Raw genomic sequence first — 72089 nt, 5'->3', positions numbered from 1 at the left:
TGCTAGCGTCTTCTGAGTTGCCAAATGTCCAGCCACCGGTAAATCGTGTGCCCAATGCATAACCCAACCCCTTAAATGTTCGGGGACCACCAGTGCCGTTTCTTCGCCCTGTTCCCCTCGGTGGACGTGGTATAGTAGCCCCTTGCGCAGTTCGAACCCCTCTCCATTTACCGGGGTGTCTCCCTCAGGGGAGGCCCTCTGAATCCAGGGTCTCAGGGAAGGGTCATCCTGCTGCAGGCCCCTTAATTGATCTCTGGACAGCTGCATCACTTCTCCTTCCCCTTCTCCCCTGTCCTTTTCGCCAATGTATCTGTCTTCCGCTTGCCGTGCCAAGTCCTCCAGGCCCGGCCAGTCCCTGCCCAACAGCATCTCTCGGGTCAAGCCAGGGACCACACCCACCTCCAGTATCGCCTCTTGGGTTCCAATAGTCACATTCGCCCTTGCTGTGTCGTATTCCTTCGCATCTCCATGGATGCACCTCACCACCACCGTCTCCCCTAGTCTCGGGCCTTCTAACTCCCTCACTAGGGATCGGGTACACCCCGTGTCTATTAGGGCCTGTTTCCTCTGTCCGTTGACCTCCGCCATCACTACCCACCCGGGATGGTACTTCTCACCCACCTTGGCTGCGTTCGCGTAGATGTTTGTCCACGCGTATTCCTCCGCCAGGCAGAACTTCCTAATATGGCCGAACTGGCCACACCCGAAGCAGGCTGTCATTTTCTCCTTTCCCTGGTTCCAGGTGGGTGCTAGCTTGCTCTTAGCCGGGTCTGTTGTTATCGTCGGGCGGGGGATCCGCGAACCCGTTGCGTTTACATATTCTATGCGGTCGGGGCCTTGTTTTTTGGGGGCTGCGGTCTGGTTTCCTCGTGGAGCTCCGACGTTCGCTGCCTCCGCCATTTTCTCTCTGCTCCGGGGTTTCTCTCCCCCTGCTGGAGGGCGGTTTGACCATGGATCTTCTGCTCCTAGATAGTCCTCTAGCAGAGTAACAGCGCCCTCTACCGAGGCGGGTTTGTGTTTCACCACCCAGTTCCTGGGTCCTGGACTCAACATTGACACCAATTGCTCTAATATCATCAGCTCTAATACTTGCTCCGACGTCTTTCCTTTCAGTTGCACCCACCTCGTGGCATTCACTCTCATTTTTTGTGCCACCGTTTGCGGGTGCGTGCCCGGCTTCAGTCGCAATTCTCAAAAGCGTCTGCGGTAGGCTTCTTCATTCAGGTTCAGCGTATTGAGAATTGCTGTCTTCACCTTTTCATAGTCCCCCGCATCCTCCGGGTCTAACGTGTCCACTATCTCTTGGGGTAGTCCCGTCAGGTATGGGGTTACAATAAGGGCCCACTGTTCCTTTGGCCATTGTGCCGACACCGCCACTCTTTCGAATGTGTTTAAGAATGCGGCCGGGTCATCTTGGGGTCCCATCTTTTGTAGTTTGATGGGTGGGCGATGTGCAATGGTCCCTCTTCCTTCCACTGTGGTTGATTTGGTGGTCAGCCCTATTTGTGTTCTGTTTAGTTGTTCTATGATTAGCTTCTGCTGGTCTGCCAGTTGTCGCATCAGCGCTTCTTGTCCTTCCGTTATTTGCCTCATCCAACCGTCCGTCTCCTTTGGAGGGGTTGACAGCCCCACGTTGGGCACCAATATGTGAGGGTTCGTTTGGAAGGGCTGTTTTCTCCCCAATAAATGGATGAGGCAGTGGAGGTAGATCAAAAGGTTCTGTGTTTATTTCCATATTAACTCCAACCGGATTACCCCCTACAAAGGGGTTCAGGGATTCTTGTAAAACATGACTTGGTTTCAACGGTGTCCATAAACTATTTACAAATGGGGTTGTCGTCTCTGGGTTCCAGGGACCTGTTGTAGGTGGCACAGATCCCAGCCCAGGGTCCAAAGCTTCTTCTAAAGAAATTAAGGGTAATGTCTCTTTGTCGCCGCTCCAGCCATCCCAGGAGGATCCCTCTCCCCCATCGGTACCCCAGAGGCCGGGTAACCCCCCAGTTTCCTCAGCTCGGTGATATGCCATTGTTTCTTTCTTTCCAGTTCACGGGCAACGGCTTCTCTCTCTTCGCGAAGCTTTCTCCTCCACTCCTTAGCCTCCATTTCCCCCCAATAAGAGGGCCTGGGTTTCAGTCCCAACTGCCGGCGTTCCTCTGCTTCCTCATGAGGAACCCTGACCTGTTCCCACTTATGGGTCCAGGGGTCCTCCATCCATACCCATTCCCAACCACCTGGAATATCCCTCGGTTTTCCCTTTATATCTCCTACCCCAGCCTCAATCTCCTCCCCTCGGTTTCCCGCCCGAACTCATCCCGGTTCCCGGGTGATTCTTAACTCTTTCATGACCTCCTCCAAATCATGGGTGTCTACCCCCTTATTCAGGGTAAGGGATCCGACGCTTTCCTTCCCCCAATCAGGGGTCTCCACGCCTTTCTCTTCCCGTCGCGGTGGGGATGGCGGGGGAGATGTCTGTGTGTGATGGGTGCTCTTTGGGAGCGACGGCACTCCTATCATGGCCTCCATCTTGGGAGCCTCACATTACTGTCAAGAGGTTTTTCCTGAACTTCTAGATTTACTTTATAGTCTTACTGTAACACCTCTGTGAAAGATGTTAAGGGCCACAGGTTTCCATATATCCATCGATCTCTGATCATCCTCACAGAAAATACCAATATTGACTTTGGTATTTGATACAGTGGTGCCCTGCTTGACGACGATAATCTGTTCCACCGAAATTGCTGTATAGCGAAATCATCATGAAGCGAAAGTAAAATCTCATTAGAATGCATTAAAAACTGGTTAATGTGTTCTAATGGGGGAAATAGCTCATCGTCCCACGAAGTTCCTCCATACGGTGGCCATTTTCCGGCACCTGTAAAGTGAGGAATCCATCCTAAACACAGCAGGGAGCCATTTTGCACAGTGGGAAGCCCTTTTGCAACCTGCCAATTAGCTGTTTAAAACCATCGTTAAGCAAAAAAATCAGTTCCCGAAGCAGGGAACCGATCATCGTTAAGCGAAAAAAACCCTTTGAATCATCATTTTGTGATCGCAATAGCGATCACAAAAAACTCATCATAAAGCGGATTCGTCATCAAGCGGGGTAATCATCAAGCGGGGCACCACAGTATAGAAAGGCATGGGTGGCATAATTAGACCGTATATTATGCTTAATAATTACTACAGCTTGGAAAATTACTTTTAAAGGTAATTGTTGATTATACTCTTTATATGTTCAAGCAGTACTCTGTTGGTGTTACTCCTTACACTGCTGGAAAAACAACTTGCTACAATGCGTTGCCTGACAGTTTCCCATTACCTTGGATTCCTTTTTTATTTTTAGAAAAAAATAGGTTTCATAGGAAATTGACATGGAAGAGTTCCTGTCACAATGAATCTAAAGAATGCCTTAAAATACCTTTGTAAAATAATAGCTGCCAAATCACCCCTATTGGGATCAGGACTGCCAGTGGTGATCCAGCAGTGATTTTTGACTATTAAAGACTCGCACCACCACCACATGTCAAGACTCCTAAAGACTTTCTACAAGACAAAAGGGAGCTCTAGAGAGTCCCAGAACTGAAAGGGACATGGAGATAGAAAGCATCTGGTTAGTTTAAATTAACTATTTCCAGCACCTGATCTGGGGTATGCCCATAGAGTTACACATACACATATCAATACACATATATATTAGGAAAAAAAAGAGTACATGTTGTTCTGATTGGCCTGCATGCTTATGACCACTTGCATGCATGTGGCAGCAGCATATTTTTCAGGCTCAAATAGTAAAAAAACTGGGAAGTCTGAAGGGGCAATTATCACAAATATATAAAGATAATAAGAGTGTAACAAATGGTTATCCAGTTGTAGCGTGACATATTTGCTTTACAGTATTTCCATCTACAACACTACAAACTTTTAAAACAAATGATAGAAGCCATGCTCTTGCAGCCGTGTCTGTTTTTCAGAATTGCTGAAATGGTGGCCATATTTATGACATGCGTCATATGGATTATTTGACTTTTTAATGTAACAGAATCCCTTCATTTGTTATCACCAGCTAATGAAAAGAATGAATAATATCTGGCGGCATGCAGGATCATGAGTTCAGATAATTCAGTAGGGAAAAAATGCAAAGGGAGCTGTCCAAGATTACTATATTTTAGGGGCTGTAAATACTTGAAATAATGACTTTGCCAGAATGGGCCAAGTGTTGTTAGGAGGAGCCGTCCTTGCCTGACAGCCTTCTAGCTAGTGGTATAATTCTTCGTCAGCTGCATCTGAGTGCACACGTGCCACCAGATGACTCCTGTCCATGTCCTAAAACTGGTCTCCTTTCCAATAAGAGAAATAGTCATTTCATTTTCTGGTTATGACAGCTATATACACACCCAGAAGGGAGAGATAATTACACAATAGATGGAACTGGTTGTGTTTTATAGATTGGAATCCATTTTCATAAAAAACATACTTAAAGATTTATAACTTTTCTAGAAAGGGAACTTGGTAAGATGCAGCCAATATATTGCAAAAGAGAGAGGTGTGATCAGGCAAAATATCTATGATGAGCTAATCTAACTCATAAAATTGTGCATATAAATTATGACCTGTTTTATTGTCATGTGCTGGACAAGAAATCACACACATGCAAAATTCTCCTTCCTTTCAAGACAAGAAGACCTATTTTATCTTACTTTCTTTAATTGGTTCCTTCGGTTGGGGGGCTTAATCTTTAGATGTTTGTGTGATGGGCAAAACAGTAACTGCTGTATTTTTGCGCAGACTGGTAAATCCACATGGGTTATTTGCATCTTTCTGAGCAGTCAGCCTGTCCATTTTTGCTTGCTGCGTATGTGTGCAGAAGTTCCAGACTGGGAGTCAGCACAAGATGTGAACGTCTGAAAAACATCAGGGTTCTGAACTGCAGAGAGAACATCTGCAGGTAGAGTGGTTTGCTCTCTTCAGGATATCACTCTTCATGTGAGACGACTGGCAGAAGCAGTGAGAGAGAGAGAGAGAGAGAGAGAGAGGATGGGCCTATGGTGCTACCCCTTATACTGTTCTAGATAACATATGAGGATAAAGACTGCACAGGCAGAGCTCTCCATTTCCCCCAACAGTCTCCAATGTGCAGTTATGCAACCTGGAGTTTGCCGCCATTGATGAAAACAATGATTTATGCATTGGGAAGAGGATGTTGGATTGAGGAAGGAGGAACCATGTGCAGAAATAAACATTCCGGTTCTGATTCCTCAGCAACCGGATACTCGACAGAGAGAAAGAACACCTCAATAGAGCTGCAGTAAAAAAAAAAACTAATATACCAGGGATATAAAAATATTTCAGAGCTGATTTTACTGTGTTTCTCTGAATTACATTTTCTTTGCCTTTGAAATGTACAAGGGTTCCACAGCATGCAAGATGTTTACACACATGGGTGCAGTTCTTCTTAGTAAGTACATTCACTGATAACAATTAAATCCCTATTCAGCATTATTACTGTTACCTTGCTAATATGGATACAGAGGGACAGCCAACCCTACTTCCCCCCTCATTGTGTTCTCTGTACTGAGGGTGAATGTGAATGGAATAGGTTCCTGCGCACAGGTAAACTAAAAAACTGAGCTGTTGATCAATGAGTAGAGCCTACACATAAGCAGAAATTCCTCCTCTTCAGGTTCATCCCTCCTAGCATGAAGAAACCAGCATGGAAGAGGTCACCACTTTATCATTTTTTGTTTTTTTTCCCCCCATCTTGAACCATATTACTATTGTTGCTTTTAATTTTATTATACTGTTTTATTCTATTTTTATTGTTAGCCACCCAGAGTAGACTTGTGTCTAGATGGGCGGGGTATAAATTTAATAAATAAATAAATAAGAATTATCAGTGTTAATGACAACAAATAAGCTAACAACTGATGAGGGCTTAGAAGGATATTGGCATTTTAGGGGTTTTTTTGGTGGGGTTCAGTCCATGAAGCAAAACAGTGGAATGGTATTCCAATTTTAAAACTGTCCAGAAATTTGATCACTAAAATAATACAATAGGTCACAAAGCTGGCCTCTCTGAAGCGCTTAATCAAAGTTCATTGAAGCATGTTAAAATTTGAGATTTTTAACATATTTGTCATGCTTCGTTCTTGCTCTTTTCCATCGAGTGCTACACAGAAAGTGTTGTTCTGCTAATGAGATCTCCTTTGCCTCATGATTTTGTTGAGGGCTGCAGTCATCAATCACAGTCTGAAAAATGCTACCTACACTATTTTGCATCTTATTGAAAGAAAACTCCATTCTATGTGTCATGGAATAAATTATGTTGCTCAAGCTTTGATATTGAATTTCTGCCATGATACATCAGTCATTTGCAACTGAAATTTTTTTTGCTCCAAATTATGAGCCATTTGTATTTCTGGTTCTGCTGTATGCCTTTTGGTATGTATTAAAATGCCAAGTGACAAAAGGGTACCATACTGATCATTTTATGGGAAGACAGACATACCAGACATCCAAAACTGACATCTCAGAGACTGGAGCAAGTTACATATGCATGAAGCTTGAAAAGAAATGTGTTGAAAATATCAGTTTTGTACCTCCCAAGACTGACAGTAAGATAAAGCAATTTTGTTTTGGAAATTCATTCATTTCTAGTGATATGTTTCAGAAACGTAAAGAATACACTCAAAATCATGCATATATTTGAAAAATGCATACAAATGCACTTTAGGCAATGAGAAAAATACTTACAGAAATGGATACAGAAATAGGCTAAGAAGGGGCAGAGCAAGAGATGAGCAGAGTTGTGCCAATACCAAACCTTCAGCCCAAGGGAGAGCCACAGTGCTGGCTGGGAAGTAGAACTGAATAAGGACAGTCCTCTGTAATTTCTGTAATTTCCAGCACTCCCAGGCAGGGAGAGTTTGGGGTGCTTCAGCTAGCCTCGTGTCAACTTGACTGGCTCTTGGCCATTTTGTTCAGTTAAACTGGGCCCACTCCTACACTTGAAATTATCTAGCCTGCTGAGAGAGGGCAACAGCAAGGAGAGCATTATGCTAGAGAATATTTCAACAACAGTTTTTCCAAGACAATCTTTAATTTAAAAAAAAAAACCCATGTGGCTAGCCCAAAGAGAAATGTTTTACAAACTAGTTAATGCAGCTCAATGCAAGACCAAAGTGGGCCAGGCCTCTAGCCAAAGATATGTGAGGAGAAGGTGTCCCAATGGAGGGCTGGTCCCACTAGATCATGGATGCAGAAAACAACGTGTGCTGAACAATACTTTTTATTGTTGTGTTGTGGGATTTTGATCATTCTGGCACTGCTGCTGCTCCCCTATGGAGGAGGGAAATGCTGGCATGGCAAGGTGTTCAGTACTGTAATTACTCCTTTCATTTCACATGATTAATTACAAAGTTGATTTGAGAGCCCATTTTGTGCTGCTGGCTGCCAGTACCAAAATTGCTAGTTACAGTTCCCCTGTAGGCTGGAAATACCTTTTGAAATTAGTCAATATTGATTAGGGTGAATGTTGTTTCAGTTCATTTTTTTCAGTTTTTAATAATTTGCCCACATTTGCTGCTGTCTTTCATATGTGGGATGGAAAAAACATGAGGTTTAAGAAGCTAAAATGACAGATTTTTCACAAGCAGGCATTTCAGGTGTCCGTTTTTTTTGTTTATGGGCTGTGCCAGTAGCTAAAAGGGGCAGGCATATTGACAAATAGGTGCATTTTGCATATTCATATTGATCCATTCATGATTTTCTCTTGCAATATAGATCTCCTCCATTCACATCCATAGTCTATAGCAATCACTTGAAATAATGGCAATGTAGAGGTATCGAAAATAAAATATAGATTCCTTGTTCAAGTGAAGGATAGGTGGGCAGCTAATGCTTCCAGGAGCAAGCTAGCAAACCAAGTTTGTGTATTCCAGATACATGGCTAAGCTTTGTCAACAACCTACACCATGGGAATCTCTGAAGATAAATACAGTATGCATGCATGCTCACATACGTATCTGTCCAGAATAGATGCCATTTTACTTGACCTTCAGGCAAAGCACTGATATATGTGTCCAGCTGACAACCCTGCAGGTGTAGATTTATCAAAACTATAGATTCAAATCTTCCCCCAGAAGCATGGACCACAATGATAAAACACCCTCATTCTAACTTTCTCCATTTGTCTGTGTTGAGTCAAGACTGCAGGCATGTATGAGAGCCATTCATTAGTGTGAGCCAAAATCCCGAGTGCTATTCTGTTTGGGGATATGTGCTACAGTATTTTAAAAGCCTAGATTGTGTGAAAGCTAGCGCTGTGGTGTAAATGTGAGCGATAGTGGTACACTACTAATTTGGCAGTTTCTTCTTCCCCGTCTGTAATATGAGGATAATTCTGATAGTCTACAGGGTTTCGGAAAGGTCACTGATGATATACATAAAACACTATAAGCAATCTTAAAACACTGTACAAATCCAAAGTATTAAATAACCATTCTTAAAACGGGTGCTCTCAGGAGGATTCTGATTAATGGTTCAGTGGTATGCTGGAATTAACACATAAACCATCCTTAAGGCAGCATCTATTCAGGGTAAGTTTCAAAGAGACAGCTTTACTAGTCAGGGGAGAGAAGATTTCGCTCACATCACCTAACTGTATATTACTGCTGAGAGTTTATTAATGCATAAGCCACAAGCCAGTGCATCAAATACAAGAATGTAAAATCTAGGCATTAAAACCAACCACAGTAACAAATGATCAGCACTAAACAATATATTTCAAAAAGCACATAAAGAATAAAGCTGGTTGTTAAAATCTTGTAATCATAATATATTAGAACGGTTTGCTTTTGGCCCTCAGTTTAGCTATTGTACAAACAAAAGTTGCCACATATCCTTATTTATATATAATCATAAATATACTGTATCTGAGTCACAACATGAAATACATCATCAACTATAAATATAATATACATATGCATATTTGGCTCTATATGTATGCATCCTTGATTGTATATTTATATGTCATGAGTCAGACATATTTATGTATATGCATTCAAATATGTATACATGAACACATTACATATACAGAGAGAAACGGAGAATTGGCTTGAAAAGTTTCTTTTTTAGACTACAGTTCCCAAAATCCCCCAGCCAACATAATTACTGCCCATGCTGCCTGAGTCCAAAAAGTAATTTTCTCAATCTCTGATACTGATACATGGCTTCCAGTACAGGAGACGAAATATCTACTTTAATTTATTAACAACGACCATTTAGATATATCTATACAGAGCCCAAGCACAAACTCTGTGCTTTTGAAACAAATCTTTGCTTTTAAAACCTATTTTCACACTCGGATAATTAAAAAACATTCATTAAGACTAGTATAGATGCCCCTCAGATGATCATTCAAATTTTCTTAGGGTTGTTCATAATTTTATTTTATTTATTTTTTCCCAATTTTTACTCTGGGTGTAAAACAACAACAATTGTATGCTGTCGAGAGTTTTCTAAGCAGATAATACACAGAAGTGGTTTGCCATTTCCCTTCTTCTGGAGCATCCTGGGACTCTGCAGTTTGCCCAAGCCCACACAGGCTAGATCTTCTTCCAGGAGGCCTAGCGGGGAACTGAAACCTCAGCTTCTGGCTCTATTATCAGATACTTAAACTGCTGAGTTAGCTCTGTATATACAGTGCTCCTCTGCATGATGACGATAATCCATCCCGTGAAAATCGCTGTTTAGCGAAATTGTCGTCATGCAAAAGCCCTTTCCCCATTGGAATGCACTGAAACCCAGTTTAATGCATTCCAATGGGGAAAATACCTCCTTGTCCACTGAAGATTGCTCATAGGGAAGCCATTTTGCGAGTGCCGATCAGCTGTAAAAATGGCTGCCCTGCAAAGCATGGGTCCAGAAAACACAGGGCAGCCATTATGCGGAGCCAAAAAAAAATCGTCATCTTGGGAACAAACGGTTTGCGAAGCATGGACCTAATAGACGTCCAGCGAAAATGGCCTATTGGAATCACTGTTTTGCGAATCGCTATAGCAATCGCAAAAAGTCATCATTCTGTGGATTTGTCATTTAGCGGGGTCATCCTTTAGCAAGGTACAGTGGTGCCTCACATAACGAACACACCGTTTAATGATGAATCCGCATAGCGATGTGGATTTTGCGATCGCTAATGCGATCGCATACCAGTGTTTTAATAGGGCGAAAATCGCTTTGTGACGATCGGTAAGCATTTCGCTTACTGATCTTCGCATTGCGATGGGGAAACAGCTGTTCGGCAGTTCTAAAATGGCCGCCGGAACACCCGAAATGGCTGCCGGAACACCCAAAATGGCCGCTGGAACACTCAAAACGGCCGCGTGCAGTGTTTTCGCGCCCTGCGCAAAAATGGCATCCGAATGGGGAAACATTGCAGAACGGTGAGTTTTGGGCCCATTTGGAACGCATTAAACGAAGTTCAATGGGCTTTTCCGTTCCGTTTAGCAATGTTTCCCCATAGCGAAGGTTGATCAAGAACGGATTAACCTCGCCATGCGGGGCACCACTGTACCACTGTATAGGGTTGGTTAAATCAGGATATGTAAACTCAAGCCCAAAACTGAATAGATGTCAATGATATGTAGACAGCCAGAAGACACTAAGATAACTTTTTGAACATTCATAGAAAAACTGGTTTGCTCTGAATCATAAAGGTTGAAGCAGGGGCAAAGCAAAACAGAAACCAATTTTTTTCCCTAAGGATACAACAACAGATGTTGGAAGATGTCAACTGGGTACCAATAACGTTATTAGGCCATGAAAAGGCACAAGCTTTCTGCAAGCTTTCAGGATTAAAAATGTATATATCTTCATGACAGTGAAGCTTGATGTTAGAACCATGTAGCCAATGGGCTGTCTTAAGATTTAATGAGGAAAAAAATGTAGACACTGTAAGAGGATTCATCAGGTGTAAAAGTTCACCAAGGGATAGAGTTGCTATTCCAGTGTTCCAAATCTAGGCAGTATTATTTGCATATTAAACACATTTGCATATAATGCTAATCAAATGTACAGAGGTTGCATTTTTGCCCCTGCCAAGATGTTTCATCACTGGCACAATTTACAGAATAAGTACTGGTCACAAGAGCCCATTGAATGCAATGATTAGGGAACTGAACATAGAGCAGGGACACCTGCGTTCAAGTTTCTGCTTAGTTACAAAACTTCCTTAGGTGGTGACTGTACCTGTATTTGATTCGCAGCCTGTATTATGTTTGAAATTGTAATCGGAGATCACACGGGAGCTGCAGATTGATTCAGGAGTTCACTCTACATACTGGCAGAGATTCAAGTCACATTCCTGCCCACAGCCTCTCCCTATTTCCTCTGGTTTCACCTCTGCTGATTCTTTTATGGTTCACTGTGAAACCACTTTCTCATTTAAAGCTTCAGGCTACTACATTTCTTAAAAACCTTTCTACAGAAAAATACCATAGAAAAGTATTTAACAATCTAATAGTATGGAACATCAACAGTTTGAACATTAATTTTGCAAAATAGATCATAATTCACACATCAGAATGATTCCCTAACGGGGATCACCACCTTCCCATCTGTTACTTGTAACAATTATAACGGAACCCCTGAAACCCCTTTTAGCAGAAATTTTAATCTTTTTTATGTTTTTATTTTTTAATCTTTTAATTGTATTTTAAAATCATATATTGTTTGGTTTATCTTTTAATATTTAACTTTAATGTGTTTTTAAATTGTGTAAATTTAAATGTTGTGAGCCACTTTGGGTCCCTTGTTGGGAGAAAATGCAGCTTATAAATAAAACTAATAATAATAATCTGTTACTCCTTTCCCTTTCTTTCAAGCAACGCATGCAGGAATCAGATCATTTCTGATCACATATAGTTTTAAATGACTGGCATGATAATTTTTTTAAAATCCCCTTTCAGATTTTTCAGTTAAGCGATTAATAGCACTAAATCTCTGCTTCACAACAAAAGGGCCTTCCCACACAATCTGAAGCTTACTGTGTTGGACAGGATTCAGAACTAGCATTTGATTTCCCCCACATTAGAATCAGGGGGCTTTGCTTTTACATGTTCCCCCCTCCTGGGCCTGAAACTGAAACACCACCTATAGGCATGCCCCCATCTTTACAAGAAAGTATCATAACAGGAAAAGCTTGTCCAAATCATTCTGGCTTGAAAAAGTAGAAGACCTTGCTGCAGTAGAGACCATGTAGTCCTACTCTTAATGTTCTTGGGCTAGTTAGGAAACCTAGATAGATGAGTGCTGCTGTGGTGATAAAGGGGCATAGAGGTATCATGTATGGTTGTCGTGTACATTACTGCTCCATATAAATAAATACATAGTGACATTTTATCATGTATATCATTGGACCCTTGTCATTCTTTGCTATCAGTTTCTACTGATGGAAAAAAAAAAACCACAGTCACATGAGAATACAAAAGGAATCACCTACAAGGAATATGTGGACATCTGATTTCCAGGAAAAAGATGTCAAGAAAGTGGAGTGAAAATACAATGTGTGATTTCCTTGAAAGTTACAGATTATGTATTTTATTATTATTAGAAAATGTTGTAGTTTGTATGTGTTAATAACGTCATGCATACTAGGCTGCCTGTATTACCATCCAACTACTGTTGGTCAATGTCCAAATGTAAGGTAAGGATCAATATTTGTACTTTGCACTCCCATATCCTGTCACCCTACTGACTACACCCTTCCACCCAAATGTGTGTGCAACAAATTAGGCAATGCTCTGTAAGTGCCCATCCAACAAGTATTTCCCTACTTAACAATACCCTACCATATGTTGCCTCCTCTTTTCCTGGGTCTAGATGATTTCTACACACCTACACTAAATGGCTGCTATTTGTTTCATTTCAATGGACTCCTCTGGAGTATGGAATTAGATAATGAAGAGTGACTGGAGGAGTGCCTTTTTGGATATACTCTCTTGAATCCTACAGCCAGCATGGTCATGGGGAGTTTCTGGCAGTTGTATTCCAAGAAAGTACAGTAACTTGTGAGTTACTTTCTTGAAGATGTACTCAAAAGTTGTGGTTCTTAATCATCTCCTATGCACATTTATTTAGGCATAAGGCCCATTTAACTTAGAGAGACATATATCTGGTTAAGCAGTTCATGTACCACAGTTCCAAGACAAATAGAAGCAGGAGCGGACCTTGTAGAAGAATGTTATTGTTTCCTTATCTTTATCTGAAATCTCTGTCCAAAAATCTAAGATTCAAAGTAAGCATAAACTTCAGGAGTTCTATCAGCTCCCTCCTGCTTTCGCCAACTCCTCCTTTCCTCTGAGTAGCATTCAGCTAAGATCCCAGAATCATATGGAAGTTAAAATTGAATGGGGTGTGTGTGTGAGAGAGAACCTCCCCTTCTGGAAGCCTAGAACGAATCATAACATCAGAGATTGGAAAAGCTACATTTTTCTGCTACCACCCTCAGAAATCGCTAGCCAGCATGGAACTTCTAGGCCAAGATAGTAACTTTTTCCAGACTTGGCATAATAGTGCCATGCAGCAAAGACCGGAGTCCATAGCAGCTTAAATATTAAAAATGATTAAGAGAAGACAAGTTCTTATTTTGCTTTGCCTGGGTGTTTTTGTTTCGTTGTGCACCCTTGGTCTTAATGCTGTTTATGTTTGTAGGCAGCTCTGCAAAACAAACCTCAGCTTGTCTTTGGTCTGCAGACAAGCTAGGGCTAGAATTTCCCAATATAGTAATATTTACGCAGCAAAAGATGATTTTAATCTCATTGTTAATAGCTTCACTCCCTGGCTAAATGCACAGAAAGGCTGGTTTCTTACACAGCAATTGAAGAAAACAGTGACTTGATAGTTCACCTTCAGTCTCCAGCCGCAAAAGGACTGGAGAGTTGTTGTTTTTTTAAACCTTGGAAATCTGAGCCAGGGGAGGGTCCAAAAAGGTAGAAAAGGTACCAGGTGGGATGCCTGCAATCTAGGCAAAATTCAGTTAAACAGGGGATACAGCAACCTGAACCTGCAAGGTTTTTTTAATTTTCCCGAGAATAAGAAAAGCCATAAGAAGCAAGAAACCTTGAACATCTCTTTTGAAAATACAACAATCCCCTTGAAGCCCAAGATGTCCTGTCATAGGAAGAGAGCAAAAAGTCTTTGCTGGTTTTATGCTGCCAATGATTATCTCAGATGATGGATCAAGTAAAGTAGGTCAACAATCTTGCTGGCTTGACCATGTGTTGCTGGGGAAATGCTTGGAAATTTAAACCCCAGTCTAGGTGGCATGAACTCCTATTTTTGTTTGTTTGTTTGTTTGTTTGTTTGTTTGTTTGTTTGTTAGTGTGGGTTACCACTACTGTATTAAAACAAATGTAAGAACATGTGATACCTTTATTAGACCACAATAAAATAAAATAAAATAAAATAAAATAAAATAAAATAAAATAAAATAAAATAAAATAAAAACTGCTTTGTTGATCATTCATCTTCTTCAGGCTGTGTGCCTCACGTTCTTGTGGGTCATTGAAAAATGATATGCTTTTATTAAAGTCCCAAAGTCTTGTGGCCATTGTTGGGGCCAGGTTTAGCTTCTTAGATGGAAATGGATGCAGTTTGCAAGAGTCCTGTGGTGGGAGGAGGGTGTGGCGTCAAACCCCTCCTCAGCCAGTAGTTTGGAATTTATTACCCAACTCTTTAAACAAAGACTAGTTAGCTACTGGAAGAGTTAACTAAGATCCAATTTCTACAAAATTAAGGCTGGATTGGTTATCAGTCAAGATAAGCACAAGTTCTGAAAGTGGTGGAGCTACCTAAGGCTCTCTATTCTCTTCCTGTGAAAGGCCATTGGGCCTCACACTAGCTAGAGCAGTGGTCCCCAACCTTGGGCCTCCAGATGTTCTTGGACTTCAACTCCCAGAAATCCTGGCCAGCAGAGGTGGTGGTAAAGGCTTCTGGGAGTTGTAGTTCAAGGTTGAGGACCACTGAGCTAGAGGCCATGTTGGGTGTCAAGGAGATTGCTCCTATGTTCAAAATAGAGTTGTCGGCAGGCATATGGGATAAAATCTAATGCTTCATGAGTCTTGCTGTAATGTCAGAAGCTTCTTCCCCATTCATCTTTAGATAGCATGAGGACTGGGTGGTCACTGGCCCATCGCCAAACAGGAAGATGTGGGGGACAAGGAACACCAAAGAAGAAGCAATTTTTCACACAAAAAAGGAGGACACGTGGCATTAAATTTGCAAATGACAATTTAAACTAATATATACAAATATTAGAACAACTAGACATTTAAGTTTTAACCTTCAAACCACTCAGAGTAGTGCTTGCCCTAGTGAGGCAGTCCAGTGGTGCCTCGACTTATGAACATCCCTACTTATGAACATTTCGACTTACGAACAGCTCTGTCCGCAAAATTTTGCTTTGAGTTGTGGACTGAGCTTCAACTTAACGAATGGAAAAAAACACAGGGGAAGCAGGGAAAGCGCAAAATTTGAACTTTCAATTAACCATTGGCCATCGAAGAGGCTGCTAGTCTGCTACCTTGCTCGTCCCAGTGGTTAAGTGAGTGGATGCGGAGAGATACTTTGGACTGCCTGTTACTGCCTGTTACTGCCTGACACTGTACTGCCTGATACTGTACTGTACAGACTGTTTTTTTTTTTTTTGTCTTTCTGGTTTTTGGATTTTTGGCTTTCTTTTTTAAAACAGAGAGACTGCCTGTTCTGGGTGAATACTGTACACTGTATTTTCTGTACAGGGTTTTTTGCAGCTTGGAGGGCTAGGACTAGGTTGGGGGATTATGTTTCTGTGCTCTGATGGGTCTTGCAGTGTGGATTTAAAATGTGAAAAGTAGAGTGTAATATTAAATTAAAATGAAGTGTGAAATTTAGACTGTACAGTCATTTTAAAAAGTAAAATTTATTTATTTATTTTTGCATTCTGTGGTTTCTAGGGTTTGTGTACTGTGACCTCTCTTTTGTTTTAAAATGTGTGGGTTTAAAATGTGGCTCCAAAGTCTGTTTTAAAATCAGAAAATATTCTGTGAGTGGCTGTGCTGGCTGTTGATGCAGGCAGGCTGTAAAATGGAGCTTAGGCTCCAAAGCCTTTTTTTTCTTAAAATCAGAAAATATTCTGTGAGGGGCTGTGCTGGCTGGTTTGCTCTAAAATGTATTGTCTTCTCTCTCTCTCTCTCTCTCTCTCTCTCTCTCTCTGATCTCTTTTTGTGATGAGGGGGTCTGTTTGCTGGAACAATGGTTGCTGATTGTTGATGCAGGCAGGTTATAAAATGCAGTTTTTTTTCTTAAAATCAGAAAATATTCTGTGAGGGGCTTTGCTGGCTGGTTTGCTCTAAAATGAAGTTTAGACTCAAGTCTCCCACCCCATCGTCTTCTATCTCTCTGTCTTCTATCTTTTTGTGCTTAAAAGCACAAACTTTTGTCTGAGGGGCCTGTGCCCCAGTGATGACCTTCTTTCATTCTTTCCTCTTTTACCCATTGTTCCCTCCACGACCTAAGTCATCTTAGGTTAAAAAAGAAAAATTCTCCTCCTAGTGGTAGAGGATGGATTAACTGGTTCCTACGGGAACTAATGCTTCGACTTACAAACCATGCCTCTACATAAGAACAAAAAACAGTCAGAATGGATTAATTGGTTTCCAATGCATTCCTATGGGAAATGCTGATTCGACTTACGAACATTTTGACTTAAAAACATCTTCTGGGATGGATTAAGTTCATCCTAACCATCTTGGTGTACAGTACTGGGAAAATATGGGCTACAAATTGAATAAATATATAAGGTATAGTGTTCATCATAATCATTATATCTTAGAACTACAAAACTGGAAGGGACCTTATGGATCTTCAAGTCCAGCCCCTCTCAAGGAGGCACAGTGGGGAACTGAACTCCCAACCATGGACCTAAACCACCAAGCTATCCAGCAGTACAATACTTCTCTGAAATGACTTGTGACTTGTATTTTCTGCAGAAGACAAATATACATAGAAAGAAAATCAACAGAGGTTAACATAGCTTTGTTGAAATGTCTAGCTAGGCAGCAATTAGCTTTTTCAGAGGAATGAATGGAACAGAGCATTCAGAGTATCTACTCCTGGGACTCGCCTCACATCTGAAGTTCATACAGAATTGACATGCTGTGCCATGTCTTTTCTGCCATTCATCAATAGTTATATCAGTTTGTGTGTGGTTTGCTTCTTTTCTTACAAAGCATTCCACCCCCTTGGCCAAACCATTTTGTTTAAAATATGAGGGAAGACTAATTAGATACCAAAGAAAGCCTCTACTTTCCCCACTCAGCCAGGGAAATTTAAGTGGGGGTGGGGAGGTGACCAATAACATGCCACCACAAAGGAGGTGTGCATTACCAAAAAAGAGAAAGCTCTCCAAATGGAGGACCACAACCACATATTCATGCATCACAATGCCAGAGGGGGAACTTTGCTAAAGTATAATCCACATTTAAGCCATGGCATCAAAACAAAATAAAAGTGAAATGCTTTCTCAGACAAAGCAACCTGTAAGTAAAGGATTATGGCAGAGGATGGTCATGGCAGATTCCTTCCATAGGTTGTGTGAATAGACTCTTGAGCTTTCTCCATGTGCCTCCTTTGTGAAGATTTTTACATATAACCCGGGTCTTCAGAACAATCTAATGAACATTCTCGGCTCCTAAAGGTGGGTGATCAGCAGAATCTGACGCTTCCTGCCAGAGACATTCATTGGAGGAATGCCTATGTAATCCATTTCTGTTACATTCAGCCCAATTATTGAGTACATTTTTGAGTACAAATGCATATATATTTACTGGAGCAGAGCCCCAACATGATGTAATCTCTTAATATTCTAGAGATCAATTTTTTAAGCCAAAGGGTGGAAGATTCCTATTTGCTTTTCAGTTTTTATTGCAGTAAAAACACAGAGAGAATACATTTTACAATTGTCCTTCAAACCCCCAAAAGTAATTTTTTCAGCTTGATTTGCACAACCCAATGTAAGTCAAACTGTGTCCTCTATATCCAAATAAAAGTATCAGTGTATAAAAATATGAAACATTTCTGTATGGTGATATAAACATGGATATGGTACAGAATCATATTACTTACAGCTGCCAGCATACGGAAACAGCACAAATTGCTGGTGTGAATTGCTACTAGTGAAGAAGTTAGTACTTCCACCAAGTGCTTCTTGCACCAAGTCATACAATGAATGGACAACAGAGAATGCAAGCCTTCTTATCTAGTAGCAATTCATCATACCAGTTTGCCCCATTTTACTTACGCTGCTGCTGTAATAGGATTCTGGCCACAACTTTTAAAATTAAGGTCTCTCTCTCTCTCTCTCTCTCTCTCTCTCTCTCTCTCTCTTTGTGTGTGTTTGTGTGTGTGTGTGTGTGTGTGTGTGCAGAGATGGGGGGGATAGGGAGAGGAAGAGGGATATTCCTAATATCCTGACACACCCGCAAATTTGGGTTGCATGCACATGGCCCATTTACAATCCAGACATCATAAAGGTTTCAATAGAACTCTCAAGAGTTTGAGGACAGATAAGGAAAAGAAAGGGTTGGAATTCTTCATTCTTAAATTATTGTCTGAACATCTAGACAATAGTTAAAAGATTTCAGTGGCTGAAATCTGGAAATAAATTGTAGCTAGAGTAAGCACATTGATTCAGTGGGGATTTTGTGAGTCAAGTCCTGTGTAAATTCCATTAATTCAGTGGGCCGACTCTAATTCTGATTGACTACTGGATTTCAGCTAGTGTGTTGAAGTCTTAAATATGAGAGCTAGCAGGGTAGGAATATTCAAGTATGCAGTCCTACATGTCTCATTACTGCTGAAGCACATGAGAACCATAATTATTGTGAGAGTGTCCATCAGCAAATGACCCTATTTCTTGTTTTGCAGCATCACTACTAACTGGATTTCTTTTTTCATTTGGATGCCCGGCTACAACAGTATTTAAAATGTGTTCGTGGCAATGGAGGCCATTTATTCTCACAGGTGACATTGCACTGCACACAACGGAGCCACTTGAACTAAGCTGAACCACACAATTAGTTCCATGATTACTTCCATGGCCTCTCCTAATTTATGAGCGCAGAGGTCAAGCAAGTGAAAGACTAAAACCGACACAAATTTAGGAAGCAACAAGAGAGGTGAAAGGTCAAAGGTCAGGCCATGAGGTCAAATGGAGATGACAGCAATAGTCCACATGACAAATAATCCACATACTAGTTTCTGTAAACAAAGCCTTTTTTCCTTGCCTAGCAACCTTGACAGAAACAAAAGTTGCTTCCCTCAGAAAAAATGTATTGATTTTCTTTTTATTGCAATAAAAATGTTCCTATAGTTGTTAAATGTGGGTAGGGGCATGGAAAGTTCAGTCAAATCCCATGCTGAGAATATTTAGTAACTTTTAAAAATATGCGGCTGATACCTTTGCTTTCTAAAAACAAAATGAATGTGAACGTTCAAATCCCTTAGATCAGACAATATTTCAGCCCTTTTATTTATGTCACCATAACTTTCCAAACAGAAAGACGGCCAATGTATCACAGCTATAGCTCCCCTGATGTGAAAGCCTATCTGCTTTCTCATATGCAGCCATGGGTTGTGTGTTGCTCTCTAAGATTTATGAAACCACACCTCCCATCATCCTTCAGCACTGGCTATGGAGGAAAATGTTGTTGTGAGTTGCAGTCCCACAGTATCTGAATGATCACATGTCCCCTATGTTATGAACGGACAGGTATGCCCACCAGTTAACTCAATTAACAACAACAAAAACTTGTGTCACTTCATTCCCAAATAATCTGAGAATTGTGTTAGGGTATGATTGTATCATTCATATCATACGCTCTTTGTGTCACTGTCACTGTCGTCATGGGGCAGCCTCACTTGAACTGGCTTGATTTGGTGCAGGGTACTATACTGCTCTTTTAAATTGCCTTAATTAGACCCAGGGTTGGCACTTACATCTGTCAGTGGGTCTGTCCTGACTCCACCTGCATTCTGTTATCCATAACCGTCTTGTCTGGAGTTATTTTTTTTTTAATTCTACCGTGTTTCCCTGAAAATAAGATAGGGTCTTATATTAATTTTTGCTCCAAAAATCCATTAGGGCTTATTTTCAGAGGATGTTTTATTTTACAGTCATGTCATCTTCTTCCAGTTGCTGCACAATGGTGGAGAACGGGGTTTAACTTAACTGGGGCTTATTTTTTTGGTACGGCTTATATTAGGAGCATCCTGAAAAATCATACTAGGGCTTATTTTCAGGTTAGGTCTTAGTTTCGGGGAAACAGGGTAAGTGGCATAGCACTGCATCAGTGTTGCAGACAGAAAGAGTCCAGCTCTTCTGTGATGCAGAGCTAAAGCTGAATTGTTTTTTAAATTAAAAAAATGTTTAAAGGGGAAAAGTTCAGACAGTAGTCATGATTGCTGATCTCCCAATGTGAAAATACCCTGCACCATCTCAAACACATGATCAAGACGTTAGCATATGGAATGCCCCCTCACACAGATACAACACGACCATCCACACAACCAAAAACGGGCAAAAAAAATGTAGCATTCTCCAGGTCAGTGATTCCCAACCTGGCTTAACCCAAGTGTTATTAGACTACAACTCCCAGGAATCCTGGCCAGCAAAGCTAGTGGTGAAGCTTCTGGGAGCTGCAGTTCAAGAACACCTGGGTTACCCAAGGTTGGGAACCACCGTTCTGGAACAATTTAAAATAACCTCCATCCAGGTGTTTGAAAAGAAATTATTCCTGGAAGTTGGGGGGGGGTTGAATGTGGGAAATTTGGAATCAATATGAACAGCCAACTTAGTAAACCTTTGTGCTGGGCATGTTTCTCGTCATTCAGAACAGTGGGGTACACAAAACAAAAGGATACTGATGTAATTTCTTAGGAATGTTTTGTGAACTTCAGTCTGAAAGACAGATTTATTTTGCTAATGTCATTCAATAAAATCTTACTGTTACAGAACTTTATGGTCATGTGTATGACAACTGAAGATAAGGTTAGTTATTGATTTCTGGATGAAATGCTGGTCCTAGAGACCTTTTGCTTAACTTTAAAATGCAAAAACAGAGGAGAGGGGTGGGAGAGAGACAGAGCGAGAAAGAATATTTTGCCCCATTACCACCATATGATGTTTTGAAATATAAACTTTCTGACAGACTTTGAGGTGTTTGCCAAAAGCCATTCTATGACATTCTTGGCTGTAAATGAATATTGCTCAGGTATTTGGCCCAACTTTTCTGTCTGTGGAAAAATGGAAACAGGCTGACTCCTGATTCAACTCTTTTAAAATGAGAGGGATAAGTTGTTTGCACTTACTTTTGCTTTAAATTATTTTCCCTTTCTTTTTTTATTACCGGGTCCCCAAATACATGGTGTTAGGGGAGAAGTTGCTTCTAAGGATCCATAGAGTAAAGCATGCTTTTCCACAAAATCTTCCCCATAACATATTGTTCTGTGACTCCCAGTGAGATTTGTACACTCATTATGACAGGTATAATAAGAGTCATATGTTCTAGAGGCACCAAAAAAACTGACACCTGAAGAAAAAAAATTGCAGAAAGAAGAAACATAAATGCCAGTCTTGGGTTGTTTTGTTTTCCTCCCCGCTTGTAACTGAAGCTTTCAGGACAGGATGAAAATCAGAGGGATAGCAATAATTCAATTTACAATAAACATAATAGGTAAAGGTAAAGGTTCCCCTTGACATTTTTAGTCCAGTCATGTCTGACTCTAGGGGTCGGTGCTCATCCCGTTTTTCAAGCCATAGAGCCAGCGCTTGTCTGAAGACAGTTTCCGTTGTCACATGGCCAACATGACTAGGGAGCGCCGTTTTACCTTCCCACTGAGATGGTACCTATTTATCTACTCGCATTTACATGCTTTCGAACTGCTAGTTTGGCAAGGAGCTGGGACAAAGCGACGGGAGCTCACTCCGTCGCATGGATTCTTACAACTGCTGGTCTTCTGACCCTACAGCACAGGTTTCTGCGGTTTAGCCCACAGCACCACCACATCCCTTAATAAACATAATACCCTAAATCAATAAGAATGGATGGCCATGTTAGACAACATCAGGGTGGCATGCAAAAAGAAGACATTTATGTGTACTTAAAATATAATTGGTATTCTCCACCAGAATCGACATATTGGCTGAAATCCTGTTACTTAGCATAGTAAATCACACTAGAGTCAGTGGGGATTTACTCTAGAGCAGTAAGTCACCGCTCAAGATCAATGGATCTTGAATCAATGATCTTATGGAGGAGCTGGTGCACCAAATCCCTATTGATTCAGTGGGCCTACTCTAGTGTGACTTACTAGTATACTAAGCAGCAGGATTTCAGCCACTGAATCAATTTCCATATTTTGAGTCAACACTTATATAAATCCATTGACTCAATGAATCTACTTTCTAGGAGTCTACCAACTGGATCCAGGTGCGAATCAATAAAATTTGGATTCTTCTGGCCTCCCTTGTCACAGCTAACTTGTGGCTTAAATATGACTGATGTTTTCTGGATTTGTGCTCAGTATCTGTACCACCCATTCACTTAACTCACTCTTTTCTCTCATACTGGAGCTGTAGTTCTCTGAAGCTTTGCAGAAGGAAATGGCTAAAATGAAAACGTAACCATTTGAAATGGGGAGAAAGCAAGGCAGTGAAACCAAACCTGGAAATCCTTGTCTTAAAACCAAACTGTTCACAAGAGGTTTAGGAGGAAAGAGAAGCTGCTATTTTCTTTAATAGTCTATAAATGAAACAGTCTTAATTTTAAAATCCTGCCTAAAGGTGTAAATTACAGAATGACAAAGGAGCCCCTTGAGATGTTCAAAGGTCACCATCACTTCATTTGATACTATACTTTTTGTTAAAGGCTCCTACTCTAGCAGGAGTTTTTAAGGATGACGTTCTGTCTGTAGTTACTGGAATTAATTCTTTATAATGTAAAGTAACAATTGCATCATTCATAATGGGAGCCAAAATGGGCATTCTGAATCTCGGCTTTCTGGTCCACAAAGTAGCTTTATTTAATATTTTTATTAACCGTCATGCACTAAGTTTTTTTTAAAATTGCATTTTGTGAGTTGTGGGGCTTTCAGTGAGACTTCAATGAGAATTCCAGTGTGTTGTGGCGCATAGACACCCCCATGCCCATAGGAGCTTTTGCGTGTGCAAAATCAAATGTGCTTCACGAGGTAGAAAGCACGCAGTGCAATAAAAGTAAAATAAAACCAGATGAAATAAATTGGAATGAAATGAAGTGACATGTGCACTGCTTGTATTTTGGGTTCGTGTCTGATGGTTGTGATTTCAACTTTTCCCCATTAAAAGAAATTCTGATTTTTCTTGAATGGGGCCAAACTACTGCAACCACTATCAGAACAAATCAATTTGCCACCTCTTGTTTGCTAAAAAACGGCATGGGATATTTTTGTCACAGTACCATGCCTTGGTTGGGACTGCAAAGTGCCCCGGTGGCTAACATTCATAGTTGTGTTAGGACAGACTTTCTCTCAGCCATCTTCTGTTTGTAGTGGAACAGAAACTTGTAGGTGACAAACATCTGAAATTTGGGGATGTTGTTTATAGTAATGAAATATTTTTCATCTACATATTGGGTCTAATTCAGTGGATTCTGAAACAAAATATGATGGATAGCGGTCTAAAATGTCCCATTCTGGTCAAATCTGAATGCTATTAACTGGAGAAGTCTGTGGCAAACTGCGGGTAGGACCATATTTGGTTGGATCGTTCATGCAATAGCCCATTTGACTTTCACCGTACATGAGAAAAGAGGCAGCCACATCTCCTTGTGCAAGTCTTGAGCCCTGTTCCTTCCAGCAAGGTGATCTCTGCAAAGGCAAGCCAGAGACCTAACAAGACATCCAGAGGTGGACTGATACACTCCTCTGTTGTTCAATAGGATTCCAGACAGTTAATGTGCAAGACTGTCTACAAGTGGTCTTCCTAAAAACACAAGCAAGATAGATGCATTTTTAAAAAGAGCAGTATTGATCTGTTGGAGATCATTAGTGCTGCCAACCGGCATTGGCTATGAAACCACATTCAATGGCATTTGGAGATTCTACTGCCACACATGTGTAAATATGAAAGCAGTATTAATCTACTATATCTATGATGCTGCAGACAGCACATGTTATCATACCAGGTTTTATGTCCATTAAAAACTCCAGTTTATACCTATCATTAAGAAATCTCTATTGCTTTCTGGTTCTTGCAGTGAAACCTCCAGGTCTGTACTGTTTTCAAATCTGTTCCATCCTCATTGCTGGAGACAACTGGGAGGGTGAAGCTGCACTATGCTTCTCCACATCTAGATCAGACAAGGAGGTTGAGGATCATCAGCATCAGTCCCTGATTGGCTGAGATGATGTGATGTTTTCCCAGTTTAGTTCAGTGGAGTAGTGGTAAATTTGCAAGCACAAAGGTTCATTATGATAATCTCCACAGTCAGCCTCCCTTTACAAGCAGAATTCAAAACCACAAGAACATGGATTGGCTCAGAGAACAAATGAGGAATGGGTCTTTTGTAAAGCTAATGGCTCTTAATTGCTTCTTCAAAATAGAACCATTCAATACTTTGCATTACAATAGGGATAGATTGTAAGAATGTACTGTTACAGTTTCACCTAAACTACTGTGAGGATTGCAGCTAAACTCAGAGAGAACAGGAAAGGCAGTGTAGAGATGTCATAATCACTGCTAATCAGAACGTCTCCGGCCTTTGATCCTGAAAGCTCTGGCTCCATTACATCACTAATCTAGCTATTTGGGAGCAGGTAGAGCTATCAGGAACATGATGTGTACAGTCCATACTTTGTGAGAAAGGGTAGTAGTCATTTTAATTGGGATTAAGCTCTTATACAGGTCCAAGAAAAGAAAACTGCAGGCTGTAAAAATGGCTTCAAAGAAGCCCCAGAAAACAGGAACATATAGGTCAGAGCCCTTAGTGGCCAAGTAGCTGAACCTGAGAAAAACAAGACAAGAGCGAGAGAAAGCTGGGGGAAAAGGTCTATGAGCAAAGGAAAGATCAATTAACTAACTTTTTTGTCTGCATTAAATTGCAGAATATTGGCATATTCTAGCAAACAGGTAATTAAGTCTTTGTGACCCATTCTACAATTTGGAAAAAGAAAGAAAAAAATTATATACATGTTACTGTCAATAATAAGAAAGAATTAAACGTGGGATTCATTTTCCATCTCAAATCAATGGAATGTAAAAATACTTAACTTTGGCTAGGATGATGCCCCACATATAAATATAAACTAAAAATCCTAGGAACTTTAATGCAGTCTTTAACGTAATGACTTGAGTCAGTTTAATTCCCTTCCCATCAAATGATACTCCTTCCTCATCAGAGGATATTAAGAATGAGGTATCAACAAGATGGATGCCTATGGACTCGCCCTCATGCCAAGCACCTGCACAAAAGTGTAAGTAGAACTGCCAGTGATGGCACCCCCAAAACAAGATTAATAGCTCCATTCTTTCTTCCTCAAACTGTCCCAAAAAGAGAAGAGAAGTAGATGCGTATCACAGCTTTAGAAAGTGAGTGAGATGCTCGACATGACATGCAAACATTATTAATGTGATGCCCAGGAAAGCTTGAATTCTGCTGTACACTCCAGCACGCCATTATGAGCATGCCAAGGTATGCTGCAGAAAACACAGTTTTCTTCAACATGAGCCAATGGAATAATTTCCTAGCTTTGTCTGTCTGATAGTGGCACTGTAGTCTTTTGAAGGAATTTTGGATTAAATACTCCCTCTGCTGGTGTACAGAGGCCAATGTCAGGCTTTAGAAACAATTTCAGTCCCATACAATTCAATGCAAGCCCATACTGTCCAGAGGAAGATTTAGAGATGGCTGTAAAGTAATTAGAGCTGTATGTGTGTCCACATTGCTGGCAGTTTTTTTCCTAGTTTACAAAAATCAGATTTCAAAAGAATCATGAGCTTCAGGTCCTGAAGGCCAACCACAAAACAAAGCAGGCAAATTTGCATACTAAGATGAGAGAAATGCCTGCTGTGAAACTCAGATGCTTTCATTAGTTAAGAATCTTCTTCTTTTAATCATAGGCTATCTCTAACATTTGTTTCTGGCTCAACACACTGTGTTTACCAGGGCTGGTGCCAGCTCCTGTCCTAATAAATTGCAGTCCTTGTTATATTCCTATTTTGCTTTGCAGGGTTTTTTGGGGTGGAGTGAGGCTAACTTTTCTAAAGCACAACAGGCTCTGTGTGCATCCATGTTCCCCTTCTTTGTACTCCATCATTGCCTATCAAGACAGTCAATTCTGGTGCTTACTCTAATGGATTTGAAATCTATTGTGTCATACTGTATATATTATACATTTCTCATAGAGTTGTAATTTTTTTAAAGGCCCTTTTTGAAGTGAAAAAGGGAGTAAAATATCTTTTATTTCAAAGATCAATGTGCCAGTTTTCAAGGCAGTACTATTCCAAGGTAGCTTACATTTCAACAATACTACACAATATATAAACAGATAAACAGTAAACAATCTAGAACTCAAACACTATGCCATTAAAACAGAAGCAGTTAAACATTGGGAAACATCACATATTAAAAGTTCATTGATGCAATCTTCCAGTAACTTGGTTACAACCAGTTAGAACTTTAAAACAGAGCTTACAAAAATTACTGTTTTGGTCTGCAACACATAATCCCTTAGCCATCCTGGCTGGTGGATTCGGGGGGGGGGGCTTGACTTCTGCCACCATATTGTGCTAGCCATGTATGGTTATATCTGGGAAAACCTCTACCTCATCAGCTACTGAAAAATCGTAAGGGCACATTCTTTATCTGTGAGACACTGTGAGGGTAGGAAAGACAAAGGGGGAAAAGAACTCTGTAAAGTGCTTATTTATTAAAGGTATGGATGGCTATCCTGTCATCAGAGCAATCTATATACAGGTGGAGTTCTGAGAGGGAAAGGGACTGGGCCATGAGATACTTCCTCATGTGGAGCAGGGTGGGTGGGGTAGTCTATAGAGAATATGAAGAAGGAAGTGGAGAAGGTCCATAATTTATGTCTTACCTAGACCCAGCAGGATGCTGAGAGGAGCTTGAAAGAAACAGATACACAATCCAGCTGCTTAATATCATCATATTTATTACAAGAAGCATAAAACCATTTCATAAATTATAGAAATGTGCATGTTTCATATGCTGTCACATAGAAACTAGCAAATATAAAGTTCCTCCAAATCACATTATAGAATTTTTAAAGCAAAAAGATTCTTATGTCTCTTCCTTTGAAGCCAGAGAGAAGAGAAAGGAAAGACAGAAACAGAGATGACTGGCAAAGGCCCACTCATTCCGGCTGTCCTACGTACTGATACTGGCCCAAGGGAAGCACCATCACCGCTCGCAACCCCCTTGACATCATCTCCCACAACACTCACTGAAGGGGGATGAAGGAAGGGAGGAGGAGGAGGAGGAAGGTGTCTTTCCTATCACTAGCACCACCACTGCCCACCTGCTCTTCAGCCGGCTATGTGAATAATGTCTTGGCCCCAAAGGTCTCCAAGGCCAAAGCATTTTAGGGAAGGGTAGCAAATAGAGATGGGGGTACTCATATTCGTATATGAATACAAATATCCCCGCACAGGTGGAAATAAGGAGTGTCCAGCCCCATCAGGCCGGACTGCCCACTCATGATTTCGCTGCTGCTGACAGCTCCACAGAGGCTTCCTACAGTGCCATTCTGCGACCTAGCAGAGAGGCTTGTCATCCTGCCTCCTGCCAGGAGTGGGCAATCGATTGTGGACAACAGCGCGATAGGAAGGTCTGTGAAGCCTGTGGCAGTGGCGAAATCATGGGGCCGTACCCCAGTTATTTCCACCTGTGCAGAGATATTCATGTTTGGGGTATATATAGATATTTCCACCGCACAGGTGGAAATATATCAGGGAGTTTTGGACAGGCATCTCTCTCCATAAAACTTGGGGTCCGAGGACACTAAAGCTCAAGACATTTTTCTCACAAAGCTGGCGGAAGAGGGCCCAGGAAATCCAGTCAGCAGGCAGTGCTGGAGGAATAGCAGTCAATAGTGTCAGCAGCGAGTCTAGGCAGCAGAAAGGGAAGATGGTGGCTCCACTATTGCCCTCAGCACTCCATAACCTAGGGGCAGCCACTTGCATCTGGATAACTGCCAGGCTGACCCTGCTACATTGTCTTACAACTCAAGGAGATGTTGAGAAGGAGATTCTCTGATAGTCTCCATATTGGCTATTGACTGAAATATGCACGATATCAAGCAGCAGCAACACACCCCAATTTATTTAGTTACTACATTATTTCTTTCAAAAGTGTTGAAAATGCATTTTCCCTTACAACTTTTTTCCTGGTGGCTTTTTGATTCTATTCTATTCTATTCTATTCTATTCTATTCTATTAATGGTTCCAATTGGCATGTGGTACAGTAGTTGTATTGTTAATCATTTATTTTTCTTGTCATATGCAAAGTGCATTCTAGTCCTTCAATGGCTTATCTTCATTGATGTATTTTGATGTAGTGCATAATTATTAGTTGCAGTTCAAAAGGGCAAATTGGAGCCAAGTGTAAGCAAGTAACTTTTGCCCAGAGATTCCCTAAGACTGGAACTTCAGCATCATACATTCATGATCCATATTCCCAATTGCAAGACAGACCATCTTTCTACCCTTTGGGCCTCTTCAATATGAGGATGTTAAGGATAGTCCTAAACCTATACATTCTGAAAATGGCAATTACATTTTCAAATACATGCACTGTCCAAAAATATGATAATCAAAGAGTCAGTAATGGCTGCTCCTTTGTCCGACTGTACTTGGTGGCTTTTTCAGAGGTTCTGTGAGGACTAAAGTAAAAAACGCATAGGGTGGAGCAGCTGTATGTCAGTTTATCAGTACACTTCTTCCCAGCCTAGTTAGGAAACTTACATAGGAAGTCATTCACTTTGGTTGGTATGAAATGGCCAGTGTTAAATGGAAAGTGTTAGATGGAAACTATCTGAGATGTTTACAGAACTAATATAAGAGAAACTGAAACCCACAGATTTGTCCACTAAGGTTCAGGATTTGGGGTGCTGATCTGTTAGAAAATTCTGCTCATGTGCATTCAGCCATGTTAATGTTAAGTTAAATTTGCCATCCCCCCCCCCCATACACTTATCTTTCCACATTCATGGCAGACCAATGCACTATGGCTTTCTCTTTGCAGGGAAGAGAGGGGAATTCATTTCAGTTCGTTTTTTTCAGGACTACACCATAAATGTACAAATCACATATGCAAGACAAGATTGTGAGCTATTTAGAACCACAAATGCAGGAGAAAAAGAGACAGTTGGATTTTTCTCATCCTTTCATGTACATAGACAGTCGACACATATGAAAAAAAAGAGTTTACCATATTTTACTTCCCATGGAGCATCTGGAAAGGGTTAGTGGAAAAAAGCAAATTTCACCAAATAGGTAGGAAAGGAGAGTTTAGAACTAAGCAGAAAGATCCTGATGTGGCTTGAATTTCTGTTCCCTTCTGTTCCCTTAGTCCTTCTGCCCAACTCTACTGCCCAACTCTACTACACAGGCTGCTCAGCTGCACAAGAAACACGGCCACCCCAATTCCATGAGTCTCTGCCAACATGAAAGAGAGTATGAAAACATTCCTGTAGTGTTAGAGCATTGAGAAGACATTGTAAGAAGGTGCTAAAGGCATAATGGGATTAAAGTGCATAATATAGCCCAAACTCTATGCATTCCACCATGCTCATTAAAAGCCTGACTCAAAACATCATACAAATTATCTTTCTGGGTCAACTCTCCTGTAACAAGCTGTTGACTCATAGCGAATGTACAGTATTTGTGAAAGTGCCGTAGCAGACACTGAATTTTCATTTTATGCATAGAAACCCTAACCTTCCTTTGCAGCACTCATTTGCTAAATAAAGGAAATGGTGGTTCATTGGAAGTTCTAGTATAAAAAATGAAATTAGGTGTTAGTGGTATAGATAAAAAACAAGTTAACAAACCACTTTTCCACCATTAACTTATAATATGTTATTTCAATATCCCTTAATGATTCATAAGGGATGTAAGCAATGGTAAATACCAAGGCAGAATTAGCATATAGGGTAGGCATTATAAAATGAATGGAAATTATCTCCAATCTCTTAAGAGACTGTGACATGCATAGAGCCCTCTGAGATGACCAGTCCCTAGGAAATCTGGTTTACTAACTAAACACAACTCAGATCTATCCACAGGTATATGTAAAATATCAATAGTTTTTCTTTTCTCCATTTAAAGGAAACACTGCAACCAGTAATACTATCTCAAAAGCCAATTATAAATTTAATTGATTTCCTACATTGATACAAACTGAGATGAGCAGTTCCAGGCCCACATCTGGCCCTCGAATCTGTTTCTGTGGTGCTCCACCTCTTCTTTATTAATTAAAACCAGAACCCTATTGTTTTGTACCATGTACAGAACCAAAACTGTAAAAGCTACTGTGGCTAATTGTGGCTAAATGACAAGGTGCTGATTGCATGCCAATTGTGTGTTGCATGCAAGACTAGATATGCAATCGGGCACACAACCAACCTGCAGCCAATACCTCATCCGTCACTCACAATGGCTTCTGCAGTGTCTCTTTCACAGTATATATGAAAAAGCAAAAGGATTCCAGACTAATTGATGGGTATATTATGTGTTGAGAGTCAGATACTGTAAGTAGCTAGATGGGCGAAGAACTGATATTGACATTTTGGAAGATATGTTACAATCAAAACCACAGATACACATTTCTTGCCACCTAATCCATTTGGTAGGCATTCAGATTCAGTAAAACATAAGCACATCCATGTCCCGTTTCTGTCCAGGCAGGCTTTTCACAAAAGCAAAGCTTTTTGTATGTGGCTCATGGAATCTTGAATACCAGAGTGAAATGCTGGAATATTTAGTTCAAAAATCCTGGCATATTTAGCTGTTGCTGGAAGAGTGATTCCCAAAGCTGAATGACTGATATATATAATAGCCTTCCAGCTTATACTTTTCAACTATGCAGCTACAAATTCAATTACAAGTACAACAGTAAAACACTGGGGGGAAAGCAATTTTTCAATTAGCTGCGCACTCAAACCAGCAAGTCATGAATAATTTCATTTTGGATGCATCAGTGCGAGAAAACAAAGCAAGCAAAGTAGACCATCCTTGCTATGTATAGAAGATCTCACGATAATTTAAATATGACTGGAATTAAGTACAGTAATCTTCATCAGAGCCTGTAGGTGCAAGTAACATAGTTGTTACAGGTACGTAGTTGTTTGGGGGACAACACATATTGCAATTAGCAGTTACAACGTAATTTTCATGAATAGCAAGTAATGAATAACATCCAGTTACTTCAGAGGTTATTTTCAAATGGATGTTTTAAGGCATTTTAGAGACATTTGGACAGGAACGTGCCATTCATTTATCAGGTCTTAAAATTCCTTACATATTCTTTACTTTTGTCTTTCTTCCTCAATGTACAATATAAAGAATGGTCACAAAAGAGAAACAGATAGTTTTTCCCTGTATTTTCTAGTCTATTGGTAAGGTCAACACAACACATTCATAATGCATGAAAGGACAATGTGCGCTCTCTTGACTCAACAATACACCTCAAGCAGAAATGCAGATGTCCTGTTGAGAATGAGACATGGACCCACGCCCCCCCCCCGTTAAACTCCCCATAATTTGCGCAAAATGTTTCTGCAGAGAACAAGAAAGGAAGAAAGACAAATGGAACAGTGGTTGTGGTGCAAAATCTGGAGCCCAAGATAGCCTTATTTTGTTTCTTCAGTGAGAAAATGTGATATTTCAAGTGTTCAGTACTGTTTCATAGTCAAGAACTAGCTCAAACATGCAACATCTCTGTCAATATTAAGGTGGGAGTCTTCCAGTATAATTATCTTGGGGGGGGGGATTTCCAGCTAGTGGACTTAATTTGGTCTGGCTTGTAAAAAGTGTGGGGAATACCTTACTCCTTCCTTAAGTCTGACCCCACCATAAAGCCCAATAGCCTTGTATATTCCACCTCGACCTACTCAGTCTCCTAACCATGCACTCTTATTTTGGGGGATAAGCAGAACAAAGGGGAACCAGGGAGATCAGTTTCCCCCATTGCAGCCTCAGCCTTCCAGTTAAGAACATCAGCAATCCACAAGGGAATCTGTACAGTGGGGTCTTGACTTAAGAACGGCTTGAGTTAAGAACATTTTGACTTAAGAACCACTCTCATAGGAAAATATTGACTTGACTTACATACTTAGATTTGAGTTAAGAACTGAAAAAAAACCACGTGGGAGGCAGGGAAAGTGCAAAATTTGAACTTTCAGTTAACTGTTGGCCAGTGAAAAGGGTGCCTGTCTGCTTCCTCACTCCTCCCAGCGTTTAGAGAGTGGATTGGGAGACAGTCTTCAGACTGCCTGGTACTGTACTGCCTGGACTGTATTTTCCCTGCCTTCCCTGAACCTTCCTTAACCTAAGAAAAAAAGAAACAAAATATCCCCCTCTAGTGGTCGAAGGCGGAATAGCAGCTTCCCATTAGTTTCTATGGATGGAAAAGAGCAGATATGGATCAAATGGTTTTCAATGCATTCCTATGGGAAATGCAGATTTGACCTGAGAACTTTTTGACTTGAGAACCGCCTTCCAATACGGATTAAGTTCTCAAGTCAAGACCCCACTGTATTGTTATTTCTGATATACAGTAGATATAGAGATACAGTGGAAGGATCTCCCTGAAGCTCTCTCCGAAGGGTGGATAAAGCTTCCTAGACTCAAGCAATAGCCGTAGTAAAGTTCTTACAGTTCATATTTGGGGCTGCACAGTTTTCCTCCTCAATCACCCCAGCCGCAATGGGGACTATCGCCATGCGCCCTGTGATGGTGCAGGCATGGCTATGCCCCCTCATATCTTCCAATCCATGCATGGTGGGGAAGCTGAAGATCCAGCCTGTCACCCCAGAACAAATGCTAGACTCTTTCTCCACTCCTGTTGTGCTCTGATATCTCAGCAGTATTATCTTTGTATTTAGCCCCGATGTCTGCCCATCTTTATGCTTTGATGCTGCCACAGTTGCTTCTGCTACCACTGTTACAGTCTAGGCCATTGTTTCTTCCAAATCTGATTTTTTTTCTTTCTGCACATAACTGCACTTTGCCAAACATGTCAACACAGTCATTCAATCGTCATATGTTGGGCATTGTGTCCTTCAAAATTTGTCAAATCATTTAACAAATGTCCAGAAACATCCACAAAACTGTTTTCCCCCCAGAAACAACTAAAAATGATTTGCCTCAGAGTACCAGAGAGTATTCTGAGGTAAAAGATTTTTAGCTGTTCTGAAAACAACTTTGCTTAGGATATGTAGCCAATAGTATATTGCTCCTGATTTTGCTCAGAATACCGGACAGTATTCTGAGTTAAATCAGCAGCAATTTACTTTTGGCTGCATATTCTAAAGAAAGAAAAGGCAGCTTTGGTTTATCTGTGAAAGGCTAAATTCATTCATTCATTCATTCATTCATTCATTCATTCATTCATTCATTCCCTGCTTTTTTTCCTTTAAAAATGCACAACACAGCTTACAACAATTAAAAGACAGTAGTTAACAAAGAAAGAAAGAAAGAAAGAAAGAAAGCTTGGAAGTTTAAATGGAGGATATGAAACACCTGACTTGCTTCATCGTTATATGATAAATGAATCAACATGAGGCTGCTTCTACTGATGACAAGATTGTGATATGGTTTTTATTTTTTATTTTTTTGTCTCAGAGAGATTTTTCACATTCCCAAGACTTTTCTTTGCATATTTCTGACACTGTTGCATGAAGTATTTAGAAAGCAGTCCCACTGGATGAATGGTTTGTATCTTTGTGGTCAGTCAGCCTACCCTTTTCTACTTTGTTGTCTATGCGTTCTTAGCTTCATGAAGGGAGAAACTTGAGGTTCTTAACTATTTTGTACAAATTGCATAAAACACATTAGGGTAATAAGTACTTGGTTTCTCTGCCTCATGGGCTGAGAGCTTTTGTGTGGAGAATCTTCCACAAGACACTTCACTAAGTTGAGTTGGCCTGTCTCAAGCCAGTTTCCCCACATCTAACCTTGGAAATGGACATCAACTCATATGTCTGGCCAGATTAATCCAAAATAATTACAGTGGCTTCCTGTGAATGCTTACTTCAAAGCAAGTTTCTTTGAGGTTCATAGGGCCTGCTTTTAGTTAATAAGTAACTGAAGCCTTCAAAAAGATGGACTACCATTCCCTTAAGCACTAGCCAGCACAGCCAATGGTGGTGGTGGTAATGGAAGTTGTTGTCTAACAACATCTAAAAGGCCACGCATCCTCCATCACTGGTGACCAGATGTCTCTTCTTTATTCTGAAAAATCTAAATGAAGGACAGAGAGATCCACTCGGGATTAGGACTGTGTCACATGGCAAGGATTACTTAGTCCTTTCTCCTTCACTATGAACCTAGGAAAGTCATCCCCTGTTGACACTCTTGTTCCAGTGAGAATGATGCTGCCATCAGATGCTCCCTCATGGCAACAAGTCGGCTGTGTTAGAGACAAAACCCAAATAGGTTCGATCATATGCATTTAATGCAACATCTTATGTAGCACAAATACACACATTCTGCAGTACTTTGGTGTTGAAATGAATTCAATAACACTTCTTAGAAAAACCTTCTAAATACCCTTTCCTCTTCCTCCTCTTTCTACTTCCCATGTCTCCCATCTCTCTAGCCCTTCCTCCTCATGTTTACAGTATATTATTTAAAAAATAGCATTTGCTCCAAATTCACAGTCTGTTCTTTCTCCTGTTGCCCATTCATCACCATCTCCTCCATCCCCCATCAAATCTAAATAGTTTCTAGGAAGTGAAATAGCTACAAGTGTTGAATGAACAATTAGCATCAATCAAGTTGTTTCAATTCAGTTCATTTTCAGGAACAACATTATTTCAGCTTATTGCAATATTCTTGAAAAGAAACTTGCAAGCTGGCATTCTTAAAAAATATTTTGGCACAAACTTTGAAAGGTCTCTGAGCAATGGCAAAAAACAGTTCCCATGTATTATTGAACAAGACCTTGTCATTTCAAGAAGGTATTTCCCTGAAAGGAAAGGAGATGAAATTGCCTCCAGAAAAGGAGTGCTTCATTTTAAAATAGCTCATTCAGGTGAAATGTGTCCAAGTTCAAGTGGAAACCTTGATAAGGTCAAAGGGTGGATGAGCGGGAACTCGTCTAATCCTGTAATATCACTTTATTAAAGAGGCACTGAATGGTAATTTGAAATGTTTGGCATTCCATTGGTTAACATGAAACAGAAAAAACTTATTCTTATTCATGTTCTAAAAATGGCTTTGAAGAACAAGTTGCATTCCATTCAAGAAGCGATTTTGCCAGAAGAAGAGGAAGAAGAAGAGGAAGAAAAGGAAGGAAGGAAGGAAGCCCAACTTGTGCTGTCACAGCAACCTTCAGTGTTTCCATATTGAAGATGAAGCAGGCCTGTTCTCTGTTGCCTTAAGGTCAGGACTTGAACCCATGGATGGAAATGTCATAGAAACAGATTTTAATTAAACATTCCAATGACAATAGCTGTTTGGATGTACCATTTGAACAGGCTGCCTAATGAGTTGGGAACTTTCATTCACTGGGAGTCTTTAAGCAGAAAGACTTTTAGCCATGTGCCTGGGATGCTTTAGCCCAGTGGTTCCCAAATTGTGTCTCCATATGTTGGAGTTTAACTTCCAAAAACCTTAACCAGAATAGCCAGTTATCAAGGTTTATGGGAGGTGTAATCCAATGACATGTGGAGACCAAAGTATTGAAACCACTGCTTAGTCACTGTAGATTCTTAATTGAGTATGGTGTGGCTTTATAGGTGAAAGTTTATTGGTTCTCCCAACCCAAACAGACTTTGAATCAACAGGATTTCTGTGAGTGCCCACTATTCAGCAATTAATGCAACATCTCTACTTTACTTGGGTCTAGCTATTGAATTTAGGGCCAAGAAGTCTTTCACCTCTGTGAATCTTTGTTTCTGTTATTAAGTGATACTTTTTTTAAGCTGGTTCCCAACAGCCAAAGCTGATCATGGTTGTTGTGGGTTTTTCGGGCTGTTTGGCCATGTTCTGAAGGTTGTTCTTCCTAACATTTCGCCAGTCTCCATGGCCGGCATCTTCAGAAGACAGCATTCTGTGCTCTGGTGTAGATGGCTTGGACTTGGCTTGGTGTAGTTGGCTTAGGCCACTCCCAAGCCAACTACACCAGAGCACAGAGTGCTGTCCTCTGAAGATGCTGGCCACAGAGACTGGCAAAACGTTAGGAAGAACAACCTTCAGAACACGGCCAAAGAGCCCGAAAAACCCATAACAACCATTAGATCCTGGCTATGAAAGCCTTCACAAATACATCAAAGCTGATCACTCTGAAATCATACCAATTTTAGCAGGGATGGTTTAACTATGTATTTGACTCTTTGGTTGGAATTAACAGGACTTCAAAGCCCCTACATTTTGGCTAAATCAAAAGGAAAGCTGCAAGGTGAACGTGAAGGTTCTGTTCAGGCAAGAGAATTGAGGGAAGTTCAAAGGAAGTTAAAAGAATGTTGATGAGACTAATTCTAACAGAGATATTCATTGTCATGACTCATGAAATAACTGTAGAGTGCAGGTTTCTGTACAACTTTCATGCTATTACCAAATTTCATTCAAAGCAAACTTTGTGTTTAAATAAGTTGTCACTCAGTAAAAATGTCCCTAGGCATTTGAAAGGAAGCTGGAATGTTTATATAGTTAACTAATTTGTTTTTGTTTTTGTTGGGTTTCTTTTCAAATTAGCTCAATTTCTCTGGACTGATTTAGTCTGGATTGACGTCCTGGGATTGAGAAGGTGTAAAAGTAGGGAAATAATGAGGAGAAGTTTAAGACCGGATGCCAGGTTGTTCAACTGAGAAACTAGAGTTTGGAGTCATAGGTTTCATGGTGCCAGGGAGAATCCCATTGTTCCCTGCTAAGTATGCTTGTCATGTTTCATTGTACCAGCTGAAGTCTCAGATAACTGCTATGCTTTTCTGAGTATCTGGTGGAGGAATAGGGATAAAAATGAGTATGCAGTGCTAAAGGAGGAAAAGGATCATTTTTGTACATGTGAGGTGGCCGTAAATTCTGGACATTTATTTTCACCCATGCCCAGCTAGCAACAGTACTCACTGGTTTAGCATGAAATTGGCTGTACTCTTCTTGCACTCATACAGCATAGCCCACCAGAAACCTAAGAACCAGAGGCAGCACCTGTGGAGAGAGCTGGTGGATATAGGCAATTGTATGCATTAAAGCTAGGCAGAAGAATGGATTCCCAGCATCATGACTCACAAGACTTCTTGTTGCATAAGCTCTAGCTGTCCTGCTTGCCTTACATTGCAATGCCCACATTACAGACCCATTCCTGGTCTCAGATTCTGGCCCTGAAACCTCCGGGAACAGGATACTGACTCCATGACTCTATGAAATCTGCACCCTGATGCGATAAAAAACTGCAGTGCCATCTCTGATCACCTGCATAGTTTATATGGAGAATGTCAAATGGAAAGAACATAGTACCATGAAAAATCAACCAGCATCCCATTGCTCAATTGTCTAGTTTAAGATCCCTGTTGCCTAGGGATACGAAGAAATATCACAATCCTCTTCATTTTAGTAAAGACAGGATATCTGAATATGGCAAGACAGCCTACCCTGGTCTCCTGTGTGAAAGCAAGACATGTAGTGTTGTTGTTTTTCCCCTTTGTGTTTTACACAAGGTGTACAGAAAAGCAACATCTTTTTCCCTTGTGAAGCTAAGACACCTAGAACATACAAAAAGACAAGTTGATCACAAAGATGCAAAAAGAAAAGACAAGAAAGGCCAGCATCAAACACTACTACTGTTACAAGTCTGTGTAGCAAAACAACAGTTATCACAGGTTTAAACATTGGACAGATTTATACAAATGAAAAAATCAGCCCCCAAAAGTGCAAAATCTTTCCAAGACTGGCAAAAAGAATTAACCACCCTACAGGGAAACAAAAAAAATGTCATGTGGCTTCATATCGTACCTAGGATGAAACAAATCAGAAATTCCATTGCAACTGCTACCCAAATGCAGGATCCACAGAATTCTGTGCCTTGGTGTGTCTGTGGCAAAGGTAGGCAGAGCTGTCAAGTGTTTCTCATGCCTTCCTTCTTTCTGCACTTCTGTGTTTGTTCCATGTCGATTTCATTTCGCTTTTTTTCCATAGACGAAAAATATATTTGTATGAGATTTCTCAAACTTGAATAGTCTCATGTTGACCTAAAACATCTTTGCATTGATTTTTAGAAGTGTCCAGAAGCAGGTTTTGTGTGTATTTCAGATGTGTATATGTGGCTTAAAACATTTTTCCTCCTCTACAGGATACCTGGAAAGCTCAGAAATGGACAGATTTCTGACTACAAATTGTATTCTTCTTGTTTGTTCTTGGAACTGCAATGATGCAAATAAGGCAAAAGAAAAGAAAAGAAAGATAAATGGAGCTAATTTCTCTCATATGTTGAGTACATATTGATTACCATGATTGACTAGATATTTGAGCTGGACTTTTCAATCAATCCTTTATGTCATCCTTTGCTTTCATTTATTTGCTGTGCATAGGTACTTCATTTTACTACTCACTTAGCAGAAAGCTGAGCTCATTCATTACTCTCTGTTTGTATACTAAGGATTAACTTGAACTTTAGAACCTTAAGAGTATTTATTAGCTTTAAGAAGCCATATGTTTTATAACCCCTTCTTGTTAGGTCATTCTCCTTGCTTGTACAGATTCTTAGTTGGTCCTTAGGTTTAGGGTTCTTTACAGCTATCAAATTGCACCCAAAGTGGAAAATGGCTCACATTATTGGGTGTTACACATTAATGGAAATTCAAATGGCAATTGTTAACAGTCTGTAACATGGGAAAGTGGGGTGTGTGTTTTTCCATGAGTCATAAAACGAAAGCCTGGTTACCACAAGGATACCCTTCACAATTTTGTCACAGTTTATGTATAAGGTCAGCTTATTGTCACAAAGAGAACCTGCATATTATCTGTAAAGTTCTTGGCTATGTAAATTTGGAAAATAATTAACAAAGAGTTGCAACTGAAAGACTCAATTTTGTTTTAAAAGCCGTATTCTACAGTCAATAAACATTTAAGAAACACTTCAAACCAACATCATGTTGATTCAAGATTTCCTTAATTCCACTCAAGATGACAGGATATGTATAAGCTATTCCAGTGCATAAAATCAGTGTTAATTGGTTGATTATTGAGAACCTCTTCTTCAGCAATTTTAGCCTCCTTAAAAAGAAAAGAAGTAAAATGACATGGACATGTGTGCTGTTTTGTTTTCATTTTCAAATATATGAAAGCCCCATTATAGGGTTTTCAAAAGACTGAAGTCTAAAAGGCAGCCATGGTACACAGGGCAATGGCAAGGAGCATGGGTGAAGACTAAAGAATACCAAAGTCAGGAAGGGAATTTATCTGCTGTGTCTTTTCAGTCAGCTAGGTTAGTGGAGATTCCCTCCAAGATGGTCTCAAGGCTGAGGCTTAAAGAAGAGGTTCATATGTAGATTGGGTGGACAACTGGGGAAGGTCCACACATAATGGGGTAAGACTAGGTGCTCTCTTCTAAGCATGTTTTCCATGTCAGCTTTGTGTAATACATGAATATGGCTTTAGATTACCAAACAAGGAGTAATTAAATTGGCAAGGTTCATTTCCTGAGCCAAGGGAAAATAACGTAAGCTGTTTCCATGAGTTTTCTCCTTGTATTCTCAAAGGCTTTCATGACCAGGATCCAATGGTTGTTGTAGGTATTTTGGCCTGTTTGGATGTGTTCTGAAGGTTTTTCTTCCTAATGTTTCACCAGTCTCTGTGGCCGGCATCTTCAGAGGACAGGAGTTAGAACTCTGTCTGTGCAACTGGTTCAGAATCGAGCAGCGCGGCTGGTGAGTGGTGTGGCCGCCAGGGAACATATCAAGCCGATTCTGTACAAGTTACATTGGCTACCAGTTGCTGCCCGGGCCCAATTCAAAGTGCTTGTTTTGACATATAAAGCCCTAAACGGCTTGGGCCCTGGATACCTGAAGGACTGCCTCCTTCCATATGAGCCTACCCGGCAGTTAAGATCTAGCCAGGGGGCCCTTTTGAAAGAGCCATCCCTCAAGGAGGTAAGAGGGATGGCTTGCAGACAAAGGGCCTTTTCGGCAGCTGCCCCCAGACTATGGAATGCCCTCCCGACTGAGATTCGTCTGGCGCCGACACTGATGACATTTCGGCGCCAGGTCAAAACCTTCCTGTTCCAGAAGGCTTTTAACTGAAATAATATTAACTGTGGGTCTGATGGCAATTTTATATATATTTTAATTGTATTTTAATTGTACATATCTTTATTGTATTTTAAATGCTGTAAGCCGCCCAGAGACCTTTGGGTAGTGTGGGCGGCATATAAATTAAATGAATAAATAAATAAATAATAAATAAATAGTGTGTGGGATAGTTCAGTATTTGTAGCTGTGGGATCAGCTTTTTGTCCTTTTCAGGAGATCGGGGGATTATGGTGATCACGGTGTTTTTTGTTATGGGTGTATTGTTGTGATAAGAGGGGGATATGATCTGTCACTGTGATTGATGGGTGTCATCCTAAGCTAGTCTTTTGTGTGCAGTGATCATTGGTCCTTGTGGCTGGGTAGAGTACATTGACCTTTTGCAAGCTGCATTTTTCAGTGTTGGGAGCCAGGCCTTATTAAGTTTTAGACTTCCTTCTTTATTGTTGAAGTGATGCTGGTGTCTGTGGATTACAATGGCTTCCCTGTGCAGTCTAACATAATGATTGCTGGTGTTGTCCAGTACTTCTGTGTTTGAAATAGGATTTCATGTCCAGCTTGTTTCAGGGCATGTTCAGCTACTGCCGATTTTCCCAGTTGTTTTAGTCTGCAATGTCTTTCATGTTCTTGGTTCTGGTCTGGATGCTGCATTTTGTGGTCCCAATATATACCTGGCCACAACTGCAAGGTATCTGGTATACTCCTGCAATGGTGAGGGTGTCCCTTTTGTCCTTTGCTGACCATAAAATATGTTGTATTTTTGTGGTGGGCCTGAATACTGTTTGTAGGTTGTGTTTTTTCAAAAGTTTTCCCATGCGGTCTTTTCTTCTTGTAGATTTCCCAGTTGTGCAATTGCACAAAAATGGCAGCGGCAATCATTGCGGCCATATTGTTGAATGGACATTTGAAAAATAGAATCATTAGATGGGTTGTTTGCATCTTTAAGAGCAATCAGTCTGCCATCTGTGTTGCCTGGCACATGTATGTTTGCTTAGCTTCAGAAAAATATTAAAAGAGCTGGAGACAGTGTGCCCAAACTGCACAAACCATGCAAAAACACTTTTGGTATCTCAGTGTCAAATCTGAGTCAATATCTCCCATTGCAGTTGGGAAATCCCTCAGAGGCTGTCTTGACCAAAACAAGAGCTTGGCAAGATTTCTTCACTTCCTGAAGCCAGGGCCATGTATTGCTCAGCCCATCTTTAAAAGCTGGTGTTCTACCAAACAGCTGTTTGACATGGAAGCAAGGAGAACGTGCTGAATTTGATCTCCACTTATTTTTTCTGAACACCTGGTTACTGAGATTACAGCTGCTGCTGCTTTTTAAAGAACTGTACACAGGTAAATCTGACTGCTGGTTTGGGTAACAGGGCAAGCATGGTACACTCAACATGCATATGTATGTTTGTCCTTGCCATCTAACTAAGAACACCTGGTGCCAGGCTGCTTGCATGGTAGGTCATGCTATTTGTCCTCACTAACAGATGATCAAACATTATCAAGAATTGACTTAGGCATGTACTTAAAAGGTCAACTGAACAAGGGAATAGTTTCAAGTCCAGTTTTATCTGATGCATAAATGATGACAGAAGAAATGATAGTTTCAAGGCTCAACCTAATATGTAATCGGTTTGAGAAAACCTGTAAATGAGTCCTGGTAAATCCTTTCCAGACTCATCAAGCGCTTGAGTGGAAAACCCGGGAGGAGCTGTGTTAAATTTCAAGCTGAGTGCTGCCAAAGAATCATTTTATAGCTGTTTAAAAGTGCATTTACAAGCAACAACCAATAGCAAAACTTTCCCGGTCTATAGCCATGGTGTATCATCTGGGTAGTTTATGTATTAAGACAAGTGATGACAGATTGTTACAATTAAGCTCAAATGGTAGTTAGAAAAAAGAAAAGTCTTTAATTGCTAGGAAAACTCTGGCCAAATTTAATTGAGGGAAGTAATATTACACACATCTTCGGAGACAGGTATGAAGATAACATCATCCCATCTAAAATCAAGCCTTCCTTTCGTTTGGAACGCTGTTTCCTGTTTCGCACACTGCTGGATAGCTCCATGGCTTAGGTCCCTGGCTGCAGAGCCAGAGGTTAGGAGGCTAGGAACTAGGGGTTAGGTTTGAGTTAGATTTGTGCAGTCCTGGTCCATGGATTTTGTACATTGCTTGGTTAGTTTTGTTGTTGTAAGCTACTTTGCTTTCTTTTTATAGGGATATAAATCCTCACTGCAACATTTTTTTTTCTCTCACCAGTGATGATGGCAAAGAATTTACTAGATGTTTGATAGAATTCTCACTTTAGGAAGAACTACGTTCTGTCAAATTTGCCCAATTTGCATGAATTGCCCCAAACTAGGATGACTGCTGTTTTGTTTAAAAGTGTGAAGTATTGTATGGATTGGTTGTTGTGGGTTTTTCGGGCTTCTTGGCCGTGTTCTGAAGGTGGTTCTTCCTGACGTTTCGCCAGTCTCTGTGGCCGGCATCTTCAGAGGACAGCAAACTGTCCTTGTATGGATTGTTTGCATCTTTTGAAACAATCAACCAGTCCTTCTATACTTACTGTATCTGTACTTTGCTTCTCAAAAGGAAAGGACATTTTGCACAAATTAAAGCTACAGAAGTATTGATGGGAGGGGGGAAAGCCCTCTTTATCTTGCTCTTGGCTAGAGGTGAGGATTCTTGCAGGACTTTGAAATTTGTTATCCAGGTCTCTGGTTACATGAACTTAGCATTAACTGCAATAATAATGTCAATCTTCATTACATATCTCTTATCTGTTAGGATAATAGACACAAAAACAGATTGGTATCTAAGGAGCAGTATAAAATGCAACATTTTCCCAGAAGCACAGAACAATGCAGTGCACAAAGTTTTGTAAATAGTTATTCAAAGAGACAAAGGATACATAGAATTAAGGCTTCCCAATGGGATGGTGTATTCCCTAGAAAGGATGTAAAAATGGAGTAGGGTGTAGATGCATAAAATACATATAGATCTCTTTTTCCAATAGAGGTTGCAAAGGATACAGTAAGATCAAGAAACCTCAATCTCTGTTAAATAGAGCTACAGTGTAACAGACTATACTGAGAGCATGTTTACCATTGGCTATGGACATCATGGCAATGTCAATATTTAGCAGAGCCAAAATGCTGGACTTGAGGGTCATTTCCTTGGCAATCTTCACTCAATTCAGTAACAGTGGTCTGACAAAAAGATGGCTGTCACAAGAAACTACATCTTTTGTATATAAAGCTCTGGATCCTGTAATCCTTTAAAATTGTGTTGATGCCTTCAGGATTAACCCAACATATCAAGACAGGCTCCCAAAAATCACATTTAAGCTTTTCTGTAAACCTAGAGAGAATTACATCTTAAAAATGTAGTGGTTTTGGCATACAACAGGGTCAGGTGAGTGCTTAATAGGGAATTATCTCTTTTCTGGCATCTTTCTGGACATGGTAGGATAACCCATATTTTCCAGCCCCTATTCACATGTGAAGCTAACCCCCCCCCAAAAAAAAGATTTAACTTCTAAAGAGATTATGAGCAAAAGGAGTTCTCTTCTCTAGCCTTACCTCCCTGTGATGTATTGCCAACCCCTCTTTTTCCCCAGCACTTCTTCAATACTGGAAATCAGCCAGGCTAAGGGAAAAAGTGCCTGATACAATGGACTATAAGGAGGCAAAATGTGGGAACAGCTTAGCTCACTTTATCCATACACTCCTTTTGATATTAAAATCAACTCTCTGCTGGTAATGTGAACAGGAAAGCTATACAATTAAACACACATGGTTACTACCACCACCACCACCATGCCATGTAGTTTTGCCCTGAGCTAGATTGTAATTACAGGCCATACACTCTCAGAAAAAGACTGACTGATTGAAGCATCTGCTGAAGAGATTGTTGGAGAAGATGCGATCCCCTCAGGAACATCTCTTCATAATGAAGATTAAATACCCACTGCCAATCACCCGGATCCAATAACTCTCCTTTGAAAACTATCTCAGGTAGCAAATGCTTGCAAGTTTCTAGTGGACAGTCATAGACAAATAATATTTAAATTTTTATTTCCCACAAACACTATTGCTCAAGGTTGCTAACAATGAAAAGAATACACGTTCATATGTGAAATATAGAAGTGAATCCACAAAAATGCAGGAACAAATCAGCTGAAATCCAGCAGAATAACTTATGCCACATAAGGCTGATGAATTCCTGCTGCATTTGTGTGTGTGTGTGTGTGTGTGTGTGTGTGTGTGTGCGCGTGTGTGCGTGCGCACGCGCACGTGTGTGCGTGCGTGTGTGTGTGCATCTGCGTGTGTGTGTGTGTGTGTGTGTGTCAGAGAGACAGAGAGAGAGAGAGAAGTGGGGGGAATCTTTTCATTCCTGAAAACTGATACTGATGGTGAAATCATCCTAGCAGCACCAGTTTTTGGAAGTTGGAAGTTTTGGAACTCTCTCCTGTCCCCACATCATCCCATGGTTCCCAATGGCTTCCCTGCTCCTAAAAGGATGGCACATGGGTCTCAGGACCTTCCTTGGAGGTGGGAAAATGGAAATGTTTTATTTTTGAAAAATTGCCACTCCTGATGGCATCATGAGCTTTACACAGTGAAGATATGGAAACAGGATTCAGCCAATGGCTCTTAACTCCTAACTTCAGAAAACCTCATATAGCAGTAGCACAGCTGCAAATAATGCAAAGCATTGCCATCAGGAAGAGGATTAGTGTAAAGGCTTGACTTGTTTAAGAAATAAATATTCTGTATCAGCTTAAATTCTTCAATATGAAAAGAATGAGTTATGTGATTTGTGTAGTTCATGCACATTAAAGATGTGCATAATTGTGTTTCATTGGGGGAAATTGATTTGTTTGAAATGTGGTGCTGGAAAATTGCTTTGAAGATACTCTGGACTGCCAGAAAGATAAACAAGTGGAACCTAGAGCAAATCAAGCCTGAACTATTGTTGGAGACAACAATGGTGAAATAGAGGCAGGAATCTCTGGGGAGACGGGAAACAACAATGCTACAAAAGGTGGAAAGGAGCAGGAAAATAGGAAGCCCAAAGATGAGATGGATTGGCTCCGTAAAAGAAGCCAGAGGCTTGAGTTTACAAGACAATGGAGGAGTTCCTAAAGAATCTGTTGGATATCGCAGAACTAGACACACTTTCAGAAGCACTATGAGAACAAGCAAGAGACTATGTAAAACAAAGTTGGTACAGTGGACCCTCTACTTAAGGAATTAATCCGTATTGGAATGGTGGCTGCAAATTGAAAAGTCTGTAAGTCGAATCTCCATTGACCTACAATGCACTGAAAACCGATTAATCCCATAACCAGTGGTTTTTATTCTATTTTTATTCCATTTTGGTTTTTTTCTGGTCTGTAAGTCGATTCTCCGGCTGCAAGTCGAATCTAAATTTTGCAGCCAGAGAAGTCTGTAACTCGAAAAGTCTGTAAGTCGAGCCGTCTGTAAGTCAAGGGTCCACTGTACTTAATATATGTTTGGGCTCAGGAAACAACAAAAGTTTAGGGCAAAATGTTTCTTGTTAATTTTTTCTCTTCAATGCTCACTGGAAACCTGAGAAATCAGGGACCTAAATGAGGTTGGAATCTCTGTCCTTTAAATGGGGGGACAGGTGGTTTACCTTTGGTTATTTTTCTTTCTTCTTTTGTACTTCTTTGTAGTATGTTGAATGATAAATGTTTCACATTCATATGTTTAAATAAAAATTCTTATTGAAAAATTAAAAAGAAAAAGAAAAACACAATAATCTTCCTAAACTAGAAGATTTGCTGAAGTGAGTTGACAGTAAATGGAAGAAAAAGCTAAATTCAGAGAAAAGAAACAATAAAACTGGAAGATCACTGGGCAGGAATGTAGAAAATGAAACAGAAAACTAGATTAGCTTAGCTAAGAGTTTCCATAAACCATCAAAAAAATCAGACTACTGTGTTTTGGAGAATGGATGCTCCTCAAATGGGAAACAGATGGAGCAGACTTGTAGACCTATGCTAAGCCCGTTATGAAATATTAAAAATATTTTTAAAAGTGAGAAATGATAGGCAGCACTTGGAAATCAGAGTGAACTCTGTAATTATTAAAACATGCTTCTAACACTGACACATTCATGGTGTGCTGTTATAGACAGAATATAGCTCTCCTCTAAAAGTGGGCTGTTATTGAAGCTGAGGCTCCAGTACTTTGGCCATCTCATGAGAAGGGAAGACTCCTTGGAAAAGACCTTGAAGTTAGGAAAGTGCGAAGGCAAGAGGAGAAGGGGACAACAGAGGATGAGGTGGTTGGACAATGTCATCAAAGCTACCAGAATGAATTTGACACAACTCCGGGAGGCAGTGGAGGAGAGGAGGGCCTGGCGTGCTCTGGTCTATGGGGTCACGAAGAATGGGACATGACTAAATAAGTAAAAGACGACGAAAAGTGGGTTAAATAAAATCTTAGATTTTATGTAATAAAATGACCACATCAACCAATGTGTATATGCCATAACTAAAAGGAAGACCCAAAGTACCCAGTGTGGTGTAATGAACAGAATGATGGAAAAGGACTCGGGAAACCTCTGAGTCTCTCATCAGCCATGGAAACTTGTGGAGGGAGTGAAAGTGGTCAAACCACTTCTTAAATGTTCCATTTACCATGAATGCCCTGCTAAGAGTCGCTACATTGGTTCTTACTTGATGGCACATAACATAGACACAGTAGCTTCTGAATGTGAGACATTAAAATACTCAAATGTAATGCAGAGGGACTTTTTGGTTTCCTTGTGTGAGCTTCTAAGAAGTATTTGACTGCCGTCTGAGGGGAACAGGAGACTAGGTTATACAGACCGTTTTTTGAAACCAGCAGAGAGGTTCTTGTACGGTTAACACAGAGGCAGTTGAGTTATGGGCAATAACTTGCAGGACTAAAATAAGGACAAAAAACATTGCCTACATTGTCTTTTACACACATAGTATGTGGTGATACAATTCTCAATTGAGTCAGCTTAATGCAACTAGTGCTTATGTTTCTGTTGGAACCCAAGCATAGTAGGTCATAACTATGTCACTTTACAGTTTCCATGAAAAGTATAGTGGGGAACAAACAAATGTAAGAAGAACACTGCTGGACCTGATCAAAGTTCTATCTAGTGTAGAATTCTTTCACCAGAAACATATGGGAAGTCTGGCAGCAGGACAGGAATATAACAACACTCATGTTCCCCAGCAACTAGTATGGAGAAGAACAGAGCCTTTGATACAGGATTTGACATAGAGCCACCATAACTGGTAGCCATAGATAGTTTTACTCCCCGTGACTGTGTCTAATCTCCCTTTAAAGTGATCTAAACTGGTGACCGTCATGTCTTCAAACTGCAAATTCTGTAATTCAGCCAGGTCACTCTTTTTATCTGCCCTGAATCCCCTAACATTCCATCTCATTGAGTGATTCCAGTTCTAGCATTGCAAGAGAAGTATAAAAACATCTTCCTGTTCGTTTTCTCCTTACAACACATACTTTTCTAATATTCTCTGTAACTAGCCCTTTTTAATTTGCCTGTGTTCCAGGCCAGGTACTAGTTTCATGAAGATCTGGGAGTTTTGTACAAAGTGTATTTTGTGAAATTTTGGAAGCCACGATGACCAGAAAAGAGAACTGGGCTTCTTAATCTTGTGCTGTAGGCAGCATCTCTCCGGACAACTGGATCATCCTACAGATGCAGTGTCACTATGCAAAATGGCCAGTCTCACCTAGATTCTTGGCAGTGGAGAGGGTTTTTGTTTTTTTTGTTTTTTTGCATTCTTAAAATGTGCCCATGAAATGTGTAAGTACTGGGTCTAAGACTACATTTTTAAGGGAGCAGCTACTGAAAGAAGACATACGGGGTGCAGCCACTGCAGGACCCCCTCAACTGAGAAGTCTGCCACTTCTCAGAAGAATGGGTGTGAATTTTGATTGTATTGGCAAATTTCTTTACAAAAAGAATGTGGGGTATTTTTGCTTAAATACCATGTCGAGAGAAACTGTAACTAACAGTTTCAGAAGTGGGGCTTTGAGTGCAAAACACTTGACTTTATGTCTCTTTATTAAGATATGTTTGCCTCCTTTTTCAGTCCAAGAATCTCTTCAATTTTAAACCTAGTAGGCAGAAAGATACCTCAGCGCCTTCTCCATGTTGGGCATAGTGTGCCTATTAAATTTGGCAGTGAGAATTCTATTTCATTTGGGGTTCTGAAGAATATGCCAAAGTTCATAAAAGTATCCATATGCAAGACACACAGAACTTGGGTTTAAGCAAATTAAGGAGTGGGGGAAAGTGAAACGGACAAATTTTTCTCACCCCTGTTTCTCAGGGGATGATGAAATGCTCCGCACAAATACACCAAGTGTAATGCATTTTTCTGCCACAAGATCTTGGCACAGAGATGTAGGTAGGGGATTCACATTGGGCATAGCCACACTCTCTCCGCATCTTCTCACATATCCCCTGAGAACAACTTAAGAGAACTGACCAAACACATATGTGGAAGCTGGAGAGATTGTTTATGGATAGGGATCCAAGCCACACAACAGTGTACTAAAACACCAGATGAAATAAGGAGATATGAACTGATGGTCAACCCTCTTCCTTGCCAAGATTCAAAAGTGGAAGTAACTTGGGAATCAAGATTTCTTGCACACATTCCAACTTCTGTTCTCCCCAAGTTGGCATCCCACGGTTGCTAATTCAACCCTTGGTCTAGCTGTTGTAAACTGTTTTTACCAGCTGCTCCAAAACTACACCCGCAGATCGCATTTCCAGCCATTATATTTTTTCCCCCCTTGTGTCATGCCGTGCCTACAGCAAAAGTCATGCTGGGCAGACTTTGTTGTATTTCCAAAGTGATGAAGCTGCTGGAAAAACAAGGAAAGCAATTGAAAATGGTGATTCTCATAAAAGCCTCCCAGGATTAAATAGCAGGTGGTTCCGTCTCTTACACAAGCATTACACAGAATTGAAGTGGACACTGAGAAAGAATCTCCTGATTTTGTAGTTTTCCTTCACAGTGATAAAGCTGGCTCCTTTGTTGTTGCATCCAATCAAGAATATGATAGCTATCAGCTAAAGGCAGTTGCTCTGAACATGTGCTGTAACCAACCCCAGGCGATATTAATCATAAAAGAACTGCCAAACATCTTTCAGAGCCCAGCTCCCAAATCCCAAATGCAAACAGGCTCTCTGTCTTGAGATCTATTAGGACTGTCACATCTAAGCAGCTACTATAATTCCTAGGGAAATAAAAGTATCATATTAGGAAGAGGAAAGGTGAGGGAAATCATGAAAGGATATTTATATGTTCCCAATGTGGCAGTAAAATTCAGGTTGCAAAATGATTTAATTTTATTTTTGTTTTGCTGCTTTTTTGATGATAACCACATAACCAGTTTTTCTCCCCAAATCTCCTGCTGCCAGAAATGTATTTATTCTTTGAGCTCACCCCTTCAAACCTCCCCCCCAAAAAACAAGAATATTGCTTCACATTAAATATGAAAGAGTTTCCTACTTTGCAGATGACCAGTCTTGACCTTTAATCCTCTTTAGGATTAGAATCCTCTTTTAGGATTTAGAAATTATTTTGCTGAGAGGGAAATGTGGTCTCTGTGAGGCAATTCCCTTTGTTTATGGCAGAGTTGGGGTAAAATGTGCAATTATTTTCCCTTTATTCCTAAGGTTAGCACAATCAATTAGATGCCCGTGGCCTAGAATCTGTTAAAATAAAGCCTTATTCCTTGATGCTGGGCGTGTTTGCAGTTCCTGCTTAACAGACTTGTTGAGCTGGCAGTTGTCAGTATTTGTTTGTTTTCCTGGCTAATTGAATTCACAGTGTGCTGTCTCCTTAAGCTGTGTGTCTTGCATGTTGTCACGTGGATTCTGGTGACCCTGGTAGATTTCTGAGGTGTGTGAGATATTTAATGTGTGGTTTTAACACTGCCACACCCACACACACCAGGAGTTCTCAAGCCTGAGCAGGGATTCAAACCTAGATCTCTTGAGTCCTAGTTTGCCACCCTATCCACTACACCACATCCACTGTCATTAGGCTGGGGCTGGGTAAACCCATAACTGGGTAAACCTAGAACTATATAGGCACTGGGGGCGAGGGGAGAGACTTCCAGCATGCACCAGATAAAGAGGGCATGGCCAAAGGGATTTCGTTGTCTTCTCTGATCCTCCTCAGAAGAAATGGGCTAGAGGAGAGCTTGCCTGTCTCTGGCAGAAAGTTGCTCTGTGGCGTCCTCCCCTCACTAAACTATGCACAGCCATCCTGACTGCAGTCTCCAGATGCCAGGAAAAGGCAGAGAAAACAAACCTCTAGCAGCACTGTGCGACAGGAGAAAAAGGAAAAGGACATTGTATTCTTAAAGGCTTTCATGGCCAGGATCTGATGGCTGTGGGTTCTGACTCCTATCCTCTGAAGATGCTGGCCACAGAGACTGGTGAAACATTAGGAAGAATAGCCTCCAGAACATGGCCAAAGAGCCCGAAAAACCCACAACGACCAAAGAGGCCATTGCTCTGCTTCCTGAGCACCTCTCTTTCCTTTGGCTGCTGATTTCAAAGGGTGGTCCTGAGTAGTACAGCATGATGTGAAAGGCCGTTTCTGAGACCCCCCAAACTCTGACGCAGACGAGCTCAGAAACTTACTGTTCCCATCACATTTTGCTTCTCAGGATTCCCCCTTGAAACTGGCAGTCAAAGGAGAATCTTTCCCCCACTCCTCTGCTGGAGGTTTGCTCCAGGGGGCACGAGTGGGAGTGGCTGAATATTGCTTGTAGGGGGACATTGCAATTCTGGGGGATGCCAGAGTAGGAAAATAAAGAATTAGAAAAACTCAGAAAGAGCCCTGGCAATTGAAGCCTCTTGCCTCTGGAAGAAACAGAGTTCAGTGGTCCCCATAGTCATTGGGGCTTTGGGAACAATATCAAGAAATTTCACCGAGTTCTATAAGCAGTTGCAGATCTCAGAAATCACACCATCAGAGCTACATAAAATGGCAATATTAAGAACGGCATACCTACTGTGCCAATATTAGGTTTTTGGTTAAAACTTGTATCTGTTATATAATACCATTTTGAGTACATTGCAACATTCATGGAAATATGAAATCCAGTAGACAGTTAATTTCTGATCCAAGAATTAGTCTAAGAATTGTGGACCAAATTTGCCCTTTTGAAAGTGAAAGGATAAGATTCCTCCTCCTAATCCATACCGTATATAGATACTATTTGAATGGCAAATTAATTTTCTTCAGTGCTGGCCGTCTTCACCTTGCCTGAGAGCAGAAGGCTAGTTTAGGTGGTTCACGACTGTTTTTGCAACTTACACCGTTCTGCCCTCTTCCAGCTCTACAACAGGGGAGAATGGCCTGAGGTTTGATTTGGCATTTAGGGCCCCAGTCTATTACCCCACCTTGTAGTCAATTACTCCCTGCCTTGGGAAGCTCATGTCATTCCACTGGTGTACAAAAAGTTTCTTGTTTAGGCCAGTCATTTGAAACTGACTGGCTTCCAAATATGGGGCTTTTATAGAATATATATATATATTTCTATTGCTAATTTGTGATTATTTTATCAGTGGGATTTTAAATAGTTTTAAACTGAGCTCTGATTTCTAAGAAAACTGATTCAATGATTATTTAATAATACTGTATATAACACAGTGGCCAAAACTGTCTTAGTTATGTTAGCATAATAATGACAAGATAATGCTTAGACATGAATTGTCTCAGGTTAACACATCACTGAAGACATTATTGTTAGCGTTATACCAGTGTAACTATGCAAATGAATTTTGATGATTTTTACTTTGCATAGTAGTTTCTGGGACAAAAGTGGGATAGAAATCAAATGAATGAATAAATCAATCAATCCAGCAATAGATGTTTCCTTATTCCACATTTCCCAGTGTACACATGCTATCAGAGACTGTCCGCCCACCTTTAAAAGCTGCACTGTAAGCCTAGAAATGTATGAATTTTCAACTGTCAAATGCATCAGTTCCCATCTTTGGTATGAAAGATACTGTTTACATAAATCCATTAAAAATTCAACAGAGCAAATTTCCCACATAACCATATCAAATGTTATTATCAGTCCCAGAAAACTGCAATAATACTGAAAGCAGTATGCCCCAGTGCATGATAAATGCCTGGCTTTGCAAACTTCAGGTAGATGAATAAACACTTAGGGCCATTCACGTTAAGAGGACTTAGAATTTCCTTGGAGAGCTTAACTATCAGGTATGTATGATATCGTTTTAATCTGAAATAACAGCCTATATGCAGGAAGTCTTTGTTAGTGGGAAAATGGGGCTGGGGAGTCTTCCTACTGGCCTGATTAAATAAAAATAGGCATAGAGATAAACTGATGATAGGGTGAATACAGGCATTTAAAAAAATATTTTCTCAAAGCCTCAAAGGTGATCTTATCACACATTGTCTGGTGCCCTGGATGTCTTCCCTTTCTTCATTTCAGAACTACTTTTGAGACCTTTTCATTTGTATGTTCTAATGTAGAAAACACTGCAGTGAAGACACTACAGTCATGAGTGACCAATACTAATCTGAAGACTCTGTAGTTCAGCTAGATAAAAGGTCTTGTGTGCTTTCCTGTCACAATTTGCAAGCCTGAATAGGAAGACATGCACTCCAATCTCGGTAGAAAAATATTAGATCAAAGCTGGCTTCTGTAAAAACAAACAGTAAACGTAAGTTAAATTTATGTATGCCCCACTTTTCATTCAGTAATTCCAAGGTGGCATACATAGTTCTCTTCCTCTCAACATTTTCCTCATAAAGCTCCCTGAGGTAAATCAGGTGGAAATACAAAGAGACCCAAGGTCACCCAGTGATTTTCATGACCAGGGGAAATTTGAACACATTTCCCTGAGTCATAGAGCAGCAGTATAACGGTTATGCCACAACTTGCTCTGGAGCATAGACTTGATGACTTCATTTTTTCAATGACAACCCCCAGCCTGTGTGGTCACTTGGGAATGCTGGCTGGGGAATTCTGGAAGACATAGTCCACGAAAACACTTTTTTGAAGTCTGATTTGCAATTCTAGTATCAGTGGAATGGGCTAAATAGTTGCTTCATTATACGCACAATGATCAATGAGAACACCAGTGCATTATGTATTATTTTCTCAGAATCTAGTGATCTTTCAGAGACAGGTTGAGAACTCCAGTGAAAGATTATGCAATCCATAGGACAAGACCTAGACTTTCGCATATTAAAGTCAATATGGGGAGCAGCAACGTAACTCAGTCAGACCAGTGAAACCAGAAGCAGAGGCAACAGAAACCAGCCCATGCCCCACCATCAGAACCCAGCCCATCAGATCAGAGCCTGAATCCACAAGATTGGAAACACTTGAGCCAAAAATCCCTGATGTGGATACTCTAGAGCTGATTCCCTCAGATGCTGCATTTATTGTACCCTATCTCCTTAGGAAATGTCCCCTTCTGTGCACCTCCATTTCATCCTGCAGTGCAAGTAATGAGTTTGGAAAAATATCTGAGAGAATGAGGAGAGTTTTAAGGTTCAAAGCCATAGGCCCACCACTTACTTAAGGCCTTTCAGACCTTGAGGAAAAAGAACTTGGGAAAGGTAGTATATAGATGAGAATCAAGAAAATAATTCTTTTGATCATCTCTCTGTTTTGGTAATGAGAAGAATAACCTGTTGTTTTTAGTAGCATATAGTAAATACGCTCTTGGGAGTTGTAACCATGTTAGTCTATGCAAGCATTTCCGCAAGAAACACAAAACAAAAGGGAAAAAATTTGAACAAGTGAGTTTTCAGTTTACACAAAAGGCATATTGATTTTTTTGAAAATACCCAACACATTAAATGATTTTAAAAGGGAAACACACACACACAATCCTCACCATCTTGTGGAAGGGCCAGCATATCTAATTAAGATGTCTTTCTTCAGTGAAGAAAATAATTTACTAAGTGTCAGATTCCAGGAATCTTGCTGGCCATCAGTTACGAAAGAAAGAAAGAAAGAAAGAAAGAAAGAAAGAAAGAAAGAAAGAAAGAAAGAAAGAAAGAAAGAAAGAAAGAAAGAAAGAAAGAAAGAGATACCTGAACTCAGTCAGCTTCCCAGAAATGCTGAACAAAATCCATAAATAATATCTCAAAGCCCGAATCCCAACAAAGGGTTCCATTCATAAAAATATCAGGATAGATTTTTCGAAGTATATTTCATGTTAATAGGAAACGTGGGCTAAAAACTGTGTTAAAAGTTGAACTGTTCAAATATATCAAAGCATTCTTCTTTATAAATAGATGGTAGGCTTTGCCACTGGGCCTCTCAGAAGAACTGGAGGGAGGGCGGCAGATCTGTTCAGAAGTGCTGGATTACAATGCTTGGTGTTCATAAGATGCTGCTGATTGAACTGTGCAGCTTCTCACTTCTTTGACATTCATTTAAGGCTCTTGATTAAACTTGTGCTGAAGTCAAAGAAGCTTTTTAGATTGATTTTAAAAAGGGGGGTTGAATGGAATGAATCATCTGGAAACATTCAAGGAATAGTTTGACACTGTCCAAAATGTGCGAAATTGGAAAGGGGCTCTAATCTAGGCATGGGGAAGAACTTTGTTCAGTCGGTGTCCTCATTTATTTAGACTCCCCAGACTTATGCATAGGATAGAGTTAACAGTTGTTTGGATTCCGCACATCTCGGCACTTGGCAGTGTAGGTTTTGGATCAAAAATAGTGAACAAAAATCTATATATTGGAAGATAGTACATGTAAGATATGTGTATTAGGGAAAGTTGTGAACCAAATTTTTGTTAAAGGAGACAGCACAGCAAATAACTGCTAAGTTTATTCCCTTTAAGAAAAAAAACTCAGACGGATGAGGAAATATGATGGAATTGAGTTATAGTTGAATGCTTGTTGAACCACAAACTGTATGATTTATTCATCTCTAGCCTGTCATCAAGTGTATTTTTAATTTTAGACTGCACTGTTGAATTGCAATTTTTTCCAAGCCAGAGTGATTGTTGTTTCATTGCCTATTTTCTGTAGACATGGATACGAAGGCTACTTTGGAAGTTTAGCCAATGGCCTTGGTAAGTGAGTGATTTGCTGTTCTCTGAAAGCACCTGAAAACTCTCATTTGCACTAAGGACGTCCATAGCTCTTTTATCTGGAAGCATTTGCTGAACAATAGAAATAGTATGTGGGGAGATTGCTTGGAGACACCTCAGAAGATTTCCATTTTCAAGTATGGGAAGGGCAGTTTGGGAAGAGATCCGCTGTCCCTGTGTAAGTCCCTAGTCCTAGAAAAAGTATTATAAACAACAAGAACAGCAGTAATCTTAGAACTGCAGAGCTGCAAGAGACCCAATGGACTCTCGAGTTCCACCCCGGACAGGAAAGCATAGCAAAGGACTGAACTCCAACCTCTGGCTCTGCAGCCAGAGACCTAAAACACTGAGCTATCCACCAGTTCCCTGCAATGCAATGGAGTGTGAGCTAAAATAGAACAGAAGAGATTACAGAATTATGTTGTTATTATGTTCCATCAAGCTGCATCTGATTTATGGTGCCCCAATGAAAAAGCGATCTTCAAAATGTCCTTTCTTCACTTTTCCATTTTTGGGCCCAGAGTAACCTAGCAGCTACGAGTATACACATTAAACAGTGTTTAATGTTCTTATCAGTAATTTCTGGCATAATATTTAATAGTGCTATTTTAAGTTTAAAATTTATTTTCTGTTGAATGATTTCTTTTATTGTTTCCCACACCTGTGTCCAATATCTCTTGACTTTTTCACATGTCCACCACACATGATGATAAGTTCCTGCATTTTTTTTACAATTCCAAAAAACATTGTTATTATCCTCTGACATTTTTGACAACCTTAGAGGGGTATAGTGCCATCTATAAAACATTTTGAGGGTATTTTCCCTTAGATTTACTGGCTTAATCATTTTATGACACCCTTTCCACGTCATTGTCCAATCATTAATATCAATATTGTGACCAAAGTTACTTGCCCATTGTATCAACATCTCCTTCACCATCTTGTCCTCCAAGTCGTATTCCAATAGGTATATATACATTTTTTTATTATTTTCTCATCAGTATAAATCCACAGTTTATCCACCTGGACTTCACCCTCAAAGAACCCCACAATTTTATCTTTTTTATATTGACCACCAATCTATTGCCACCCCTAGTTTCTCTAGCTCTTGCTTATTTTTTATATTTTGTTCTTTATGAAGCAATTCTTTATATGTTAGTACCGCTCCTTTCTGATTCAACACTTTCAAAGTAAATGTTTCTATAGGTGTTACCCATATTGGGATTTTCTTATAGGTTTGTGCTTGAAATTTTTGCCACACTAGGCACAGTGTCTTCCTCACAATATGTTCCATAAGATGTGACTCCTCTTTGTGTTTCCCTTATTACGCATATGCATGCCAACCCATTTTTATATCATGTCCCTCCAATTTCAGTAATCTTTGGTTTACAAGAATTATTCATTCTTTTATCCACGCCGTAGCACAAGCCTTATGGTATAATAACCAGTTCGGTAGTCTTGAACCCCCCCCCCCTTTCTTTCAGGTCCTGTAATAGCCTAGGTTTTATTCTTGGTTTCTAAGTCTTCCATACAAAATTTGCTGTCAAATGATCAAGTCCTTGAAGTATTTAAAATGTAATAGTATTGGCAGATTTTGAAAAAGAAATAAAAGTTTTCGGTAATATCATCATTTTTATCATTGAATTTTTTCCCATCAGAGATTATTGTGCTTTTCAAGACCTTAATTTGAATTTTTTTTTGTCCATCAACTATTGAAAGAATGTGATGAATACATGGTATCATTTTTCTGCCATTACCAATTGAATAAACTGAAGCATCAAAAGCAAGAAGACCATTTATGGAGTTGGAAATCTGAGAAACATATTGGAGAAACTATCATAAACTATGAATGCTCACCAAATTTTACTTAATTGAGTAAATTTGGTGTAATTTACAAATATGGCTACTTCTAGGTTCCTGATGATCTTGCTAATATTCATCTGTCCACCTTCTAACTTTGGGGAGGAGTAAGAAAAAAGCCACATTTACTTGTGACAATGTTCATATTCCTTTCATCCACTTACCTTCCATCATGTTTTTGTCTCATTCAACAAAAAGATACACCAATGGCATTATGCTGGTGGACATAATTAATAAGACTCTGGCCAGTGTTTCATGAATAGATGACCTTTCTCAATGCCCTTTGGAGTAGCAGTGGAAAAATCACTGCACGGGCAGGCATGTTACTGCTTAAAATATGCACAAATACTTGACTCCATTTAGATTTAGTGAAAAATATATCTATGTATATTTCCTCCCAAAAGGAGATTAATGACTTCTACATATCCCAGAAGCCCATTGTGATCTTTCTTCTTGTGTGCTATGTGCTTCTGGCACTAGAGAATTTTTGCCCATTCAATTTGACTAGTGTGGAAACCCTGAATGTTTGCCAAAAAACCTCTTAGATGTTACAGAGGTTGCAGTGAATACTGAGTTCACATCAGGCAGTAGCCAAACATATCCAGCCTTGCCATCATCAGTATTAACTAAGAATCACAAGAACATTCGGGTTTTCTGGATTAATCGAGACTAATCTAATTCAGTGTCCCATTTCTAAGAATAGCCAGCCAGAGAGTTTCAGAAAACCTATAAACATGGCACAAAGCAGTAACCACAACCTTTTCTGAAGAATAAACCAACCTTTAAGTTACTAGTATTGTATTTTAATTGTATTTTAATCATTTTATTGTATTGAATTTTAATTATTGTAAGCCGCCCAGAGACCTCTGGGTAGAGTGGGCGGCATATAAATTAAATAAATAAATAAATAAATAAATAAATAAATAAATAAATAAATAAATAAATAAATAAATAAATAAATAAATAAATAAATAGTACCTAGTATTCAAAAGTACATTAATGATGATGATGATGATGATGATGTCAATGACCAGGAAGATAAAAATACATTGTTTAGATAAAATTGCATCATATCAGAGGCATTGGTCAAGACATGTCACCATCAATGCACCGTCTGGCTCTTTTATGCCATTAAATTTAAAAAGAGGTTTTAAGTTAACCAGCGACATTGAAGGATATAAAAGATTTTAAAACATCACACCAGTCACGTGATATAAGATGAAATTAAGAGACACATATAACCATCTGTACACCACCCCAACTCTCCTAGAAAGTAAGTTAAACAAGACATTTCTAACAAGGGCAGGGGCCCTCGAAGACCTTATGTGGTAAGGAGACTGAGGCAAGCTGTTGTGGCACTGCAGTATTTGGCCACTTTATTAGTAACGTAAGAAACTTTATGGGAGAGAGCAGAAAAAGAATATAACATTCATTGGATCTCCCCGGAAAATTTTGAAAAATCAGGGAGAGAAGATCATTATGGAGATCGCGATAGAAATGACAGTATAAGAGAACATTCCCCACTCTTTCTACTTCACCACCATCACAGGGACATAAACAATCAGAATAGGGTATGCTCTGAAATCTCCCTTCCAAGAGATTAGAAGGCAACACATTGAATCTGGCTAAGGTAAAAGGTCTTCTAGATTTTAGTGGTGTTATACTGGTCATATAGGCCGGAAGTATAAAGACGTTGTTTTTTACAACACTGGATTTGTCCAGTGAGAAATACACGACTTAGGTGTCACCATGACTGCTAGCCATTGATAGGTCTGTCCTCCATACATTTGACTAACCTACCATTAATGCCTCTGATATGAATTCTGGAAAGCACCCTATAGTCCTTAAAATAATACATGCAGGTTAATTTTATTACGTGGTCCTGCATTACAGAAGAAACAATTCTACAGAATCTCATGGTAATTTTTTATATAATGTTTTATGCTTTACATCCCATTTCACCTCCTTCCCTGAATGCATTTCTCTCTAAATGCTTTAGACTTTCCTGGTGGGAGAGCTGTGCATCTTATTATTTTTATTTATTTGATTTATACCCCACCTATCTGGACCACCGGACCACTCTTCTTCATTGTACTAGTTTTCAGAGTCCTTTTCAATGCTAAGATGTTGTTTATGAGGTGGGCCCACCAGGAACAGAACCAGATTCCAGTAAAGCATGTGGTGTCTGTGACTAGGTGCTGGTGTGATGACTCTAGGCCAGCTAAGGCAGGTGCTGTTCTGCTCTACAGCTTGGTCACCTCAGAAAAGCATTGGTGTGAATGAGTGATTTTTTGAAAAAGTCCACTTAATGATTCATTCTCATCAATTTAAGCTGCCTTGATTGCCTGAGACATCACAAAGTGGAATTTATCAAACTACACAAAATTGCACTGCTGGACAAGAATGAGACAAAAAGCCTATATCTTCTTGCCATAGTCTTTGGGCAAGCACCTCTTGTGCACAACGAGTGTCTTTTCTTTTTAAGAAGCTAGTCATACACTGACAGCAAGCATAGAGTGGGGAAAAACAGGCTGGTGGTTGAAAAGGATCCCAGTAAAGCCCATCCAATTGTTCTGTCCCCCAAAATTCATTGTGTGACAGAGCACCATTACCACCATAATTTTTGCCATTTGCCATTTGAGGGGTTAATTTTCATTTTTTCATGTTTTGCTTAATTGCCCCAAACTGCATTCTCATCCTCATTCTCTTTTCTTGTTCAGAGTACCTCAGAAGTACCACATGGTACCTCACAGTTTCACAGGATGAAGTGAATAATTAGGATATTCTTCATCCTCAGGTGTACAAATACAAGACAAGTGAGTATTTCTACCCCTGGCATGAACCAACTAGGAAATGTCCCTGAGAATGACTACAATGGTACCGGGATTTCGGTGTCTAGTTTTAGCAATTACTTCATCCAGCTCCTGCCACATTATAGGCAGATTCCCTTCCCATTCCAGGAACTACTGAAGAAACTTCAGTGGGGCACCTTCCTGCCCCACTCATTCCCTCACTTTGGGCTGCTGCTGACAGAAAGGACACCCAGGTGTGAACACATTCCCAAACTACAAAATACACTCTGCCATGGAACTAGGGTGAGGCTGCACATGAAAATGATACAAGAGGACAAAACATTGATGACAATATCTCTTTCAAGAATGGCAATGCCATAGAACACTAAATAAACTTTTATTATTTCTGTTGCAGTACGTGGCACTGGTCAAACAGGGAGGGCACAAATTCTGTACAAGAATTAGAGAAGGAAAAGAAAGATGATAAACAATGGGAAGTCTGAAGTCTTTCACACTGTGAAGGAAGTTATCTCTTTTAATATCGTTGTAATGTCATACATGTGTCTCCTCCGTTCACTGGAATTTTACTCCCCGCTGCAGTTTGTCTTTCAAAAAACAAAAACAGCAAACTCACTAAGGAAGTGTTATTCTGGTAAGGGCTTGGCTTTTTCGGGATAGATTACTGCTGAGTGAATAAACCTACAGATTTTCTTTCTTTAGTTTGATGGAATGAAATAAGCCAAATTTCCAGCCAGGATAAACCAATTCTTGTTTTTCAATATGCCACAGATTTCAATTTGTCTATCACTTGTGATCTAAGGAATGGGAAACCAGGAAAACAGCCAACAGCCTTTAACTGTAGTATATATTTACTGCATAATTGCAGGGTTAAGCAGATCAAATGCAGAATTTTAATGGAAAAATGCTTGAAATGGACTTCTCTTTCCTTATTATTGGCTCTTCAGTATTCTTGTTTATTCAGCACAAGCCTGGAAGAGCCATGCTGGTGAAGAATTAAGTTTGAGCTCCCATGAATTGCTGCCCGGGCCCAATTCAAAGTGCTTGTTTTGACATATAAAGCCCTAAATGGCTTGGGCCCTGGATACCTGAACGACCACCTCCTTCCATATGAACCTACCAGGCAGTTGAGATCTAGCCAGGGGGCCCTTTTGAAAGAGCTGTCCCTCAAGGAGGTAAGAAGAGGGATGGCTTGAACACAAAGGTCCTTTTCGGCAGCTGCCCCCGGACTATGGAATGCCATCCCAATTGAGATTTGTCTGGCGCCGACGCTGATGACGTTTCAGCGCCAGGTCAAAACCTCCCTGTTCCAGAAGATTTTTAATTAAAATAATATCAACTCTGGGTCCTGATGGCAATTTTTAGAGCACTGTATTTTTGATTGTATTTTAATTGTTTTATCTTTTTTCACTGTATTTAAATTATTGTTAGCTGCCCAGAGACCTTTGGGTAATGTGGGTGGCATATAAGTTAAATATATAATAATAAATAAATAATAAAAGGAGAGTCTTTTGAGACCTGAAATTTCTTCTCCAGCTCATATTAAACCTGATCCAAAGAAGGCCTGGCCTCCATTCCTTCCCTGGCTTTCAACCAGATTTGTGTTTCTGGGCCACAACTCCCAGAAATGCTACCTGGGGAATGCCGCGAATTGTAGCCCAAAATCACACATCTGAATACCTCTACTACCAACTACCAAATCTTCCCACCTCTGCTACCTCTGCTTCCCAGTCCCCATAATGCACCCAGCGCTGCATGTTACAAATGCCCCCTTTCCCCTGAAAGCCTTATTTAGAAGGTGAAGTAGATGCAGCCAGCCATAGCTTTCAGAGAGAGAAAATGGGGGAGGGAGCTCTGTTCCTTCCTCCCCCTGCCCAATGCTCTGGGATGCTGCTTCATAGTATTCAGTATTCATCTATATTACTAGGCACGTACAAGATTACTTTCAGCACATGCAGAAAAATCAATATTTTAAATGCACAGACACAAAGTGCCATCTCAGCATTTCATCGGACAACTGATTTCACATGCTCAGTTGTTGCCACCTACAGGTCTTGCCGTTTCAGACTTGTCTGTCTTTTGTACATTCAGAGGTAAGACTGAGTATTTATTGCATGCCACTTACTAAGCTTTGTTCCTGTGAAGTCAAGGCGATAAGACAGGTAAGAGTAACTGGTTGAAGACCACTGGTGGCAACTCCACTAACATATGGCAAAGCTTTGACAGAGCATGACATCTTCAGCAGAGCTAGGGACAGTGTTGCTGTTGTTTTGGATTCGTTTTCAGGCATATAGCTGTTCCAGAGGCTCCATCTTGGCCTATCTGACTAGATTTGTCTTCTTTGGCTGGAGTTTGGTGGCAACAGGCAGGTCAAACCCCTGTCTCACCTCTTCCAGGCCACAAATTTTCATTATGAGCGGCATCGAATTCGAAAGAGACCTCAGTCTGTTGAAGTCTATAAAATGAGTTTTTATGAGAATCACTGGAGAGAGAGGGAGAGAGATCAAGCATTAAAATTAGAGGGAAATGTTATGAAGCGGAACATTTACATTTACATGACAAATTTATGGTCTCTTTAAGATTCTTTTAGCAACAAATGAGATACCTATAACAGATTACTCATACGCATAGTCACTCAGAACCCTGCATTATTCACTTCAATGAGCCTAATTCCCAGGTAAATACACAATTGCAAACTAGCTGGCTATAAGCAAATGATAATGCCAATGGGTTAATAGTCTGTGACAATGGCTCGCTATGGCATATCCTAAGGAAAAGAGGAGGAAAGAGGGAGAATTTACCATGAGCATATGAGAAAAATGGCCAGCTTCTGCTGTTTCTAGACTGTGTCTAATCTCTGTAGGATTTATAGAGGTTTATGCAGCTTAAGTGACTCTACATTCTTTTTGATATCTGTAATAAAATTCAGGCACTGCATGAAAACCTCATTTGACTTAGTGGGCTTTAATATGATGAGCTGATAGATGTGATACGGAAAGAAAACAACTTGCCCCTTACTTTGCTTATATAAAACTAAGGTATTTGAGTAACAGCAGGGCTTTGTCTTCTTAATGTTATCTTTTTAGATGGGAGTAAAGGGGGGGAGGTCTAAGAAATGTGCATATCATATCCACCTCAAATTCAAAGGCCAGAAAAGTTGTTTTTGGAAACATCATTACAACTCCCCAGTGCAGCTGCATTTTTTTTTTATTATTGTAAAAAAAACAGAATTTGCCTATTCCAATGCTTAATGGCTGGGACAGATAAAATTTGCCTGAATTATGCACATGACATAGGTAATGAACAATGATACTATCACACTGACTTTGCTCCATAGGTAAAGGTAATGGTTCCCCTTGACATTTAGTCCAGTCATGTCCGACTCTAGGGCGCGGTGCTCATCCCCGTTTCCAAGCCATAAAGCCAGCGTTTGTCTGAAGACAGTTTCCGTGGTCACATGGCCAGCGTGAATAGACACGGAATGCCGTACCTTCCCACTGAGGTGGTACCTATTTATCTACTTGCATTTTTACATGCTTTCGAACTGCTAGGTTGGCAGGAGCTGGGACAAGCGACGGGAGCTCACTCCATCGCATGGATTGGATCTTACGACTGCTGGTCTTCTGACCTTGCAGCACAGAGGCTTATGTGGTTTAACCTGCAGAGCCACCTCGTCCTTACCTTGTTCCATACCTATCTTCCAACTAAACTTTTTCTCCCTCTCCAAATTTGTGGACTAGCTAATTTCTGGGCAACATGAGACCTCCACTTTAGATTTAAAATAAAACTTTATTTCAAAAGTAATAATAAGCATGTGTCTCCATTGTGAGTCCACACAACATTATCCAGAAATATGCTGGAAAAATAAGTATGAAAAAGGTTGAACTAGTGCATGTCCTATAGTCCTATAAAACAACAGTCTTGTGAAGAACTCTACAAAAGTTCCTAGCACAAACAAAATATTTAGTGCAATGATTCTTTTCTTAGTCTGCTATATTTTTGGCTACTTTAGTGAAATTTTTCGTGCAAGGTTTGTTTGGGACTAAGTTTGTCCGCTTATTTGTTTTCCTTTACTTTCTCCAAGGTTTTCTTAGCGGCATACATAGTTGCCACTCTCAGTTTGATTGTCATGGAAACCTAGCATGATATAGCTGAAGCCATGGGTCAGCAGCCTTTTGGAGACAGTGTAGAAGTTCAGGATTTTGAGAAAGTGCAGATGGGCATCTTCTCAAACCCGTTGCTGTGATAGGCATGGTCAATCCAAATCCACCCAATTCACAGAAGACAAACACCTAACCTGCCCATGACTCTTGAGTACAAGGCTGAGGTGGAGTCTGAGTAGTGCAACAAAGAGATACCTTTGAATCAATGGATGGCAAACTGGTGAGTGGTGAAGAAAAGGGAAGATAAAGCAAGCGAGGTCAAAGAAAGGTAAAGATTTTTGCTAAGCTTTGCTTTCACTAGAACACCCACTGTCACTCATCAAATTCATGCTGGGGGAAAAATCATATTTTTACATAACTTTTCTGTGTTGTGCAATTAGTATTCCTAGCTTCATATTCCTGGATTAATTTCTTATAATTCAGAACATCTGATTAATGCATAAACAGAAGCCTCCCTCTTCTGGAGATACTGGTATCAGATATTTATCAGTTTTAAAACTGAAAATGAACCCAAAACCTAACATCTCAAATAACTTCTTCGAGATTTCACAGCATTCTCCCCCCCCCACCAGATCTAGCAACAATGGAAACAATGTATTGGTAAATTTATCTGTAATCATATGCAAATGTGTATTATCTCTGGCTGGGGAGCCTGGCAAAGACAAATCTACATAGATGTAAAGCAGTACCAACATGCATTTCCAACCAAGGTCTGCTTAATACCTCTGTCTGTATGCTTATTATGACCTTTTCCCTAGATACTTACAGGTATCAGCATGTTAAATAGTGATATTGCATCTCATGCTTCCAGTCTACCATAGGGTAGAGTAAAGAAACCATAGAATATTTGAGTGGGCCTGGAGATGGCTAAAATGTTCCTTTGGTTCATGTTTGGAAAAGAACCTTCCAATATTTATTCAGTTTTTTTCTTCTTTATATGATTTATTTATTTATTTGATTTATATACTGCCCCATTAGTGCAAGCACTACTTTGGGCAGTTTACAACTTAAAACCTAGCCCCACAAAACCCCACATAACAAATGCATGCAACAATATAGCGCTCTAACAGCATAGGGCTAAAACTCATACAAGAAAGAAAGAAAGAAAGAAAGAAAGAAAGAAAGAAAGAAAGAAAGAAAGAAAGAAAGAAAGAAAGAAAGAAAGAAAGAAAGAAAGAAAAAATTAACACTAACATTGACAGAATCCAGGAGAATTAAAGCTGTCTGAAGGCAGCTTTGAATAATTCTGATTCCAGCAGTTTCCTGAACACAAGGAGGGAAGAAGCCCGGCATATCTCAGTTGATAACTTATTGGAAAATCTGGGGGCTACCACTGAAAACACCTGATTCATTGTTGTCACCTTTTTGGCCTCCCTCGTTGTGACCTCTCTTAGAAACATGAACTAAGAGGAGTGGGTGAGGTCTTAAACTATTAAGGGCTTTATAGGTCATGGCCAATGGAAACTATAAAGAAAAGAGATACCAGTATTCCAAGGCCAGTAAAGGAATACCAAGACTGTGGATATATGATTGAATTTACTGGTCCTGGAAACCGGTCTGGCTACCACATTTGGGAGGCAGTCTAAAATGCTGAATTTTCCATACAGTTTTCAAGGGCAGCCCTACATAGAGAGCATTACAGTAGTCTGTCTTTGAGATTATTATGGAAGAGTCACTGACACAGAAAGACTCAAGAGAATCAACAGGGTTACACTCTCCCTGTCTGCCATTCTTTTGAAATTTTCTTATAAAGCGACTAATACTATTTCAGTATCATGCCCCAGCCTAAACCTTGATGGAAATAGACCAAGACTATCAGTTTCTTCCAAGAATGCCTGATGGAAAGAACCTTGATCCCCCCCCCCCAAAAAAATAATGAATGTAAGAGAAAGCAATATGTAGAGATTCATCCCTTCATGCAGAGGTTTCTGAGTGCATATTTCTAAAAAAGCTATGAATTCCTTAGTACTCAATCATATTTGTAGTCATGCATTAGGGTTGCCACTTCTTTTTTAAAACCAAGCTTCTTATCTGTAGCAGGTACAAGGCAGGTTTTCTTTACCTTTGAAGTCTATAGAAATTAATTGGGCAGTGCAGATGGTTGAGAGTTTTGTTTAGTTTGTGTTGATAAGAACTTGCCAAAACAAATTGGCATTTCTTTAACAACTAGATGAAAAAGATGTGAGAAATTCAGATGTGAGGAAAAAAGAAAATGGAAGGATTCATCCCTCTCTAGTTTGCGGGTGGATAATGCCCTATATAAAGAAAAAGATTTACAGATTCAGCGTCGTGACAAGAAATTGTTTTTTTGTTTTTTTGTTTTTTTTTTGAAACCACTGTCTGCAGCCCAACTGAACTTCATGTTCCAGAGTCTAGGACACCCAAACTTTGATAAAGTTTAAGAAGTCTGGATTTGGTCAGTGTCTGGATGGGAAACGGTGCGGGACCCTCCACTGATTTGCCTTGTGTTGTTGGTGGAAGAAAGGCAAAATGTAGGCTTAGTAAATAAATGAAAGAATTGCCACCCAGCAGATTCCAGGAGGGACATCTGCAATTTTTATTATTTCACTTCCACCTCCTTTGTAAGAACATCCTTTCCTGAAAATGCTCCCAATGCCCCACCACCTCAGATGAGGTGATAACATCTAAGTGGAGAACATTGCAAGACAGGGAAAAGACATAAGTCTACTTCGTGACCTCTTCCTGCCTGGCACAAATTGTTAGTGTCTCTCTCTGTTCATTCCCTCTTTCCTATAGAAGTCTCTGTTTTGATCTCTAATCTTGGTCAAATGCTAGAGACTGTGTTTAATGCAAGTAGATAATAGATTCCCTGGAAAAGATAATATTTCCCTTAGATCTGTTATCTAAATAGACCCTTGTTTCAACTGTAGATGTCATGCTCCTAATGAAGAATCAGCCAAGCTTTCCGAATTGTGTCTTTAAACATTGTCATCCTGAATCTGCCTGGAATCCAAGTCCTAGCTGTATTGAAATAAGCGGGAGTTTTGCCACTGGCATCAGTGAAGACAGGTTTTTCCACATGTGTCTTTCACTGTAAACTTTGGGAACATGATTATTTGCATTCTTTCCATCAGACACATTAAGCCATCATGTCCAATTCTATTCGTCACAGTGCAGCATGACAATAGATACATATATAACCAAAGAAGCAGATGTGGAGGGACCTGTTAAATGCACTGGTGCAAGAGCTGATGATTTTCAAGCTATCTTTATTAAAGTACGAACAGAATATTTTTAAGCACATGCACTCAAACTGGACCCGCCTAAATTCTGATCTTGGGATCCATTCCTCTTTCTGAGACATATTTCACAGATCCCATTTTCTCAACTATAAGATGTTGCTGAAATATCTAGGGAGAATGACAGGTGGGTCTCTTCCAATTAATTCAGTTGGGCAAAATGCTGCAAATAAACAGAATGCCATTTTTATAAAATATAGAGCTGAGTTGTGTTATGACATCCATGGAAATAAAAAAAGGCACTTAATCAGATAGCACAGAAAGCAGGGGTGGGAGCACAGTTTGCCCCATTAATCAAGCTTGTTCTTTTGCAGGCGAGAATGTAAGCAACTCATGGAAGTGTGTGTTAGTGATATATGTTTATTATCTTATCCTTTCAACCCAGGAACTATTTTGCATCTTTAATCATGGATCGCTTGCTCTCTTGCTTTTCTTTTTATCCCAGCTTCAATCAAGGGTGTAAACATCACTCAGCAATATTAAAAAGTTGCACCCAGCTGATTTATCTGATTGTTTGTTTTAGCATCATGACCTTTATCCCCGGTCAGCATGTCATTAAAAAGCAAGGCTCTAGTTTCATCAGTGGATAAATTATTGTGGCACTTAAATATACGCTCGAGCACTCTCTATTTACCAGGCACAGTCCCTGTATTGTGGTACTTGCCTCTAGTAAATCAATCTCCTTATTTGAACCCCTTTCATCATTGGAAACCCTTTTCCAGATTGTAGTTTTGGAAGAAGTAGTTATTAGTGAGAGTCACTGGAGTTACCTTTTGGTCTCAGCCTTCTAATGAATTTCTTAGATATCAAATATCCCAGAAGACAGATGCAATTTCTTCCAGGGTGCATACATGCAAATATGAGTGATGGGCAAACTCAGCATGACCACCTGGAAATGATTCAAAATGTTACAAACCTCCCCACAGCAAATCCATAGATCATGTCTTTTAGCAAATGGGAGGCTTCAGTTGGGAAGTCCTCGAACTGCTGTTTGAAAGAGACAAATGGTAGAAAAATGGGAACCTTTAATCTCAGGACACTGGAACATCATCCAAAATTTACACCAACTACTTTGGATATGAATGAGCTCACAAAATTAGATGGAGAAATTTAAACCCAGATGTCAACTCTGTTCCCACACCTCCATCAGCTAGATTTTTATAAGACCTAACAATAACAATGGTTCATTAACCACCTCATCTTCCAAGGGAACATATGCTATCATGTTCCAGCTGTTCTGTATTTTTGCACAGGACAAAAAAGATAAAGCTGTTGTGCAAATTTTTCTTAAAAGGACACAAGTCCGGCATCTGAAATGGGTATATTTAAAAACTTGTGAGGCGTTTTTGGAAGGAAGGAACTTCAACAGAAAACTACCGCATCAAACTGCTGAATTACAAGTTACCAAGAAGTTTGCTTTTTTCACTTCCGTTCTGAACTGAGATAGAAGGTTGCTATTCCGCTATAAGTGTTCAGTTCATCAACACCAGGGTTTCTGTTGTTTCCTCAGTATTGTGTTACCACCAGCACCGCCATGCAAATTGCTGCTGTAATTATTTTACATGTGTATAACTTTAATGGAAATGTGAGTTTTTAATCACTTGACTACATTTGTTTCAGCTTTTCTCTAGGACCTGTTGGAGATCATTAAGTCATAAGACCGCCATATATCAGATGCAATTTGATGGCAGACAGCAGAACATTTATTTTATATTTTTAATTTCCTCTGATTTCACAACTGTTTCCCCTCCTTCCCCCCCATGTATACCGTATTTTTCCATGTATAAAATGACACATTTTCCTTAAATAATTTGAGGGGGGAAATTGAGGGTTGTTTTATACACAGAAGACAGCACTTTACTGCTGCCTTTTGTGAAGTCATGGGGCTTCACAAAAAGGAAGGGGAGGCATTGCTCCCTTCCTTTTTGCTAAGCTCTGTTCCTTCTCAAAAGGCAAGGAAAAGCAATAGTCAATTTGACAGCCGCTTCCCTTGCCTTTTGCCAAGGCATGGGGCTTAGCAAAAAGGGAGCCACTTGATCCCTGCTTTTTCTAATTTGGGGTTATAAAAAGGGGGGTCGTCTTATACATTGGGTCATCTTATAAATGGAAAAATATGGTACCTGCCAACTTAGGACCAGAATAACACATCCTGCATCTGATCCCCAAAGCTTATGCTTGACTTGAGAGAGCATAATTGTCATCTCTAGTAAATACTTGAATACAGCTTCCAAGGCACCATGAAATGTTTGTTGTAATTAAAGAGATTTGTCCCAAACAATGTATACTATTAGTAGTTTTCACACATTGGCCAGAGTCCAATTGGTATTTAGGTAAAGTTTGTGCAACATGCTGTGGCTAATTGGAGCTAAGTGACAAGGTGTCACTTGTGCACTTCGTTATTTGTCTGATTATGCAAACAAGGTGTGCCCCAATTGTTGTTATTACCTGCCGTCAAGTCACCGCTGACTTATAGTGACCTTATGAATGAGTGATCTCCAAAATGTTCTATCCTCAACTGTCTAGCTAAGTTCTTGCAAAGTGAAGCCTATGGCTTATTTCAGAGAGTCAGTCCATCTTGTGTCTGGGCTTCTTTTCCTGCTGCCTTATTGACCTTTCCAGAGAATCTTGCCTTCTCACGATGTACCCAAGTATGACAACCTCAATTTTGTTATTTTCATCTCCAGAGGTAGTTCAGACTTGATTTGATCTAAAACTCACTTGTTTGTCTTTCTGGCTGTCCAGGATATCGGAAAGCTGTTAGCAAGCATCACATTTCAAATTAATCTTTTTTCCCCCCTGTCAGTTTTCTTCATTGTCCAGCTTTCATACCTGTACATAGTCATTGGAAATGCAAGAGTGTGGATGATTTTGGTTTTGGTCTCAAGTGACACACACTTGCTTATATTTTCTAGTTCCTTTACTATTGCACTTCCAAATCTCTGTCTTCTGATTTCTTTGTTGCAGTCTCCATTTAGATTGAACATCGAACCAAAGTATACAAAATTTCTAATTATTCCAAATTCTTTATTGTCACTCCTAAAGTTGTGTGTGTGTGCTCTGTGCTACCAAATCAGAACTGAGTTATAGCAACCCTAGTAGGGCTTTCAAGGTAAGAGATATTTAAGATTTTACAAGTTCCATTACCCAAGTGAGCGTCCATGGCCAAGTGGGGATTCAAACCATGTTTTCCAGAGCCCTAGCTCATTTCTCTATCCACCACACCACACTTTCTTTACCATTCGTTGTCATTTAGTCATTTGGTCATGTCCGACTCTTCGTGACCCCATGGACCAGAGAATGCCAGGCCCTCCTATCTTCCATTGCCTCCCAGAATTTGGTCAAATTTATGCCAGTCACTTCGATGACATTACCATTGCATACTGCAAATCAAAAAGAAAGTTATACAGATTTCTGGCAAATTGCCTCACTTTTTGTGACCCAACTCAGGTAATGCCATTAGAAGAATTCAATAGAGCAAATTTTTCACACATCTCTTATGGGAAATATTTGATTGTTTCAGCGGTTTGGAGCTAACTATAAAGACTGAAGTCCTGAAGTTTCATCACTGACATAAACATGGAACTGCTTTTGGTATTTTATTGAAAAAATCAGGAAAAACCCACGTGTGTGTGTGTGTGTGTGTGTGTGTGTGTGTGTGTGTGTGTGTGTGTGTGTGTGTGTGCGTGCACCCACCCACACTCATGTGCCCACAAATCAAGGAAATAAATGAGTAAAATGTTTGTGTATTATAGTACAAATATGATAGCACATTAATCAAGCAAAATGTTGGAACATTCCATGGGTGTATTTATGAATCAATTATAATTAGACCATTACTTGGAATGTCCAAATGTTCTATAAAGTGCCCTCTAATCTTCTGGATGAAGATTAGAGGGTTACCAAGTCTAGTCAACAATTTCCATCCCTCTCTCACAGTATTGTTATTTAAAGACCATTTCTTCTGCATGCAAGATTATCTGTCAGAATAAAATGTTACACAACTAGAAGTCTTCTGGTGCAGTCACTGGACATCACCAGCTTTACTGCTGAAGAGGTACTGATTCTTTTCACTACAGAGACAGAAAAGATCATTCATTGAAAGTGTTCATTAGAATTAAATTGCATCTATACACCACGTCCATGTGTCCAAATTACTTCACAGACTTCTTGTCACCTTCTGAGATAGAGCAGTCGATATATTCCCACATTGCATAAACCAGTGAGCAGCAGAGCGAGGGAAAAGGTGTTTTGTAACTCCCCAAATACCTCTGCTAGCACACT

This window comes from Pogona vitticeps, chromosome 5 (assembly GCF_051106095.1).
Source record: "Pogona vitticeps strain Pit_001003342236 chromosome 5, PviZW2.1, whole genome shotgun sequence".
In the NCBI taxonomy this organism is placed as follows: domain Eukaryota; kingdom Metazoa; phylum Chordata; class Lepidosauria; order Squamata; family Agamidae; genus Pogona; species Pogona vitticeps.
The sequence above is the reverse complement of the archived record's forward strand: the minus strand, read 5'-3'. Positions refer to the sequence as shown.